General features: G+C 39.3%; 1 protein-coding gene and 1 pseudogene across 1 annotated transcript; both read left to right on the plus strand.

Moving 5' to 3' along the window:
* Positions 1 to 1,453: 1,453 nt before the first annotated feature.
* Positions 1,454 to 55,147, plus strand: LOC106843112 (uncharacterized). Its single transcript, XM_014860013.3, has 5 exons — positions 1,454 to 2,256; positions 6,530 to 6,589; positions 48,365 to 48,676; positions 49,847 to 50,000; positions 52,567 to 55,147. The coding sequence occupies exons 1-3, from the start codon at positions 1,469 to 1,471 to the stop codon at positions 48,489 to 48,491; spliced, it is 975 nt and encodes a 324-aa protein (XP_014715499.2). The 5' UTR covers positions 1,454 to 1,468; the 3' UTR covers positions 48,492 to 48,676; positions 49,847 to 50,000; positions 52,567 to 55,147.
* On the plus strand, positions 21,392 to 22,450 carry LOC123278722 (large ribosomal subunit protein eL36-like; annotated as a pseudogene).
* Positions 55,148 to 72,089: the final 16,942 nt, after the last annotated feature.

Consider the following 72,089-nt stretch of genomic DNA (forward strand, 5'->3'; position numbering starts at 1 on the left):
AAGGCCCTGGAATGTTTGCAGAACTTTGAGTAGCCTGGTGAAGTTAGAGAGAGGGATTCAGACACAGGCTGGGAAGGCAGGAGAGAGCTAGACTGCGAAGGCCTTCCACGGTGTTCTTTTAACTTTTCATGTCACCAAAGCAGAATGTTGATGCAGTGATGGGGTCAGAGCCTGAGACAAAACGGGGGCTAGATCTTCTCCCAGGGAGTCCAAACCTCCCATAAGAGTTCCTGAGAGGGCAGAAAAGACACAGTTCCTTGCCCCTTTCCCCACTCCTCAGAGTAGAGAAAACATGGTCAAACCACAGTTCTGTGCTGTTGCTATCAAAGCAAAGCTGGGCACGTCCACTCACCTCTGAGGTATGGACAACGGAAGAATCAGCAGAGAAGATCTGAGCAGTCTCCATCAAGGTCAGTCCCAGGAGAAACTGTCAAGCAGACATCTTGTCTTCCATACTTTCTCATTTGACTTCTCATATTCCACCCCAGATTTCCAGGTAGACATATACTGAGATACAAAGGAAGCGTTAGATATGGGTTAGTGAAGAGAATGGAGGAGGGCATTTCAGAAAGAGAGAACACTGTACACAAATGCCAGGAACCAGAAAGCACTCTCATTCACGGGCAGCCAAACCAAGGCTAGAAAGACAGGTTGGGCCTGGATTGTGAAATGTTTGGACAATAGGGAAGGCAGTCACCAGAACAATTTGTTCCTAACCCAGATTCCCCAATTAAAGAGTAACCAAAAGCTAAATACGTAGTGCTTGCTTTTCGCACATGGTGGATGCCAGAGAGTGTTCTCTGGTTTGGTTCAATCGATAGGTGGAAGTCTATAAATTTAGGACAGATTGCCCCAGGTGACTTTTGTGATCGGTCATGTCCATATTAATATAGACTTACCTGAGAACAGAAAGTATTGTCTCTCACAACATTTTGGGTGGAATTTAACTGTGACATTGTGGCCTTTACATCATGAAGTCTGTGACAGATGCCAAAGATCTGCAACATTCAGAGCACAGCAGGTGGAGGATTCACTGTGACTTTAAGTGCCCTGGATGCTCTGTCTGCCATCGCAGCTCAATTTTTGTGGCTCTTCTGCATCAGCCACGGTTGCTACAGGTCACTTCAGAGTTCTTAGCAGAAACAAGATGCAGGCTTTAGAAGCACATCAAGTCAGGATAGGTGTGTAGAACTGGCTCCAAAGGCTTAAGAGAGACTTACACAAAAACTATGCAAAACAGGTTATTCCATCTGAACTGGGACAGCAGCTACCAAGGACAGATGAGGCTAGGTTAGACTTGTGTGCTCCCAACCTTGGTGGCCATACTTGCGTGTGAAAACCTACCAACTCTTCTGTTCTCCCTCTACCCCTACCCACTCCATTACTTTTTGCGCACAGAATGTATCTTTATCTAGAGATGCAGGTAACCGGTGGAAGAGGATGAGGTACAATTTGGGGTATAGAGATCATGGGTGTTTCCCGTACGAACTTAAGCAATGAATTTGTCGAGGTTGCCCTCCCTCCACACTTAGGCTGGGTCACTGGAAAGGAAAGAGCTGACGGCCAGGACCCCTCAGAGGAAATCCTATCCACTCGAGTTTCTCTCCCCGACCTCTCTGTTTTGCTGCCCCGCCTGCAACTTTCCCCTCTCACTCTGAGCCGCATGCAACCCCGGGCCCCACTTGAAAACTACTCTTCAAAGACTTCCTTCCGGGCCCAGCGAAGCCCGACATGTTCGGTATCCGGAAAGGCAGCGGTACTCGCTTTGATGCAAGAGAACAAAACTGCCATTTCGGAAGAGAAAGGAAACTGCTCGAGGGTCCTGGGGCTCAGGGGCGCGCGTCAGAGAGGGAGGCAGAGGAGAATCACACCGCCCGGCCCCGCAAACCCTGCCCGCGCGCCGGCCCCGCCCCAAGCCCCGCCCCCGCGCGCCGGCCCCGCCCCGTCCCGCAGCTCGGGCTTGGCGAGCGACGCCCGGTCCAGGCTCGGCTCCCGCTCCGTATTTGGTCATTGGGGGGGCAGGCGGCGCGAGGGGAGGCGTGCGCGGCGGAAGGGGACGCGGAGCGGGCCCCGGTGTGCAGAGGGGCCGCTCTTCCTAGCGCCGCCGCCACCTTGGTTGGGGACCCACGAGGCCGCTGCGTCCTGCCCTCAGAACAATGGGACTCGGCGCGCGAGGTGGCTGGGCCGTGGTGATGCTGGGGGCGCTGCTGCTGCTAGCCCTGCTGAAGGTCGCCGTGGACAGCTCAGACCAGGAGAGTAAGTGGCCGCGGGGGTCGCCAGTCCCCATCCAGGGAGGAGGCGCGCCGCCAGGCGGGAGTTCCAAGTTGGGATCTGGTTGTGCCGAAAGTTCTGCATGTCTTAAGCCAATTGCACTGGGCAGACCTGGAGGTGACTGGATGGGGCTGGGGGAAACTGAGGCTCCAGCCGGTTGACCACCTGCTTTAGAAATTGTCCGGTCCTTTCCCCTCAGTTTTTCCGCAAGCGGTGGTCGCAGGCCTGGAGGAGTGCGTGCAACCTGTTGAGTTACTCGAAGGATGAGCCTTCCGCGGAGGTTTGAAATGAGTTGTTACAGCCTTTGCCTGAAGTTAATGTTTTTTGGGAGGTTCGAGTTTATCTAAGGCTTCCTTTTGTAAACAACATTAGGTGGATTGAAAAATATGTCTACCGATTCCTGCGGAAACATGTCTACCAGTTAGTTGGGGGAACCGTTCAGTCGTCTCCCCGGCGTTTTATCGTCTGTATAATAGCTCACAAGTGATTTCTAGTCTTAAGGTTCCCCAGACTCTTAAAATTAAGACTTTGGGGCTAACGTGGCTGGTTGGGAGCTTTTGGGGAGCGTACCCTGCCCTCCTGGGCGCAGGTGAGGCTTATGCCCCTGTGGATGCTCGCCTTCCGCCCCTCGTGTGCCATAAACACAGGCATCAGCTGTGCAGCCTTAAGGTCACAGCTTCACGGTCGTCAGGAGCCCACGACCTTATCGTCAATAAGGCCATACAAAATGATTTTGACATTTCTGGGGGGGCGGGGGGGACACGGCGGGGGATGGGTGGTGGTTCCTTTAGACCTTTTCTTTAAAAAGTCTTTTTTGGATAAGGCCAGAAAACTGGGATTTGCTGTGTAAATTCCGTTTTCTCTTTGTCAGCTATTATAGAAGTCAGGTCACTGGGTAGTGGTCAGTAAATAGGATAAGTTACTTTAAGTGACCCAAGTTTTTCATGTTTTTAAATTCTATCCATCCGCTGTGTATTTAGCCTTAGATTAGTTTTATCTAGCAAGAGATAAAGACAGCAGTTTGTAAAACCAGACGGTTCAGGCACAACACCTGCTTTTGTTAGAATAATCTAGGTGAATTACACAATAACTATTTTTGTTTTGCTGAATTTTTTTTTATTTGCTTTGCTGAATTGTGCATGTGACAAACTGGCTTTATGGACACAATTTTGAGATCATTTAAGAAAAGAATGATCAGTAAATCATGTCCATGATTTTTTCAGTATTATGAGATGTTTTATTGTAAAACTGAACAATCTGGAATGGAACAGTATATCTTGGTGCTAATTTTATACCAATTTTTATGGAGGAGGTCTCCATTTTTAAAAATTTGTTAATTTGTGAAAGTAAACATTTTTATTTCTCTAGTGAATTACTGATTAGAGAAATTGAGTGTCCTTGCTTTTCTTTCTTTTGCCCTCATAACACAGTTATTTTTTTTTTTTTGCCCTATTTTAATACCCACTGTTGGACTGTTCTGTTTATCACTTAATGTCTCGCTAGAGGTAGTGCTATTTGAAAAACTTGGAATGAATGTTCTACTATAGGAGAGCCTTCATTTCATGAACTAGTATAACCAACAGGAGCTGGAATCCATTTCTACAGACTATAATATCACCTTGAAACTAGAGTAAAAGAAGAGGATTTCTCAAAAAAGCAAATAAATGTTGTCCTAGTCTTCATATGCAGCGTGTAATCTGTATAAGGTGTCACTATGAGGTACAGTGATTTTTAACAACCGTGCTAAGAGCTTATATAGCTAATTTTTACCAGGCACTTTTCTCATGTACCTCATGCTATGCTAATTGAGGTCATACATGGTCCCATTGGAGCCTCATAGTATTATCCCCATTTTATAGATGAGGAAATTATGGCTTAGATGTTACCTAACTTATTCAAAGTAAAACAACTAATACATGTTGGATTTCAGAGACCAGAATCCAAACTCTCAATTAACCGTTTTGCCACTAAGCCACATTAGGTGATGTTGGCTCTTCAAGTAGACAATGCTTAAACCCACAATACTGCCATTGCCCAGGATATTGTGGGGGGAGGTAAAAATGTTACTGAAATTCTTTTAAAATATCCTTCACAGTCTGCTGCTTAGTTTCATAAATATCCTCAGCTGGAGGAGTGGGGAGACTGTGAACAAGTTAGCAAACCAGCAAACAAGATAGACTGTGGTAGTACAATGAAAGACATAAGGGTGGGGAAGGAGAGGCTATTAATCAGGACTCTTGGTGGCAAGTGACAGAAACTTGTTCACTTTGAACAACCTTGGGGGAAAGAAGGGACTGTATTGACTCTTTAACTGAAAAGCCCAGGAGTTAAGGTGGCTTCAGAAATGCTGTATTCAAGAATTCAGATAGGTTGCCAGGAGATGGCCACTTCCAGCTCTCTTGATTACATCTATCAAATCTCAGGCAAGCCGTGGTTAAAGTGTTCTCAGGCTGTGGGGAGCGGGGGTGGTGGGTGGGGTGGACATGACTCCAAATAACAGGGACTTTCTAAAGCGAGTCCCAGGCTTCAAAAGCCACCATAATGGGTAGTCAATTAGGAGATGAAATTAATCCTTAGTAAGTCTATGCCACTTCATGAATTTAACTTTCTTTTCTTCCATTCAGTGCATTCTATTCTAATGCTTGGTCTTTCTGTCAAGTAAAGCATCGGCCTCCTTATACTTATGTTGTCCATGACATTGTCTCTTAGGATGCAAAAACAGGGCCTGCCCACCGTAGGTGTTTCATAAGTATTTATTGCAAAAAAGAGAAAAGGTGCTAGCACTAGAAAGAGCTAGAAAGGTCATCCGCTTCTGTCTTCTTCCTCAAGCAAAAAAGAAAAAGATAGGTTGCCAGGAAATCAACCCTCATAAAAGTAATAACAGCAGGGAGAGAGAACCAGGAGGCTCTTGTAGTAGTCCAGGTGAAAGATCTGATAGTGCTGATAGTGCATGAATGTAGAGAGAAGTGCATGGATTCTAGATCTATTCACAGAGAGGGAACTGAAATCACTTGCTAATGCATTGGGTGGTGGAGTGAGAAAGAGGGAAGAATCAAAGGATGATCTCTTGGTTTGAGGGTTGAACAACTGGTTATAGCAACAACTGGGAAGACTGGGGGAACAGCAGGTTTACAGTAGAAAATCAGTAGTTTTGTTTTGGCTCTCACATGTACACGCTTTGGAATCAAACAGCCTGGTCCGCATCCAGACTGCCACTTATTAGCCTGGGTGGGCTTCTCTGGGCCTCAGTTCCTGTCACTGCAGAACTATATTCTTGTCTCAGAATTGTTGGGAGGGTTAGGTAAGCTAATACAAGTTACATGTTCCCCAGGAGGCCTGGCATGTAGTAAGCTCTTCACAATATTATCAGTTATTTGATACTACTGCTAGATACATCTGAATAGTCTACTGATCTTGATCTTTTTCCAGTTTAATCTTCACACCATATCCTTCTGTGATAAATGGATTGTAGTTCCATCAAGAGGAGGAAATTTGCACACACAGTAGAGATGGATCCTTCCAAGTTGCTATTGCTTACTTTTCTTTGTTCTTTGAGGGGTTTTTTTTGGTGGGAGAGGGCTGTCTTTGTGAAAAGTACACAATGATACACTTGCTCTCTTCCTATGTGGTGTATGTATTTAATCTTCCATTACACAAAGACCCAAGGTGAATAAACCACTCTGAGAAGTTGCTTAACTGAGGCATAGAATTCTTCTAAACCTTCCCAAATTTTAAGGTATTAGTTAAAAATTAAAAGAATCATACTGAGAAGGCTTGCAATTAAAAATGAAAATCCTGCCCACTTCGTCTTCTCTCCATTGTGTCAAGTTAGGGGTTTTGGTGCTACAAGACCTAGGGGCACCCATGAATAAAAAGGGCCCCTCCCAGGATGGTCCACTCCACTCAGAAGAGCAGTGTTGTCAGTAGCAGAAATCGACTTCTCTCTTACCAGTCACCGTGTCCTCATGTGGGTGAATGAACCTTGGCAAAAGCTAATGTAGTCAGTCAGTGGCTGGTACATAGTACTATGTAAGTGTTTTTTACATAAGCTATATGTTTTCTGTCTTGGAAAATCTGTCAATACAGTCCTAGATTTACTGATAGTTTCAAGGTACGTTTCATAGCAACAGTGGCAAAAGTGGAACTTCCTGTGGAATAATTTACCCTCCCCCACACCACCACCTCCGAACATATTGCTAGTGTTCTTGGTTAAATATTAAATGTCCTTTCATCACAGGATATTTCTTTATTTTTATAGGATTTTCAAGCAGCACAGTGAGATCTATGGTCCCACAGAACACCAGTACTACATCACCAGGTGAGTTTAAAAAGGTTCAAGAAATGGATTTTCATCTGTCTAGGATACGTGAAATGATATTAGCCAGGAAAGTGCATGAAAGCTGGTACACTGATCTGTTTTAACCATGAGTTACTCACTCATGAGTCCCTAAAGCCTACCTCACGGGCTGCCCTTACTAGGCATCATAAATAATGGTCCCCTGGATGAACAGTCTTTCTCAGTCTAGCAAAGATGTGAATACATTCTAAAACTAAAAGCATGTTGAAATTTCAGGCTGAGTTTTGAAGCACAGTTTTGGGTGTGAAGGTTTTGCACTCTGCCTGCAGATGTGAAATATGAATATGTAAGTCTGCTGGTTTTTCTGGTGAAACAAGTCACTCTAAGCTAGTCAGCCACAGAAGCCTTCATTTGCCTTGGCCAACTCTAGGGAGACCCTCCTTACATTTCAACCATCAGTCAGACTTCATCCCACCATCTTCCCTGTTGAAACAATTGGTGAGATGCTTTCCTTGTGCTTTTAGTGTGGGACAAATGGCTTTCTTCTTTGGAATTCTGAGTTCACTAGCATGGAAAGATAAAGGAACCAGGCTGATGTCATAAATATCAGTAGTAAACCGTCAAGACATGTTTCTTGTAAGCATTATTTAGGTTGTCTTCTTACTATCCTTATTTTTCAGAGTTAACTGAAGTAGAAACTAGCCAAAGGTACAAGATCCTATCACTAGACCCATTTTCTCTACTTTTATTCAACCCACATTTATTGAGTGTCTCTAATGTGCTGACACATTCCACGTGCTGAGGATACAAAACGGACCAAGCCCTGACTTTTTAGAGTTATTTTTTGTTTTTTTTTATTTCATTATGAAAAAATATCCACAACATAAAATTTAGGATGTTAACCGTTTTTAAGTGTGCAGTTCAGTGGCATTGAGTACATTTACATTGTTGTGCAATTTTGTGCCATTTTTACTCTTGTGGGAGTCCCAGTGCTCCACGTAGTTCATATTGTCAGTTTACCTCTGTGCTTTTCATCCTTTCTGCCTTCCCTACTGGTTTCTGGCTGGAGGTAGTCAGGATATACTTTTATTTTAGTTTTAATAATTCCACAGAAAAATTTTCATTGGGGGGAGAAAAAGAATAGATAGACTACCCTGAAATGTAATAGTGATTATTGTTGGACAGTTGTGGGTGGGTTTTTTTTTTCAATATTAGATTATTAGGTGTTTTTTCCTTTTGACGTTTATTGAATCTCATTCTGTACTGCTGAACTTTAATTTCGTATAAACCAAGGAGGTAGAAGAAAGGTAAAGGTAACAACAATAGTATTAAGAGCCAGTGTTTCTTGAATCCCTACAATGTATAAGACTCTTCTCGTGCATTTCATAATCGAACAGTGGTGAGGCCGGTGTGGTTCTGTTTTACACAGGGGGAAACTGAAACTTAGCCCCAACACAGAGTTGAGAAACTTGCCCAAGATCACATGGCGTATTCAGAGTTTGAAACTCAGTTTCTTGGATTCTAAAACCTGTGACCCTTCACCACACTTCCTAAAACTGCCGTGTGGCCTTACCTTTAAAAACCGCTTCTCAGTGAAGAAATACCACCGACATCAACCATGAACGTTTGTTAAAGATCAGTGCTGTGCTTTAAGGACAGCTCCAGAGTAAGTGGGATGATTTCAGATGCCCCTTCTAGCCCAGGAAAATTTATTGAGAAAAAAAGAAATCATTGCCCCAAAATTTTTTTCTAAGGAGACTGGATAATACACTATTATAAAAATTTTTTGTTGTTCCATGTGTAACACTTCCCCTAACTGTTATATTCCTCTTATATCCTCTTTGAATCTTGAAAACCCTTATGTAACTTGTTGAATTTGTGTATGTTTGTAGGACATGATGCTTAATATTTTCTCTTTTATAGTAACAGACCCTTCTAATTGTTGAAACATTGTGTTTTGAACATATTGTTTAACAATTTATTTGGTGCTATTTATTTAATGCAGTTTATTTGGCACCAATCCCAAAAGGAATGTAACATCTTTCTTTGGCAAACGCTCATATGATGTGTATTCCAGGAACGTATTGTTGGAAAAAGTGGAGACTGCCAGCAATACTGCTTACAACATCAGCGGCCTGTCACTTTTATAGGACTCACCACAGTAGATTCAACAAATCCTTTTTCTCCGTTTTCTTTGTTTTTTTAGCCTTCATCTAAGTTCCTTGAGAGTGATATCTATGATTTCTTCATCCTAGCACCTGGCACTATGCCTGGTATGTAATAGGTGTGCACACATGTTGGTTGAACTGAATTGTGGAACCAAATACATATTTTGTAGTTACTAACTAACCTTATCAAAGAATCACTAGATACATTTTGCAGACATGACTGCTTTATGCTTCAATCTTATCCATTATTATAGCTGATTTTTTTTTCGTCTATAGAGTAAGATAGATACTTGAGGTCAACAAAACAGGAATTGAGGTTACTTTCCAATTGTTCCACTGAATTGTATATAACAGTTCTGTTTTTTTATAGGCTCTAATCATTATTTGAGGATAGGCATACTTTTGACATTCTTTTCTGCAGGGACTTGTTTGATGCATTTTCAGCTTATATAGGAAATAATTTCCCCCATTTCTTATATAGTGAGAGAGTTTATAGTGTAGGGTCCGTGGATGGATAAATTTATTCTTTATAGTGCAAGGAGGACACATGCCCAGATTATTTTTCATAATGGGTTTGAGCAAGGATACAAGGGAATGTGACGTGGTCCAGAATGGACAGCAGGTCTCATCAGTAACCACAACAACAGCTCAGTATCATTCAGGATACGACTTTCTCCTGATCACTTAGCACTTAGGCTTCCCCAAGAAGAATCTCGGCGGTTCACGGTACCACCCTCCAGTTTGAAGTTCTTTTCTTGGGCATAATTTGTACCAAGCCACTTTGAGAGTAGTTACTCTCCCTTAATATTCCATCCATACATGATTGCCTTTGGCCTGGTGACCCATCCTTGGTCCAGTCACTTGAACTACTCTGGTAGTGTTGGTTTTATCCACAGACATGGCAGGACTGCAGCAGTTTTGAGCAGATGGATCTGGCTTGGGCTTAGATTTCTGCAGAAGAAGGCAGTGGAAATTTGGGAATAGCCTACTCAAATAATTCTGTATTCCAGTTTTTACCCCCAGGGGAAATGCTAAAAGTCTTACTGAAGTGGAAAGAATTCATCAGGTACATAATCTTGTATTCCATACTGCCTTTTTCTATGTATTTTGAGTGAAATGTTTTATGTGTGAAAGAAATATTAAATGGAAACTTCCTCTCAGGTTGTAGCTACTGTAAGACAGGAACCAGTTGGCCTGACAGGTTGCTTTAAATGCAAATAGTGTTAGATAGATAGACAGACCTAAGATTTGATGTCGGAGAGAATTTCCATAACTACTATGAAGAAGTTGTTTGTGCTAAAGAACAGCTTCAACTCCTCAAAGACAGTTTATTGTGTTCAACTCATGTTTTTGAGATTGCATTTGAAAATTGCTAGTAATTTTTAACATCATCAGATGTTGTCTCAAGGAGTGTAGAGTGGGAAAATCAGGCAGAATTATATTCACTTATTCAGAGAACAGATGTTTGTTTTGACTGCCCACTCTGCTAGTCGCTGGTTTAGGCACAGGCATATAGTGGCAAATTAGACCGATAAGTTCCTGCTCTCGTGAAGTTTATATCCAGGTGGGGAGATACAGACTATAGGAGATGGAGGGTGACAGTGAAAAAATTAGGTGCTTTTAACTTCCTGCATGACCCAGTTATTAAAGAGGTTTCTTGCAGAGGAATCTTAGAAACTTCATCTAGTAAGTTATACTGTTCCACTTAAATTTTAAAAATTATAAAACCTTAGAACTGGAAGAAATCTTAGAGCAATGTTTCTCAAAATTAGTAGCACCTGGAATTACCTGGAACGTTAAAAATACTGGTCTGGGTCCCGCTTAAGACCAGTTAAATCGGAGTGGGGTGAGTAGCATAAAAACATGCCCACTGATTCTAGTGTGTAACTAAGGTTGAGAATCACTGACCTGGAGAGTGGCTGAAGGGGGCCACTATTTCTAAGTAATCTTTGGTGAGTGGGTGGGAAACATAACTGCTTTTGTGGTGAGGGTTAGTTTTTTTTAAAAAGAAAATTTTTTTGGTAAAGAATTATAAAATCTTAACTGGTGGGGATATGCAGAAAATATGATTCTCATCTTGGGATATCCTCCTCCCATCCCATGAAAGCCCCTAAAACAAGACATTGCAATCATCCAGAGAACAAATTATTTGCAGGAAAAGGGGTGAGGAGGAGGGCGAGGGATGGAAACAGAGTAGTAGTCGTGAAATTAGTGGTACAACATTGTTACTGTGTTTAATGTTTAAATTTGATAGAAGCCTATTAGAGGCACTAACTCTCTAGAGATGTACAGTTTCCTTGAGAGAAGTTTCAGAACCAGAAGACTTATTTACATGAATAGCTGTAGACAATAGTTGAGAAGTCCATTCATAAGACTTTTTATTCTACTCGTATCAGTTTGGTACATGTATTCTTAACAGTTGTTCTTGGATTATTTGTGAAAATTTCCTGAGACATGAACGCTAACTCTCATCCCAAGCTAAAACATCCCCATTAACTCTTTTTACATCACAGTGTGACAAAAAAGAAAGAAACAAACAAACAGAAAAAGTAAACAGTTACTTTACAAGTAATGGAATGTTACTCTGGAGAAAGGTGTAAATGATTAAATTGGCCTAAAAGTTTGTCTTAAAGAGTACTTCGGTAGGTTTTGTCATAAAGGTGTGCGTATTGTGATTGTATATTTCACCTAGGAACATGAATACTTTTTTAAAAACATAATCATAATACCATTATTACACTTAAATATTAACAGTTCCTTTTTTTTTTTTTTTACAGTTTTATTGTGGTATAATTGACATACAGCATAGTTTAAGCTTAAGGTGTATAGCATAATGATTTGACTTATATCATGAAGTGATTATAAGTTTAGTTAACATCCATCATCTCATGTAGATACCAAAAAACCTGCACACAAAAAAAATAGAAATAGGAAAAGAAAAAATTTTTTCCTTGTGATGAGAACTCAGAATTTACTCTCTTAACAACTTTTATATATAACATATATGAAACAACACACTATTAACTATAGTCATCACATTGTACATTACATCCCTAGTACTTATTTATCTTATAAGTGGAAGTTTGTACCTTTTGACCACCTTCATCCAATTGCCCCCACCCCTACCCCTCACCTCAGGTAACCACAAATCTGGTCTGTTTTTTTTATGAGTTTGGTTTTTTGTTAGAGTCCCCATGTAAGAAAGATCATATATTATTTATTTGTCTTCTCTGCCTGCTTATGTAACATAGCATAATGCCTTCAGTGTCCATCCATGTTGTCAGAAATGGCAAGATTTCCTCCTTTTTTGTGGCTGAATAATATTCCATTTTGTATGCGTGTGTGTGTGTGTGTGTGTGTGTATCTATCTCATGACTTCCTTATCCATTCATCTGTTCATGAACACTTAGGTTGTTTCCATGTCTTGACTATTGTAAATAATGCTGCTGTGAACATGGGATACAGGTATCTCTTGGACACAGTGTTTTCATTTCTTTTGGATATAGTCCCAGAAGTGGAATTGCTGGATATGGTAATTCTGTTTTTAATTTTTTGAGGGGTGTCCATACTGTTTTCCAAAGTGGCTGTACCACTTTACCATCGCACCAAGAGTGCACAGGGCTTCTTGTTTCTCCACATCCTTGCCAGCATGTATATCTTTCCATTGTGGTCCTGCCATTCTAACAGGTGTGAAGTGTTGTCTCATCATGGTTTTGATTTGCATTTCCCTAATGATTCGTAATGTTGAGCATCTTTTCACGTACCTGTTAGCTATTTGTATATCTGCTTTGGAAAAATGTCTATGTAGGTCCTTTGCCCATTTTTTTAATTGGATTACTTTTTTGCTATAAACTTGTGTGAGTTCTTTATATGTCTTGGATATTAACTTTTATCAGATAGATGGTTGGCAAATATTTTTTCCTGTTTCTGTAGGTTGTCTTTTTATTTTGCTGATCATTACTTGTGCTGTGCAGAAGCTTTTTAGTTTGAGGTAGTCCCATTTGCTTATTTTTTATTTTGCCGCTTGTGCTGTAGGTGTCATAGCGAAAAGAAATCATTGCCAAGACCCACGTCAAGAAGCTTTTTCATGTGTTTTTTCCTAGGAGTTTTATGGTTTTCAGTCTTACGTTTAAGTTTTTAACCTATTTCAAGTTAATTTTTCAGCGTGGTGTTAAGATAGGGATCTAGTTTCATTCTTTTACATATGAATATCCAGCACCATTTATTGAAGAGACTGTCTTTTCTCCATTGAGTATTCCTGGCTCCCTTGTCAAATATTAGTTGACTACATATGCATGGGTTTATTTCTGGGCTGTCTTTTTTATTCCATCGGTCTTTGTGTTTTCATGCCAATACCATACTGTTTTGATTAGTATAGCTTTGTAATATAATTTGAACCTGGAAAGTGTGATGCCCCTAATTTTTTGTTCTTTCGCAAGATCTTGCTTTGGTATTCAGGGTTTTTTGTGGTTTCATATAAATTTTAGGGTTTTTTTCTACTTTTGTAAAAAATACTATTGGATTCTTAATAGGGATTGCATTGAATCTATAGATGGCTTTGGGTAATATGGACTAAATATTCGTCCAATCCATGATCATGAGATACTTTTCCAGTATTTGTGTCTTCTTCAATTTCTTTCATCAATGTCTTCTAGTTTTCAGACTAGAAATCTTTCACCTCCTTGGTTAAATTTATTCCAAAGTATTTATTGCTTTTGATGCTGTTGAAAATGGGACTGTCTTTGTTAATTTCTTTGTCAGATAATTCATTGTTAGTGTATACAAATGCTGTTGCTTTTTGTATGTTAATTTTGTTTCGCACAACTTTGCTGAATTCATTGATTAGATCCAACAGTTTTTTGGTAGAGTCTTTAGGATTTTCTATATATAAAATCATGTCATCTGAAAATAGAGATAATTTTACTTCTTCCTTTCCAATTCTGCTGCCTTTTATTTCTTTTTCTTGCTTAATTACTCTGGCTAGGACTTCCACTGCTATGTTGAATAGAAGTGGTGAGAGTGGGCACCCTTGTGTTCTTCCTGGTCTTAGAGGAAAAGCTTTCAGCCTCTCACCATTGAGTATGACATTAGCTGTGGGCTTGTGATATATGGCTCTTATTATATTGAGGTGCATTCCCTCTATACCTACTTTGTTGAGTGTGTTTTGTTGGGTTTTTTTTTGTGAAGAAGATCAGCCCTGGGCTAACATCTGTTGCCAGTCCTCTTCTTTTTTTTTTGGCTTGAGGAAGATTAGCCTTCATTAACATCTGTGCCAGTCTTTCTCTACTTTGTGTATGGGATGCCTCCACAGCATGACTGACAAGTGGAGTAGGTCTACACCTGGGATCTGAACCTGTGAACCCTGGGCTGCCAAAGCAGAGCAGAGCACGTGGAACTTTAACCACTCAGTCACGGGGCCGGCCCCTGTTGAGTGTTTTTATTATAAATGGATGTTGAATTTTGTCAAACGCTTTTTCTACATATATTAAGATGATAATATGATTTTTATGCTTCATTTTTCCACATGGTGTATCACATTAATTGGTTTGTGGATGTTGAACCATCCTTGCATCTCAAGGATAAATCCCTCTTGATTGTGGTGAGTGATCCTCTTAATGTGCTGCTGAATTCAGTTTGCTGGTATTCTGTTGAGAATTTTTGCATCTATGTTCACCAAGGATATTGTCCTGTAGTTTTTTTTGTCTGGTAGTATCCTTTTCTGGCTTTGGTACCAGGGTGATGCTGGCCTCGTAAAATGATTGGGAGTGTAGCCTCCTCTTCAGTTGTTTGGAGTTCTAGATGGATTGGTGTTAATTCTTTTTTGAACATTTCGTAAAATTCACCAGTGAAGCCATCTGGTCCTGGGCTCTTCTTCATTGGGAGATTTTTGATTACTGATTCAATCTCCTTACTAGTAATTGGTATATTCAGATTTTCTCTTTCTTCCTGATTTGCCCTTGGTAGGTTGTCCCATTTATTGGCATATTGTTCATAGTAGCCTTTTATGATTCTTTTCACTTCTCTGGTGTCAATTGTAATGTCTCCTTTTTCATTTATAATTTTGTTGTTTGGGGTCCTCTTTTTTTTTTGGTTAGTCTAGCTAAAGGTTCGTCAAATTTGTTTATCTTTTCAAAGAACCAGCTCTTTGTTTTGTTAATCTGTTTTCTTGTTTTCCTGTTCTATACTTCATTTATTTCTACTCTAATCTTTATTATTTCCTTCCTTCTGCTCACTTGGGGCTCAGTTTGTCCTTTTTGTAGTTACTTAAGATGTGGAATTAGGTTGTTTATTTGGGATCATTTTGCTTCTTAATGTAGGCATTGGTTGCTATGAACATCTCTCCTAGAACTGCTTTTGCCGCATCCCGTAAGTCTCAATATGTTGTTTCCATTTTCATTTGTCTTAAGATGCTTTTTTATTTCCCCTTTAATTTTGTCTTTAATCTGTTGGTTGTTCAGGAGAGTGCTGTTTAATTTCCATGTATTTATGAATTTTGAAGTTTTACTCCTGTTACTGATTCCTGGTTTCATAGCAGTGTGGTCAGAGAAGACACTTGGAATGATTTCAGTCTTCAGGGATTTACTAAGACTTGTGTTGTGGCCCAGCATATGGTCTATCCTAGAAAATGTTCCATGTGCAATTGTGAAGAGTGTGTATTCTGCTGTTGTCTCATAGAATGTTCTATATATGTCTGTTAGGTCCATTTGGTCTATACGGTTGTTCAAATGGGCTATTTCCTTATTGATTCCCTATCTGGATGATCTATCCACTGTTGAGAGTGTGGAGTATTAAAGTTCCAAACTATTACTGTATTGCTGTTTATTTCTCCTTTTAGCTCTGTTAGTTTTTCCTTTATATATTTGAATGCTCTGATGTTGGGTGCATATTTAGAGTTGTTATATCTTCTTGGTGGATTGACCCCTTTATCGTGATGTAATGTCCTCTTTTGTCTCATTTTACCATTTTTAGTATAAAGTCTATTTTGTCTGATATAAGTATAGTTACCCCAGCTTTTTTTGGGATACGATTAACTTGAAATATCTTTTCCCATCCCTTCACTCTCAGTCTATGTGTGTCTTTACCAAGGATAACATCTGTGTTGCTGGGTATAGAATTCTGGGTTGGCAGTTCTTTTCTTTGAATATTTTGAATAAATTATCCCATTCTCTCGTGGCTTGAAACGTTTCTGTTGAGAAGTCCACCAATTGTCTTATGGGAGTGTTCCCTTATATGTAATTTCTCTCTTTTCTCTTGCTGCTTTCAATATTCTTATTTTGTCTTTGATTTTTTGACAATTTAATTATAATATGTCTCAGTGTAGCCCTATTTGGGTTCAACCTGTTTGGGGTCCTTTGGGCCTCATAGATCTGAACATCCATTTCTCTCCTCAGGTGTGGGACATTTTCAGCCATTATTGGTTTAAATATACCTTCTGTGTTTTCTCTTTCTCTTCTTCTGGGATTCCCATGATGCAGGTAGTGTTGCTTTTGATTGTGTCCCATAAGTCCCATAGGCTTTCTTCACTCTTTTTTATTCTTTTTTCTTTTTGCTCTGCTGACTGGATAATTTCAAATGTCTTGTCTTCTAGGTCTGATTCTTTCTTCTTCAAGGTCAGGTCTGCTTTTGAAGCTGTCTGTTCAATTCTTCAGTGCAGTTACTATATGTTTCAGCTCTAGGATTTATGTTTGGTCGTTTTCTTTTTTTTAAAGATTGGCACCTGAGCTAACATCTGTTGCCAATTTTTTTTTCCTTCTTCTTCTCCCCAAAGCGCCCCAGTACATAGTTGTATATTCTAGTTATAGGTCCTTCTGGTTCTGCCATGTGGGACACTGCCTCAGCATGGCTTGATGAACAGTGCCATGTCCACACCCAGGATCTGAACCGGTGTAACCCTTGGCTGCTAAAGCAGAGTGCACAAACTTAACCACTCAGCCATGGGGCCGGCCCTTGTCTTTTTTTTTTTTTTTTTTTTTAATGGTTTCTATTTCTTTGTTGAACTTCTCGTTTTGTTCATGCATTGTTTTCCTAATTCTGTTTAGTTGTCTGTGTGTGTGTTCTTGTAGTCCACTAAACTTCTTTAAGAGGATTCTTCTGAGTTCTTTATCTGGGAGTTCATAGATCTCTATTTCTGTAGGGTCAGTTATTGGAGCTTTATTAATTTCTTTTGGTGGTGTCATGGTTACAAGTTTTTCTTGTGTTCTTTGATTCCTTACATTCGTGTCTGTGTGTTTGAATAATGGACCTCCTCTTCCAGACTTTACAGGTTTGCTTTGACAGAAACAGTTCTTCACTAGTCAGATCAGTTTGGGTTTCTAGATGTGTCTGCTAATAATGCCTTTGGGCAGGTGGGGTTTATTCTCAGGGTCTGTTTTGGGCAATGCCACTGCCTGGGCTTTGAGGTTGGCGGGAGGGGGTAGGCTGACTGAGAACAGCAGGGTAGGACTGCTAGCTTAGTTCTCTGCCTAACCAGGGCTGTAGGATAGGCTCCACGGTTGCCTGGTTTCTCTGGTCAGGCTTACTAGACGATCAGGAGTAGGTACTATACTCAACAGTAGGTGGGGCTATGACTTAGCTTCTCTGCCCTGGTGGAGCAGTAGGACGAGCTCCAGGACCTGCATAGCTTATTATTTGGGGACCCGAATCAGGCAAGACTATGCACTGAATTCCCTGGCCAGACAGTGCCACCGGTTTTGCTCTGCAGACAGTAAAAGCCACCAGCTGTGCTCTCTGTTCAAATGTCACTGTAAGCATGGCTGTCCAATGAGCTACACAGCTTCCCATGTGCTCTTTCTCAGTTCCCTGGTTGTGTGGGCTGAAGGCTGTATTCAGCAATGGGTGGGGTATGAATTAGTTTCCCTGCCCAGGCACAGTGGGAGAACGAGCTCCCAGGTCAGAAAAGCTCTTTGTTTGTGATTTTGACTCAAGCCAACCCATGCCCCAAGCTCCCTGGCCAAACGGATCCACAAGCTTTGCCCTGCAGACTGTCAGCTCTGCCCACTGGACTCTCTGCCCAAGCATTACTGGCCTCTGCAGCTTCTAGGTGTTCTCTCCAGCCTTTCTGGTCAGGCAAGGCTGGAAGCTTCACTTAGTAGTGGGTGGGTCTATGACTCAGCTCCCCTCCCTGGGCAGGACTAGAAGGCCAGCTCCAAGGAGCCTGCGTGTTTTCCCTATCAGGCTTTCTGGTCAGGAGGGGTCAGGAACTACACTCAGCAATGGACCAGACTGATTCAGCTCCCCTGCCTGGGCGGGGGCAGATCAGGCTTGAGGGCTGGCGGATCCCTTCATTGGAAGACCCAAATCAGGCAGACCTGCACCCCGCCAAGTTCCCTGTTCACACTGTACCACCAACTTGGTTCGGCAGATGAGCAAAGCCACTGGTTGGGATTACTACTTGGGTGCTGCAGGTAGGAACTCTGTGCCAAGATCCCAGTGCTGGTTGTTGCAAGCCTCTCGCCCCTCCTCCATCACAATCAGATTCTCAATGGTTGAGCCCCACAGATTCCTCTAGAGTCCACATGAGGCAGGACCAGAGTAGGGGCTCCCAAGAAGTGACCCACAATGCTCAGGGAGCTGGATGTCCACCCTGGGCTTTCTTTTTCCCCTGGACAAACCATAGGTGCAGAGGAGACCTCTCCACATGGTGCTGCACTGGCCTGGGAGAGGGGCAATGCGGTCAGCATATAGCCCCTACTCTTACCCTTCTGATGAAGTCTGTCTTGGTCTCTGTGGTGCAGGGGATGCTTCAGCCTCACTCCCGTGTTCTAGGATTCTCTCAGTGACGTCCTGTCCATGAATAGTTATTAATTCTTCTTGTGAGGGAAAGCAAAATCAGGAACGTCCTATGTCGCCATCTTGGTGACATCACTACCAATAATTTCTTAATACACACAGATAACGCAGTCACTGCTATTTGAATTACTTTTCATCTACATGTACGACTTTAGAAATTTTAAGAAAAGGAAGGGATGAATTTTTAAAGTTTTTGAAATGTAGATCTTATTGACCTACTTCCTTTTATATATGAGAAGCTGACTTTTTACATTTAGAAAACAATTAATGTGTGGCTTCTAAGTCCCAGGAACACTGCTTGGTTCAGGATACAACAGTGAAACAGGTGGAATCTCTACCCTCTTCGAGATCATCATGAGAGACATATAAACCATAGTGGTGTGTGTTCTCAAGACCCAGTGGGAAAACAAAAACAAGTCACTAACTTTGCCAGACCCGTAGGAGTTCACTGGGAGAAGAACAGAACACTCCAAATAGAGGCAACAGAAGATACCAGGGCAAAGATAAAAAATAACAGTCATTGTGGAATCTCTCCACCAAGGACAATCAACTGTGAACCCCTACTGTGTCTGAAAAGGTTGTATAAATTTAATCATAGAAAGTCATGCCCATCAAATGTTGTAATGGTGGAATCCAAGGGACTCCTCAGGGTTTTGTTATGGAGAGACCCAGGATTTAGAAAAAGATGTCAGCAGGAGACTTCACTTGTCTTCCTCTTAGTTATATGATTTTTTTGTTTGTTTATTTGTGCTGGGACTATAATAATGCTTAACTGGATTTGAAAGTTACTTCAGTGAACCTGCAAACATAGAAGAGAGAGAGTTGAGTTTCTGATTTTTTTGCAGTTGAATTTGACTGTTCTAGGTATTAAATTTTCTTGCAAGAGTTGTGTAATCCAAATTTTGCCATGATTTCATCCTTTTTATTCATAGACCTTCCATTTCAGGAAGTAGTCTTGAGATTCAGCAATCTGTAGTAAGTAACTGATACATCAAGGTTAATAGGTGCTTACTACAGCATAATTGTGTTAATGAGACTTGGCATCATCTATACAGCTTATGTATTGTTGTTTCTGTAAAGGAAAAGTTAATCTCCGTACATACTAGATTTGATAGAGAATAATTCTGTTTATGATTCTAGGCTCCAGATCACTCTGAACCAAAATAAACTTTTTAGACTGTTTTAGATACTAAGTCCCTGTAAATTCAGTGAATTTGGCTGCATCTGAAATCTTTACTGGTTTACCAGTAAGAGGTGCTATGTATAAGATGTAAAACTTTTGCTTAGTAGAATGCTATGATTTTAACAGTTTACTTTTGAACTAAAAATAGTCTAGCTGGCTTGGGTTAGTATAGTAACATTGCGGCAACAGACACAGCCTTTCATATTTTCATGTTCGTTAATTTTAGAAAATATTTTCTCAAGGCAAGAGTCAAAAGTTCATAGTGGGGTGTCAAAGACCTTTTCAGAGAAAAGTCTAATTTTAGAAGCTTCCAGTTTGTCCACCAAAACTTGCCCTTTGATAATAACTTCCTGTTGAAAAGTGCATTCCGTTGGAAAGAAAAAAAAAAACAGCTGAAGAGAAACCATAAGCATGATTATGAAGAGAAAAGAACAGGAAGAAGAAAGTAGATGTCACCCCAGATTTAAGTTTCATAGTGTTAAAATGATTGGCTGGCAAGCAACAGAAACCAGCTCTAGCTAATTCAGGCAAACAAGGAAAGATTGGACACATACTGGGTCACTCACAAAATCAAAAAAAAAAATGAACCTCCAGACCGAATGCCGTTAGGGAACCCAGGGGCAGGGATGAACAGAGAATCTCTTTAGGAGGTGGCCATCAAATGACTGTTTGCCATCCTTGTGTACTCTCAAGTTTCACATTCCTGGGAGAGTCTGATTGGTCTGGTTTGAATCACTTACCTGCCCGTTGACCATCCCTCCAAGTCACATGGAATGAGGGAGGGATGGCCCCTAACGGAAGAGTAGGAGTTCTTACAAAAAAGGAGGAACAGGAGCTAGGCAGGAAAAAAAATAGCAGATGTTCACTGTAGCGGCCACGTAGCCACAATCAGTAGTAGTGATTTTGCCTGACCCAGAGTAAGTGGCCGTTAGGTATTAGACTCCTTTCTTTTCAGAAACATCTCTTGTCAGCTTTGTATTCATATGTGAACTGTATCAAAAATGTTGTGCCACTTTGAACTGGAGAGGGACCCTTTCCCAAGGATCTCAGAATATCTTTTCCAGTTAGCTTTGTAAAGTCATTATCCAGATGATCAAGAATTTCTGATAAAGGGTAACATTAGTCTAGAATCACTTTTTGGGGGAGGGGGGGGGAGGTAAGGAAGATTGGCCCTGAGCTAACATCTGTTGCTAATCTTCCTCTTTTTGCTTGAGGAAGATTGTCCCTGAGCTAACACCTATGTCAGTCTTCCTCTATTTTGTATGTGAGAAGCCACCACAGCATGGCTTGATGAGCAGTGTGTAGGCCCACGCCCGGGATCCAAACCTGCAAACCCCAGACCACCAAAGTGGAGCATGCAAACTTAACCACTACACCCCCGGCTGGCCCCAGAATCACTTTTCTTATGTGCATCTCATTTTTTTCCCCAGCAGATTCTTATCCTGGAAGAGTATCTTGCCAGAAAATTATCATGATAATTCTCATAAGGTGTATACGTGTTCTTTTCTACATCTCAACGTAGAGATAATATTCTTTGTCTTTGTGAATGAACTGGCAGAATGTTTATATTTAAAGTCTATTTCCTTAGGATTTATACCCTCTCTGTCCCTTCTCTACCGCTTCTACCCTCTCCCCTTGTTCCTCGTAGTTCTTGGGCATGTACTACGTCAGGAGGGACCTTGAGCTTCTTTTGTAAAACTGAACATAGTCAACAGAAAGCACAAGGAACAAGAATTAATTTAAGTGTATTGGGATAGTGTGGTGCCATTTAACATTTAAAGGCATATATTGGCCTTCTACTGCAGCAGCCATGGCTCTGCACTACCCCATGGTGGTGGGTCTCAGCAAGGGCCAGGAGGTGACCAGGAACATGTGCAAGCTGAGGCACAGCCGCCTCCGTGGGCGCCTCACCAAGCACACCAAGTTCATGTGGGACTAATCCCAGAGGTGTATGGCTTCGCCCTATGTGAGCAGTGTGCCATGGAGCTGTCAAGGTCCCCAAGGACAAGTGGTCCCTCAAGTTCATCACGAACAGGGTGGGGACACACATCTGTGCCAAGAGGAAGAGGGAGGAGCTGAACATTATCCTGGTTGCCAAGAGGAAAGGACTGAACCCCCTTCCTCCTCTGTGCATATAAAACTTTTACAGAAAGAAAAGGCATATATTGTTTAGGAAATGAAAAGTGTTTGTCAGCAAGCTAACTAGATATGGAGGATGAATAAGATACATGTAGTGTGTTCCAACAACAGGCTAAAAGTTGTGAAAGAGAACCCGCAAAGAAAAATGCCAAAAAACTCTGCCACTTAACTCCAGAGCACAGTAGATAGTGATGCATTCACAATTAGAAAGCTTCTATTTGGTGACATCCCTAGTACAATAGAACATCAAATAATTGATGTATATGCCCAAACAAAACTTTATCCACAACTGGCTGTTCAGTTAAGAAAGAGTTTTGTGCCTGGACATATACATTAGTTAGTTATTTGTTATTCTACTATAGTCAAGATGTCACCAAATCAAATGGAAGTTTTCTAATTGTGAATGTGTTAGCCAGTTGTGGATTTTGATAAATAAGTGGGGAATAAAACCATTTTTAAACAGTAAGCCACATGCTCATTCCACTGTTATCTTCATATTCTAGTAAATCAATGTGCTTTTACTGTTAAACAACAACTAAAGGCATGCCAAAATCCTTGCATACCTTATTTGCTTGTAAACTTTCAGGGTTTTTCCATTTTTATGAAGTCAAAGATATTTTTTATTACTTCCTTGAGATAGCTAAATCTTACATAGCAACCTCTTTAAATAGGGACAAATTATGGTAAATAAGCTGATCTTAGATAATTTTCCACTCACAAGGGATTTAGTTAGAGCACTGTTTTGTTTTGTTTTTAAAATATCTTATTGTACATGCTTTGTCAGTCTATTAGTTAGCTGTAAAGTTGTTGACTTAGGGTAAAGTGAGTTCCTCGGGAAGTCCAGTGCCTATAGATGGGGAGACAGTTTTGCTTATGTTTACACTATTTAGTTAGAGGTGAAAACACTAGAGTTTCAGTTACAGTTACTGAAAACACTTTTAGTGGATCACTGGGAATTGATTATAGATGATAGGTAGTAGAAACTTCTCTTACCTTGGAGAAAAAGGCATAAACACTAATTCCGTTAAAATATGAATAGGAAAATGGAAAAGAAAACATACAACTGATTCCAAACCCACGAGAGTTTCGTGAAGATTGAGGTAAACTGTAAAGAGTGTTGCGGTGCCTAATAAATTCTCTTTGGTCATTACAGCTTTTTAAAATTGTTGTCTCCTATTTTGACTGATATGAGTTTTTTTTAGCATTCCTTTTTCTTATATGGTTAGAGGAAAAGGAATTATGATATGTCCTTAAAATCTCTATGCCTCACTTTCCTTCTAGTTCTACTCTGTAGGTTTGCTGTGAAGATTAAATGAGTCAATACAAGTAAAGCACTTAGGTCGGTACCCGGCACGTAGTAGGAGCTAAGTGTGTGTTAACTCGTGACTGTTAGCAGTGATCCAGATACAGTGGTCAAGAGTGGAGAAGTCAGAGTTCTCATCGGTTATTATAGTTACTTAGACTTCAGCTACAGAAATCCAGCTGACTTCCTGTTGAGGTTTAGTGATAATTCCACATAAGCCTTTGATGTTCCTTTGTTATATGCACTCAGCAAATGTTCACTTTGAACCTAATACGTGTTGGGCAATGTTCCAGGTACTGTGGGAGCTACGGAGACTTAACTGGATAACTGGACATAGATACTACCCTTAGGATGCTTACAGTTTCATCGAAAAGGCAATAACAAGAATAGCTATAATAAAAGGTGAATACACTAGGTATAGTAATGAAAGTGCAGAAAACATAAGTGAGCACTCCAAAGAGGGAGAGGTTACTTTCAGTTAGGAAAATCTCTTTTGTGGGGGAGGGGGGCAGGGATGTATGTAGTTTTCACATTTTAGTGTACTGACATTAAGTTTCACCATTAGATAGCATAAGTATATGTTTTGGCCATATGACCAGAGTTTTGAAATGTAAAGATAAATGCATGGCTTTAAGAATGTGCTATATTAGAGACTGTAGAATATATTAAACAATTAGGGAATCTAGAGGTGGTAGAAGTCTGTCTATACACATTTGCATTTAGTGGCACAAGTAAATGCTATAGGGACAGTAAGACATGTAAAACTTTGGGTTGTAATTGGAGGAAAAACCTGTTCAGGACTGAACTGAGGTCTTTGGTTGCTGACAGAATCTCCTCTGGACTTGAGACTTCGAATTAGGGAGTCTTTTTGTCAGTATGCAAAACTGCTGAATTGTACAAAATCCCTATTAGCCCGAAGAAACAGTAGCAATGGGCTATTTAAGGAGTAGGCTCACGTCAATTTGGAATGTGGAGGCTGGCCAGTCTGAGTGAGCTGGGCTAGCTGGAGGCTGGAAATCCAGTTGGATGTTGCAGCTCAAGTCTGGGATCTGTAGATCAAAAAGTTTGGAAACACAGTCTAGAGGAAGAATGTTAGTGCATGTCTCAAAAATCCTCGTTTTCCAAACAAATTCTTAGGATGCTTTCCTCCAACAGGGTCAGTTAGGTGAATGTTGAAGGAAACAGCACTTGAATTAGGTCTGAGTGGATGCGACATTCAGAGATGGAGTGAGGAAAAACAGACATGTCATTGGAGGACAGGATGTGAAGAAAGGAATAGGGGAAGGAAGTGGATCTGTGCTGGGCGGAAGGTCCAGGCCGCCTTTATTTGGACGGTACCCTATTGTAAAATGATGCTGGTGGTGGTGATGGTAGTAACAATGGATACACTTGTTGAACATAATGCTCTTGCCAAGCGTTGTACAGGTATTTCACCCCTGTTATTGAATTCCACAAAATAACTATATGAGTTAAGTATTAGTTTCCCTATTTTAGAGATGAGGAAAAGTTGTACAATTAGAAAGTGACTGTGCAACCATTTGAAGCACAGGAGTGGTTGATGCAAAAGCCTGTGTTTCTTCCCAGTATACCTGGCTGGTCTTCAGAATCTCAGCTGATTGATTGACAGATAACTAGACACATGCTGTTATCTTGAGAATAGAAATTGATACAAATTAGAATTTTCTTTTTTCCCACTTGTGCATTTTCAACAAACAGGTTTTCTGCCTCTTCCAGCATTTCCCAGAAACCCCTGATAAGAACATATTTTTGTCTTTGACCAAGACTGTTTCTGAAAAGGTTGCTGTGTGCGTGTGGTCAGTGCAGAGTGGGATGGTCTGGCAGGTATGCTCATTCTGGCTATAGTGACTTGAGGACCCACATCTACAAATTGACTCTCTCCTTTTTCAGGATCAGATAAATAATACCATCTATATAATCAAGTTTGAACTCTGAGAATGGATTCAGGGTCTTTGTGCCCTGGCTCCATTCACTCCCTGGGTTTGTTTCCAAATTTGTAAAATGGCAATAAAAGTACTACTGTATGCCTCGAGGTTTATTGTGGGATAAAATAAAATTCTGTATAGGGAATACTTTGTCAGCTATTCACTGCTTTATAAATATTGTTTTTGTAATCATAGTCTTGTGAGACAGTTACATCCTCAGAGGCTTCTCGATACATAGGGTTCTTTGTTCCTACACTTGAGTGGCTTCAGATGGCTTATTTTAGCTTCTGTGTCCTTTTTTCTAACAGTCTCAACTGTCATGTCTTTGTTGGTCTTATCCCTCCCTCTAATAGCCCACTCCTCCCTCAATTTGCTGATTGTAATCAGCAGTCAACCAGGAAACTGCATAATAGAACTTGTTAGCAATGTGTCTAAAATTAAAGCAATTTTGTTCTTTTACAAGGGGTGAGAGATTTGATTTATCTCAAATGGTTTAAGATTTTTTCATATTTATTTTTTTAGATCTTTATAGGCTTTAAAAAATTGTAGAAGTTAATAATGCATGCACTTAATCTTTCAAGAAATGCAAAAGCATATGAAATAAAAAAAGAAAGACTCTGGTCCCGCCCTCCCTCTCCCTTCCCTGTAACTCCCTAGAAATAATCGATGTTTACTGGTGTGAATATACAAAAAAGACATATACATTAATGTTCTGCAACTTGATTTTTTGACTAAACTGTGAAATATTGATCTTTGTTAGTAGATTATTGGTTATTGCTCCATAACAGAAGCCCCAAAGTTAGGGGTTTAGGACTATATTTATTATCTCATGATTCCTGTGGTTCAGGAGTTTGGTAGTGGCTTAGCTAGGGTCAGGTTTAAGGTTGCATTCATGAAGGTTTGAGTGAAGCTAAAGGATTCACTTCTAAGGTGAATTAACTCACAGGCTGGCTGTTGGCAGGAGGCCTGAGTTCCTCTCCTTGTAGGGCTAGTTGAGTATTCACAACATGGTGGCAGGCTTCCCTGAGAGTGAGCAATCCTAGAGATCACTAGATCCTACAAAGAGCCAGGTAGAAGCTATCCTTTTATGACCTAGCCGCTGAAGACACATAGCATCACTTCTTCCATACTCTTTATTAGAAGCAAGTCTCTAAGTTACGTCTATATACAAGGGAAGTGAGAGTAGGCTTCGTCTTTTGAAGGGAGATAGCGAAGAATTTGTGGACATACTTTAAAACTACCACAGAATATACAGCTCGCTCTCATTCATTTCCATGTTTGTGTTATGGTCCATGGTATGAATGTACTGTAATTTCCTTAGCCATGCCTGTATTTGTGGATATTTTTACTCTTCTAGACAGTACTGCAGTGAACACACATGCACTCCTTTACCAGCTTGAGCTAGGATTTAGCTAGATTCCTAGAAGTGGGATTGTTGGGTCAGTAATTGATGGGTTCTGAGTGAGAGATCTTTTAACTAAAGAGCCTGAATGTGTGCAAACGTGTTTTGCCTTTCAGCTGTGTTCTGGTAGATTATTCAGAAAGATATTGGAGTTAGTCATTGCATATAATAGGACTCACAGAAACAGAAAACATTTTAAAACATAATCTCTCAGAATAAAAAAAATTTAGATATTATGAAGTGAACGAACTAGAGGTATAGAGGTCAACATGAATGAAATTCATTAACATAATGTTGAGTACAAAAAGCAAGACCAGAAAAATACCTATAACATGATGCTAGTTATATAAAATTTAAGCCTATGAAAAAAGTCTTTTTTTGCTTAGAAATAATGTGAAGTAGAAATATAAAGAAATCTTTGATAAATTCAGGATAGTGGCTACTCTGACGGGACTGCAATTGAGGAGACACCTTTTGGGGATTTCTCAATTGGCAAAGTTTTATTTCTTAATCAGAATGGTAAGAACATAGATGTTTGTATTACTCTTTTACCTTTTTATATGTCTTCAGTATTGCCTAACAAAAATGAGAGGCTCTTGATTTTTAAATTTAAATTTTGAAAAATCTGAGAAGCTCTTATTTTAGCTTCGACTTTTGGTGTGAAAAATATACATTTGTTTATTGATGGTGTTGGTGCGGTGAAGATAGTGGTAAAATTAATAGCTAAAGTAAATATAGTAGGCTCTGGGATACAGGTGGATTTTCATCAGCAAACAATGAGCCAGAGCAGTGAAAAGATCACCAGGCTCAGAGGAGGCCAGTGACCTGTCTTAGGTCTGCTCACTACCATATATGACAGCAATTTGAGGTATTTACTTAACTTTCTGAATCACAGTTTTCTCATCTGTAAATTGCTGGGAGCCAACCCACTTCTCAGTGCTATACAGATCACATGAGATTTTTAAAAAATTAAAAATATGAAAATCACCCAGTATAGTGACTGGCACACAGCAGAGTTTCAATATTTTCTTGCTACTCCCACAGATTACTAGGATCTTGATTCTAGAATCATTTCTAGTATTTAAGCAAGTACGTATTTTTTAGTAATTGCAAAGTTCACGTTTTTCTTTTGTCTTGCAAGGAAAAGTGTTCAGTATTAAATATTCAATTTTCTAATGCCTTTACACAGGGAATTAAAATATTTACCGGTGGATACTGAACTGTACAGTTGTCATCTCTAGGGATTTGTTTTTGCTGACATTTGAGCAGACGGTTTTTTTGCTGACTGAATCTCTCTTTGTTGTGGTGCTTTGAGCTCGTTAATGACCAAATTCTTATGTGGCAGCTGCACATTACACATGCTTATTCTCCATGTTTAGACCATAAATCTTCTGCAACTGAGTGACAGCACCACCTGCACAGCCTTTTGAGCTTGTAAATATAGCTCTAATAATGTTATTTCAAAATGTCTCAGACATGTTTTCTCACACACTTAGCCCTCCTGGCAGAATGAAATGATATTTCAGGGTATGATAAGTGTTATTGTTTTATGTGGATTTCACTATGGAGACAGACTGGTAGTATTTCTTGTATGTAGATTTCTAGAACGTGGAACATCAAAAGTTTTTGGTACGTACCCAGCTGAGGTTTATTAGATACTTAGAGTAATTCTGAGAATGTTTCTGTTGTGTTTTTTTCTGCCTAAAATCTATTTACTAGCTTATTCTTAGCAGCAACATGTTGAAGGTTGATAGTGGGGCAATGACAGAATCACTCACCCATCCCAGCCAAAAGCTTTTTGATTTGTTGGTACTGCTTTTCATGACTGGTAGCCTAACGTAGTGATGAAGAAGAGAGACTCTTGAGCCAAACTGCCTAAGTTCAAATCCTGGCTCCTTCTCTTAACTAGTTTGTGCTCAAGTTACTCAACCTTTCTGTGTCTCAGTTTCATCTGTAAAATGGCGATGACCATAGCATCTGCCTCTTAGGGTAGTTATGAAAATTGTCAATATTTATAAAATATTTAGAACAGTGTCTGGCTCAGAATGAGTAGTGTTTAAGCATTTGTTAAGTAAATATGCGTGAGGCAGGCAGATAGCTATAGAGCACACAGGACTGGGCTCAGCTTTGTGAGCTCATTCCAGGTCAGATCTGTCCCCAAACAGCAAAAGACACTGTCCTTTCCATCAAATTAGTTAGGCTAGTAAGAATAGGAAGGAATATAAAGCCTTAACAAATGATGCTTTCCCTTTGGCCAAACCAAACCAGAAGCCTAGTGGGGCAAGGGAGCCCATCAGTACAACTCATAAAGGTTCCCTCTCAGGGCAGAGAGCAGAGAATATGAGGGTAGAGAGGGAATCTGGAGGGACTAACAGAGAATGTACATCATGGTTTCCAAGACAGTGTCTTAGTGCATATTTATATGTAGTGCACATATAATATGTATGTGCATGTTTCTATATAAAAGCCATTCTTTACTATGAGAAACTATATGCCAACAAATTGGATAACCTAGAAGAAACGGATAAATTCTTAGACTCATACAACCTCCCAAAACTGAATCAAGAATAGAGAATCTGTATAGACCAATCACAGGCAAAGAGATTGAAACAGTAATCAAAAACCTTCCAAAAAACAAAAGCCAGGACCAGATGGCTTCTCTGGAGAATTCTACCAAACATTCAAAAAAGAGTTAATACCTATCTTTCTCAAACTATTTCAAAAAGTTGAAGAAGATGGAACACTTCCTAACTCATTCTATGAGCTGACATCACCCTGATCCCAAAACCAGGCAAGGACAACAAAAAGGAGAATTACAGGCCCATATCGCTGATGAACATAGCTGTCAAAATCCTCAACGAAATATTGGCAGTTTGAATACAGCAATACATTAAAAGGATCATACACCATGATCAAGTGGGATTTATACCAGGGATGCAGGGATGGTTCAACTTCCACAAATCAATCGATGTGATACACTACCTAACAAAATGAGGAATAAAAACCACATGATCATCTCAGTAGACACACAGAAAGCATTTGACAAGACCTAACATCCGTTTATGATAAAAACTCTCCATAAAATGAGTGTAGAAGGAAAGTACTTCAACATAGTAAAGGCCATATATGACAAACCCACAGCCAACATCATACTTAACAGTGAAAAGTGGAAAGCCATCCCTCTGAGAACAGGAACAAGACAAGGGTGCCCACTCTTGCCACTCCTATTCAGCATAGTACTTGAGGTTTTGGCCAGAGCAATTAGGCAAGAAAAAGAAGTAAAAGGTATCTAAATTGGAAAGGAAGAATTAAAATTCTCACTGTTTGCAGATGACATGATTCATAGACTCATGGGAGAAACAGTTCATTTTCTGCCTAATCCAGAAAAGCCATTCCAAGCATGGTAGAAAATGGTGAAAAGCTGATGGATAGAATTGATAATGCTCCCTCCAAGGTAGAAATGCCAGCAAAACTACCCCCTACTCTTTATACCTAATGCTTCTAATCTATACCAATAATTTCTTTTTGTAAATACATAAATTGAATTCTCTTTTTAGATTAATAAATCTTTTTCTAAATCAGTTATCTCATTGTTCTTCTAGTAGAGCACCATGGGGCCCACTCTAATGTTTACATCTTCAAGGGAGGGTGATGCTGGTATGGAATATACTGCATGAGAAAAGTAGTTAAAAGAATGCTTAGGGGCTGGCTCCGTGGCTGAGTGGTTAAGTTCGTGTGCTTCGCTGCGGCGGCCCAGGGTTCGGATCCTGGGCACGGACATGGTGCTGCTCATCAGGCCACGTTGAGGCAGCGTCCCATATCCCACAACTAGAAGGACCTGCAACTAAGATATACAACTATGTAGGGGGGAGTGGCGGGGGAATGGGGCGGGTTTGGGAAGATAAAGCAGGAAAAAAAAAAACAATGCTTAAAAAGAGACTATTGTCTCACAGAGTGGGCACACCATTGCCCTGGGGAGTTGAAGTTGAAAGATGGTGGATGAGGGGACTCTCTAATTCTCTTGGTGATTTGTTGCTAGAAGACCATGTAAAACTTCCCCCCTGGGGCCTTGAGAAGGATACTCTTGCCTCGAACCATTGGATTAATTCTGCGTCCAGGTACACAAGGGACATGATTAACCCTGGTTTCAGAATTAGCTCTAGCTAGCTAATAAGTAAGTATTCAGGACGTGAGGAAACATGCCTCTTATTAAGTTGGAAACCTACTGGAAAATTTTCATAACCTCCAAAAAAAAGAAAGAGTATGTTCAATAAATCCGAATAGGAGAACTTTAGTTTGCCTATGGGTGGTGGCCAATTCTGTTTTCTTGACTTCAGCCTTTGAATTTAGTGAGAGGTTGCTCATGCTCTCTTCCATTTGATGGCTGGGAATTTATTCTTCTCAGATTTACAAAGCAAGATCAACTTCACCCAAAACTCTGTGGTAGGCAGAATTCTAAGATGACCCCGACCCGACCCCACCTCAGTGACCCTCACCCTTTGTAGAATTCCCTCCCTTGTGAATATGAGGAGACATCATTCCTGTGGTTATGTTATCTTACCTGGCAAAAGGGATTTTGCAGATGTAAAACTGATTGTAAAAACCAACTAAGGTCATTAATCAGTTGAGCTTAAGATAATCAGGTGGGCCTAACATAATCATATGAGCCTTTCAAAAGCAAAGAGGTTTCTCTGGGTGGTTGCAGAAGAGGGGATCAGAGAGATTTGAAACGTAAGAAGGCCATGCTCTTGCTGGCTTTGGAGATGGAGGGAGCCAGGTGAATGCAGGCAATCTTGGGAGCACAGAGCAGAGAGAGTCCATATTTCTGACCTCCACAACTGGGAGCTAAGAAGCAGTGGTGTTTTAAGCTTCTAAGTTAGTGGTAATTTGTTACACAGCAATAGAAAACTAATATGCTCTGGATCCCACGTTGTTCTTAGACAAGGCTCTGGATCTAAAAACTCTCCGTCATATTGAACTCCTGTTTGTTAACCTTGAGCTAACTAGATCTCCCAGGGAAGATGTCGCAACTCCACGGCCACTCCAAACGGAGGCGCTGATCCTTTCTAACTTATTTACCTTTATCATTTCTACGGAAGTGGTTGGTTTTGGATCACTGTGTATCCCATTTTTTAAAAGGGCAACCCCTTTACCCTCCCTAAATTATATTTAGTTTTACTATATAGATTCCATCTAAAATATATGCGCATTTCTTACAAGCCCTTTCAAATGAATGTTTTACTCCAAGAGTACATGGACATTAAGCACCATTACTCCTCTCTTGACTACTCTTGTCGCCTGTACCACTTTATGGGAAAACTCTACCAGGGACAATACAGAAGGTTTACAGATTGTATGACCTTTTTTATTTAGCCTTTGCCTCTGGTTAGGAATGACATTATGGGCTAAATTGCTGGAGGTGCTCAAAAAAAACCCCTGTGTCTTACTTAGTACTAATGCAAGGGCCAGGGTTGGATGAGATCTCTTGATGCTTCAGACAGTAATTTGCAATTGAGTGTAGTAGGCGTATGTCTCTTGCTCCATCCTCACTCTTCTCCCTTTCTGTTGAAATTGTTTCTTCAAAATTTTGTACCCTTTGGGAGGAATTGGATGCATGCTTCCTGTTAGAATAAATACCTGAGCACTCTCTTTTAGGTAGATGGCATCATTTTGTCATCATTATCCTAGAATGGTCATAGTATATAACTGATTCTGCCAGAATGAACAGCAGCAAATAAATGTTTTTAAAACCAAAGTAATCACTTCTGGTAGATGCTTCCTGATTTATAAATTGGCTTACTATAACTAATAATCCTATACAGCAATGTTCTCAACGCTAGCTGCATGTTAGAATCACCTCGGCTCCACCCCGGAGCAATTAGATAAGAATGTCCGGGTGGCACCTGGCCCGGGTGACTCTAAAGTGCAGCTGGGGCTGAGAACCACTGCCATACAGTAAGTCTCCCCACCTAGAGGCCTGCAAGTACATTTTGCAACTAGTTTATCTTGGAGGGACTATCAGGGAGTTGTATAGCTCTGAGCTCCATGTGCTGTGAGTACTTTCCCAAGAAGAAAGTTTATGGCCAAGGTGAGTGTTTTCTAGGCTACAATTATTGTAATAATACTTCATGATGTGAAACCACAAATTCTTCTGTTGGAGAAGAATCTGGTAGTGTGTAATTTTTATGTGTTTGATTCTCACAGGAACCTTTACAAATAATTAACACATTTTAACAAACCAACAACTTTTATCAAGAGCCAGCAAACTTTTTCTGTGAAGGGCCAGATAGTAAGTATTTTTGGCTTTGGGGGCCATATGGTCTCTATAGCAGCTCTGCTCAATGCTGTCATTTCACGACAGCAGCCATAGACAATGTGTAAACCAATGAGTGGCTGTGTTCCAGTAAAACTTTATTTACAAGTGTAATCTGGCTTGTATTATTGTTGTCTTATCTTTTTGTTTTGTTTTGTTTATTCATGGCAGGTACTTATTAATTATTCCTTTAAATTATTACAACTGTTTTCTGCCCTCATTTGTAGCTTTTCTGGACTTGAACATATAAGAAGCCTCAGAAAAAAACTACTGGATTATAATCTTAAGCATGTTTTTAAGTGGCAAGATTGGTTGGGAGAGGAGTATGTTTTAATTTATTACATAAACATGCTGCATAAAACTTAACTTTAAAATATACAAAGGTATTTCCTTTTTTTATTGAGGTGTAATTGATGTATTAGTTTCAGGTACACCACATAGTGATTCAATATTTGTATATATTGTGAAATGATCACCACAAGTCTAGTTAACATCTGTCACCACACAGTTACAAATTTTTTTTCTTGTGATGAGAACTTTGAAGATTACTCTTAGCAACATTCAAATATACAATACAGTATTATTAACTATAGTCACCATGCTATCCATTACATCCTCATGACTTATTATTTTGTAACTGGAAGTTGGTACATTTTGATCCCCTTCATCGATTTCATTCCTCCCCTTCCATCCCCATTTCACCCACCCCCTGCCTCTAGCAACCACTAGTCTAGTCTCTGTGTCTGTGAGCTCAGTTTGTGTGTTTGTCTTTTTAAATTCCACATATAAGTGAGATCATACAGTATTTGTCTTTCTCTGTCTATTTCACTTAACATAATGCCCTCAGGGTCCATCCATGTTGTTGCAAATGGCAGGATTTCTTTCATTTTTATGGCTGAATAATATTCTATTGTGTATGTATACCACAACTTCTTTATCCATTCAATCATCAATGGACACTAGGTTGTTTCTTTATCTTGACTATTGTAAATAATGCTGCAGTGAACATGAGGGTGCATACATCTTTTCGAGTTAGTGTTTTCATTCTCTTTGAATAAATACCCAGAAGGAGAATTGCTGGATCATATGGTAGTTCTATTTATAATTTTTTGAGGAGCCTCCATACTGTTTCCATAGTAGCTGCACCAATTTGCAACCCCACCACTAGTAGGAATTCCGTTTACATCCTTGCCAACACTAGTCATGTCTCGTCTTTCTGATAATAGCCATTCTGACAGGTGTGGGGTGATACTCATTGTGGTTTTGATTTGCATTTTCCTGATGATTAGTCATGTTGAGCATCTTTTCATGTACTTGTTGGCCATCTGTGTGTCTTCTTTGGAAAAATGTCTATTTAGATCCTCTGCCCATTTTTTAATTCGACTGTTGGGTTTTTTTGCTATTGAGTTGCATGACTTCTTTATATAATTTGGATATTAACCCCTCAATAGATATATGATTTGCAAATATTTTCTCCCATTCAGTATGTTGCTTTTTCATTTTGCTAATGATTTTCTTTGTTGTGCAGAAGCTTTTTAGTTTGATATAGTTCCACTTGTTTTTTTGTTTGTTTTTATTGCCCTTCCTTTTGATGTTAGATCCAAAAAAGCATAGCCAAGGTGGATGTCAAGGAGCTTACTACCTATGTTTCCTTCTAGGAGTTTTATAGTTTCAGGTTTTATGTTAACCACACTCAAGTTTTTAATCCATTTCAAGTTAATTTTTGTGTATGCTGTAAGACAGTAGCCCAGTTTCATCTTTTTGCATGTGGCTGTCCACTTTTCCCAACACCATTTATTGAAGAGACTGTCCTTTCCCCATTGTATATTCTTGGCTCCTTTGTCATAAATTAATTGACCATATATATGTGGTTTATTCTGGGCACTCTCTTCTATTCCATGGATCTGTGTGTCTGTTTTTATGCCAGTACCATACTGTTTGGATTACTGTAACTTTGTAGTATAGTTTAAATTCAGGAAACATGATGCCTTCAATTTTGTTTTTCTTTCTCAAAATTCCTTTGGCTATTTGGGGTCTTTTGTGGTTCCTTACAAATTTTAGGATTGTTCTAATTTTTGTGAAAAATTCTGTTGCAATTTTTATAGGGATTGCATTAAATCTGTACATTGCTTTGGGTAGTATGGACATTTTAACGATATTAATTCTCCCAGTCCATGAACATCAATATCTTCACATTTACTTGTGTCTTTGATTTCTTTCATCAGCATCTTATAGTTTTCAGTATTTCACTTCCTTGGTTAAATTTATTCCTAGGTATTTTATTCTTTTTGGTTCACTTGTAAAGGGGATTGTTTTCTTAATTTCTTTTTCTGATAGTTCATTATTAATGTGTAGAAACACAACAGATTTTTGTACAGGCATACTTACTTGTTTTATTGCGCTTCACTTTATTGCACTTTGCAGATATTGTGTTTTTTAACAAGACTTTCCATCAGCAAAAAATTTATGATTTGCTGAAGGCTCAGATGATGGTTAGCATTTTTTAGTAATGAAGTATTTTTTAATTATGGTATGTACATTGTTTAGACATAATGCTATTACACACTCAGTAGACTACAATATAGTGTAAACATAACTCTGTATGCACTGGGAAACCAAAAAATTCATGTGACTTGCTTAATATGATACTCACTTTCTTGTGGTGGTCTGGAACCTAACCCACAATAGCACCAAGGTATGCCTGTATGTTGATTTTGTATCCTGCAACTTTACTGAATTTATTAGTTCTAACAGGTTTCTGGTGGAATCTTTAGAGTTTTCTATATATAATATGTCATCTGCAAGTAGACTTACTACTTCCTCCCCAATTTGTATGCATTTTATTTCTTTTTCTTGCCTAATTGCTCTGGCTGTGACTTCCAATACTGTGCTGAATAAAAGTGGTGAGAGTATGCATCCTTGTCTTGTCCCGAACTGGTGAACCCCCAGCTCCCAAAACAGAACATGTGAACTTAACCACTATGCCATGGGGCTGGTCCCTCCTCTTTCATTTCTGATTTTATTTATTTAAGGCCTTTTTTCTTGGTGAGTCTAGCTAAAGGTTTGTCAATTTTGTGTATCTTTTCAAAGAACCAGCTCTTCGTTTCATTGATCTTTTCTGTTTTTTAGTCTCTAATTCGTTTATTTCTGCTCTGATCTTTGTTATTTTCTTCCTTCTGCTAACTTTGGGCTTCATTTGTTCTTCTTTTTCTAGTTTCTTGAGGTGTAAACTTAGATTGTTTATTTGAGATTTTTCCATTTCTTGACATAGGCAATTATCACTATGAATTTCCCTCTTGGGACTGCTTTTGGCTGCAATCCATAAGTTTTGATATATTGTATTTCCATTTTGATTTGTCTCAAGGTATTTTTTTATTTCTTCATTGACCCATTGGTTGTTCAGTATCGTGTTGTTTAATCTCCACATATTTGTGAATTTTCCAGTTTTCTTCTTATAATTGATTACTGGTTTCATACCATTGTGTTTGGAAAAGATGCTTGATATGATTTCAAGCTTCATAAATTTGTAACACTTGTTTCGAGGCCTAACATATGTCTATTCTGGAGAATGTTCCATGTGCACCTCAGAAGAATGTGTATTCTGTTGCTTTTGGAATAAATGTTCTGTATATATCTGTTAAGTTCATCTGATCTAACATATCATTTAAGACCTATGTTTCCTTATTGATTTTCTGTCCTGATGATCTATCTATTCATGAAAGTGGGGTATTAAAGTCTCTTACTATTACTGTATTGCTGTCTATTTCTCCCTTTAGGTCTGTTAATATTTGCTTTGTATATTTAGCTGCTCTTATGTTGGGTGCATAAATTTTACAAATGTTATATCCTCTTGTTGGATTGGACCCCTTTATCATTATGTAATGCCCTTCTTTGTCTCTTATCACAGTCTTTATTTTAACATCTATTTTGTCTGATATAAATATAGCTACCCTAGCTTTCTTTTGGTTTCCATTTGTATGGAATATCTTTTTCCATCCCTTTACTTTCAGTGTGTTGTGTGTCCTTATATCTGAAGTGAATCTCTTGTAGGCATCATATAGATTGGTCTTGTTTTTCTTATCCATTCAGCCACTCTGTGTCTTTTGATTGGAGAATTTAATCCATTTACATTTAATTATTGATACCAAATAATATGCCAATTATTGATAGATATGGATTTTTTGCCATTTTGTTGTTTTCTGGCTGTTTTGTAGTTCCTCTGTTCCTTTCTCCTCTTGCTCTCTTTGTGGTTTGATGACCTTCTTTAGTGGTGTGCTTAGATTCCTTTATCTTTTGTGTATCTACTACAGGTTTTGCTTTGTGTTTACCATGAGGCTTACATATAAAACCTTAAATTTATAAGTCTATTTTAAGTTGATAATAATTTAAGTTTGAATGTATTCTAAAGCTCTGTGTTTTTACTCTCCCCCACTCTCACATTTTATGTTTTTGATGTCACATTTACATCTTTTCATCCTGTGTGTTCCTCAACTAATTATTGTAGTTTCAGTTATTTTACTACTTTTATCTTTAAGCTCTAGGAGTGATTAATCCACCACTTTTACAAGATTAGATTATTCTGAATTTTACCTTTACTAGTGAGATTATTAGTTCATATGTTTTCCTGTTACTAATCAGCACCTTTTCATTTCAGCTTAAAGAAGTCTCTTTAGCATTTCTTGTAAGGCCAGTCTAGTGGTGATAAACTCCTTTAGCTTTTACTTTTCTGGAAAGTATTTTATCTTTCCTTCAATTCTGAGTGACAACTTGTCCAGAAGGGGTATTCTTGGTTGGAAGTTTTTTCCTTTCAGCTCTTTGAATATATCAACCCACTCTCTTCTGGCCTGCAAAGTTTCTGCTGAAAAATCTGCTGATAGTTTTATGGGGGTTCCCTTTGTTGACAAAAATAATCCATAACCAATCTATGAATGAAAATTTGGGAGAGTTTATTCTGAGCTAAAATCTGAGGACCATGGCCTGGGGCCTTTCTTCCTGAAGGAAGAAAGGGCACCAAAGAAGTGAGGTGTACAGAGTGATTATATACCCCCAAACAGGATGTTTTACATATGATTGAAATGTCCCTCCCACAATAGTCATAAGATTGCCCTGTTGGCACAGAGCTTGATGGACACAGCAGGTAGTGGGTCTGCTATCTCGGTGGGCGTAGCAGGAGGCAAGTCTATTGTCTCAAGCTGGGTGGTCACAGGTGAGCCCAGCAATCAATTCTTAGCCTAAGGAAAGATGCTTAATCCTTAAGGAAATGCCAATGTTGGGAGGGGGAGGGAAGTTGCACCTTTATCTCAAGGGCCTTTGTTCTTGTCATAGGGAATATCTAAAGCAGATATACAATGCATGCTCAACGGCCACGCTCAGGTCCTTTTAGAAAGACAAGGTCAGGCCGAATTAGGTTTACACCAAATGCCTTCCTCATATACTCTAATATATCCTATTACTTGCCATTTTTATTTGTCACCTTGTACATAGTAAGTTGTTTTTCTCTTGCTTTTAAGATTTTTTCCTGTCTTTAACTTTTGATATTTTAATTATAATGTGTCTTGGTGTGGGTCTCTCTGCATTCATCTTATTTGGAACTCATTAGGGTTTTTGGATCTGGACATATGTCCTTCTCCAGGTTGGGGAAGTTTCAGCCGTTATTTCTTCTAGTAAATTTTCTGCCCCTTTTTCTCTTGTCCGTCTGGGACCCCTGTAATGCAAGTGTTGATCTGCCTAATGTTGTCCCATAAGACCCTTAAGGTATCTTCACTTTTTTTTTTCTTTTTGCTTCTCTCATTGGGCGAGTTCCACTGTGCTGTTTTTGAGTTCTCTGATCCTTTCTTCTGCTTTGTCTAGTCCACTGTTGAACCCCTCTTGTGTATTTTTCAGTTCAGTTCTTCTTCAGCTCTGTGATTTCTGTTTGCAAATGTTAACACAAATAATCCATAACCAACCTACAAATCAAAATTGGAGTGAGTTTATTATGAGCCAGAGTGAGGATTATAACCGAGGAAGGCCTGAGAAGGTGTTCCAGGGAAGCAGAGGTTTCAGTACAGTCTTATATCTTTTTAGAACAGAGAACATACATTAAACACACCAAGGATATATTTCCATCAAAATTTCAAAGTGGTATTCAGTTGCAAATTAGCAGGTCAACATGACCCTGATGTCAGGAAAGGGACTAATCTGGGTGTTACCAATAGGGCGTAGGAGGGCAAGTCTGCGTTCTTATCTTAAGAGAATGCATTCTTCAGTTTAATGTTCAGCAGATGTACAGTGTATGTGTGGTGGGCCATAAGTCAGTCTTGTTAGTTCAAAACAAACCAGTTTTGAACTCAAATAGTTACCCCACATATGTCAATATGTGACAATCTCTTCAGTACTTTCTTAAATTTTCTATCTCTTTTTTGAAGTTCTCACTATGTTTATCCATTCTTTTCCTGTGTCAGGTAAGCATCTTTATGACCATTATTTTGTTCTCTTTATCAGATAAATTACTTGTTTCTGTTTCATTAGGGAGGTTTTCTGAGAGTTTATCTTGTTCTTTTGTTTGGACTATATTCCTTTGTTGACTCTCTCTGTTGGTTTCTATGCGTTAGATAAAACAGCCACCTCTCCCAGTCTCGAAGGAGTTGCCAAGTGTAGGAGATGGACCTTATCATTCACCCCTGCTCTAGCGCTTGGTTGTCTCTCAAACTTTTGTGACTGTTAAGCAGTCTGTTTTATTTTTAATGGTTCCCAGTAGTGGCGGGTGTGCCAAGACTTGTCAGTGTGGGGGAGGATCTCATTCAGCACCTAGATTCAGGCTGAGTGGAAGTCCGCCCCTCAGGCAACAGCTTTTAAAGTATGCAAATATATACAGTCCTGTGGGACCACAAGCCTAAGTCCTGCTGGCCTCCAGAGGCAGGCAGTCTAGAGATGACCCCTGCGTGGCAGTCACAAATCAGGGTGCCAGACAATTGTACTGGCTCCTTTCTAGGAGATACCGGTGACCTGGAGTGAGGCAGAGGGAGAATGCAAAGATGGCCCACCCCGCTCCAGCCTGCATTCCCTGAAAGCATCTCCGTAGCCTCTAGATGTGTGTCAAACCAGAAGCCTGCCCCTCAGGCTGATGCTCCTGAACAAGCGAAAACAGGCCTCTTTTACAGAAAGTCTAGGGGTGTGCTCCAGTCTGCTGTCTGCGCAGTTCCTGCGGAATGGCAGCTGACCAAAACTGTCTCTCCATTTGTTACAGTCCCATGGAACTCAGGAATGCAAGATCCCCTGGCCATCAGAGCCAGGCAATCAAGGGGCAGGCACCCCCTGGGTAGCAGCACGAAAATTAGGGCACCAGATGAATGTAAAAGGTCCGCTCTGGGATATGCTGGCACTCTGAAGCACAGCAGAGAGAGAGTACAAAGTAGCACCTCCCCTCGGAAGTCTCGGGAAAAGAGGCCCTTAGATGTGTTTAATACACACAGCCTGCCCCTCAGGCCGCAGCTATGAAGATAAACTAATAGGCCTCTTTCACAGAAAAACTGGGCTCCTCAGACTGTTGCCTCTTGCTCTGCCCTGGGGGTGGTAGCTGGATAAGAGCTCTTTGCTCCATTGGTTACAGTCCTGTGGGACCCGTGAGCATATGCCCTGCTGGCCAACAGAGCCAGGCGATCTAGAGGTGTCCTCTGGTGGCAGCCATAAAAACCAGGGTCCTTTCCAGAGGAGGGTACAAGCTCCTTTCCAGGAGATAACAGTGAGCTGGAGGGAGGCAGAAGGAGAGCACAAAGATGGTGCCCTCCAGCTTCCGTCCCCAGAGAGGACCCCGGTAGAACCCCAGATGTGTGTTAAATTAGATGCCTGCCACTCAGGCCAGTGCTTTAAGATTAGTAAATGAGCCTCTTTCACATAAAGACTGGGTGCCTCTCGGTTGACTGCCTCTGTGCTGGTCCTTGGGGTGAGTTTGTCCAATCATGCGAGCCCTTTAAGAGCCATTTCTCAGTCACTATAGCCTTGTGGCTCTCGTGGATGCAAGCTCATTGGCTTTCAAAGCTAGATGTCTGGGGGGCTTGTCTCTTAGATGAGGTCTTAACAGTCGGGGTGCCCAATGTGGAGTTCGCTCCTCAGCGAGAAGCTCCAGGGTTTGAGTTGCTTCCCAATTGTGGGTTGCTGCACCGGAGGTGGAATTTATGGCGAGATTGTGTCTCAGCCTCTCCTACCCTCTTCACTGTAGGTTTTTCCTCATTTGTTTGATGTGTAGGAGTCGTTCAACTAGTTTTGGGGAATTTTTTTTTTCAGAGGAAATTGTGCCAAATGTAGCTGTAGATTCTGTGTGTCTGAGGGTAGAGGTGAGTTTAGGATCTTCCTATATCGCCATCTTGAACCAAAAGCATTCATCCCTTTTTTCTGATTAGTAATTGTATAACTTTTTCTGTACTTTCACTTTTAATACTTTCACCTTTTCTGTATCTTAACGTTTAATAGAATCTCACCAGGCTGAGAATGGGTGGGAAGCATTCCAGACAGAGGAAGCAATATAACAAAGCAACAGAAGCAGAAATGCACTGCAGGCAGGGGGGAAGGGGAGGAGACAGGTCTGCTGGGCAGAAGGGAGTGGCGAAGACTGGGCAGCAGTGGGGACGGGGGCCTTGTCTGTCTTGGTGAAGAGTCAGACAGCTTTCGGGTCTTCCATCTCATTCCCTGCACAGTTTGGAGCACATGCTAGAAATGATCAAGTTCTCCCAAAACTGTGCCTGGCAATTTCATAGAGTAAAATGAAAATACATCATGTAGTTCTTGCAATTAATAATCCAGCTAATTCCACTGAAAAGATAAAACAAGATATCTTAATTTTTAATAGTAATATTAATAATACAATTAAGAACTTAGAAAAATGAAAAATAGGTGTTCGATAAAAGGGGAGATGCCCGAGGAGGTGGTGAAACGGAATTGGCCTCTGACACACCGTATTGTAACGGTGTTGTCTCCTCGTCTTCCTTACTACACCACGAACTCCTTGCAAGTAAGGATTGCATCTTTTCTGTGTCTGCAGAGTCTGTTAGCGTAGTTCTTGGTGCAGAGTAGGTACTAAACAGGTGCTGGGAGGAGTGAGCATGGCTGGTTCCTGGGCAGCATGAAGCCAGGCTGACTAGAGTGTGTTGGGGAACAAGAGCGGGTAGAGTGAATTCCGTTGCTTGGAGAGTGCCCGGTGAGAGGCTTGGAAGGTTTTGAGCAGGACAGGGAAACTATCAGTCTTGCCCGATGCCCTCATGACTGTGATTCATGCCTTTCTTGTAATTAGCCCGGGTTACTAGTTGTGGATTGAGTCTGTGGTAATGGAATAGAATGCGCGAGGCCTAGGGCAAAAGCATAACCAAGCCTAGACTTGGTCTAACAGCCCCAGCCAGCGCACGCCTGGTCTCGGCATCGACTGCTTTGGAACTCCATGCTGCTTTTCGGACGCTGGGCTCCGGCTCAGTGGCTCTCCGTGCTGCTCTGGGGAGGAACAGGAGCACCTTTCAGACCGAATCTCCTTAAACAAACCTGGACTGCGTCACACAGTTGTAACTTCTCTCTGTCCTTATGGCAGATAATTACTTCGACTGAAAGTGCCTCTTTCACTTCTTGCCTGTTTATATTAATAAAAGATCTAGATTGAGCGAAAGATGGTATAACTAAAACATGGACATAAAATTTATTACACTTATGCTGTAACTTATTTAAAACACTCCAGTTGTTATTTTCCTGTGTATACATATATACAGCTATTTTTCCTTTTTGAAATTTTAATTTTTGAATTTAGAAATTTAGGAACTTTTAAAATATATTTGATTTTCAGAAAATGGACAGTTTTTGTTGATGACGGTACTTTTTTAAAAAGCCCAGTTTTATATTCTTTTTTAATCTAGATTTTTAAAAGGTAACTTTTAAGATAGACTTTCTGTAATCTAGATTTTTCAATTTTGTAGACTTTTGGTCCTTAGGCAATTTGAATTCAGAAGAAATTTTGGCATGACTCTGTTGACTTTGTGCAATGAGGAAAGGCCTCTTTGCTTTCTAAAGAATGAATATTTCTGGGATTACGCTGATGTTTAGTTTCTTTATAGGAAAGAGGTTCTCAGTGTTTAAAAATATTCCCAGAGTTAAACACAAGATTAGCTATTCTTTAATTTGCTCAAGCTACAGACTGTTCTTAGAATCACAGGCCCCTCAAAATAACTCGGTGGCACCAGAAATATATGGTCCATGCCTTAAAATGCTCAGACAACTATAACAGGAAATGAAAAGCTACTGGCATCCTATTTAAAAATAACTGAGATTTTAAAAAATTGATGTGTATTTTCAATTCTGGTTTAAGTGTGTATTTGCCCTTGTGAAAACAAATTGTCACCCTTTGAAATATTTAGGTTAAAGGAAAAAATGGCACTTGGATATTTTTGGATTCAAGGTTATAGGAGTAAGGAAAGGTATTTCAACAGAGCAGTTATACAAAGATAGTTGGAACGAACCCAGACTTTGAAGAGGGTGAGTACTTTCCTTGGTACTAGAGAAAGCAGGCTGCTTCATAATGTCCTTGGTCCTGCTGTGATAGGAAGGTGGCCAGCTGAGGTTAATAGCAAAAGTCCTGGGGCATCGCTTTTTTTCTTTTGGGATATTTACATCGATGAACTGAAAATACCTGCAAGAGCATCCTCTTCAGGCCCAGCCCCGTGGCCTAATGGTTAAGTTCGCCCACTCCGTTTTGGTGGCCCAGGGATTCGCCGGTTTGGATCCTGGGCGCGGACATGGCACCGCTCATCAGGCCTCACTGAGGCAGCGTCCTACATGCCACAACTAGAAGGACCCACAAGTAAAAATATACAACTATGTACCGGTGGGCTTTAGGGAGAAAAACAAAAAATAAAATCTTAAAAAAAAAAAGAGCATCCTCTTCAATGTGATGTTATTCAGGTGGCAGTGATGATAATCTGGAAAATAGGAGCTCTGACAGTGCCTGCTCCTCAGCCTCTTCAGGGGAGATATATTTAATAAAACAAATGCTAAAACAAAGAGTAGGCGTTCTATAGTGGCACTGTGCTAAGTGCTCAGCACAAGTTTTCTCAGGTAATTCTCCCAAAGCCTGTGATATCCCTTTTCATAGATGAGGAAGGAGAGTGAGTCTCAGAGAGGTTAAGTAACTTGTCTAAGGTAACCCAGCAAGTTAAATGGCTGAGGTGATCTGGACCTTGAGCTTGTATCCACCGTGCCTACCTCGCCAGCACTTGGTAAAGACAGGAGCTCAGTAAATGGAGCTCTCGTTCTAGCATAGGAAAATTGTGTTCGAGGAGTAGTTCTCTTACCACAGGACAGCAATGGAGAGCTGGCTGGACCGTCTTGAGCATTTTTACAGCAGTGACAAAACATCCTGCATATTGGTATGTACATTCTTTGTCTCGTTCTTCTTTTCCTCCTGAACACTGCAGCTGCTGGGAAGGATGGTGCATGGAGGCCGTTAGTACAGCCCCTCACTTCATTTTCCTGTAACTATGTTAGTTGAAACCAGGAGTTATGGTCAAGAAACTCTTAGTTCTCGCTGAAATCTATAGATGATCTCCAGTTTTATCTAAACAAGTTTTGAGAGTGGTTCGACAAGTATTGACTGACTGAATTCGTCTCAGTGATTAGTTTCAAAGATCTGTGAAAGGAACCAGCTCAGCACAACCACTCGCAAGTGCCAGTTGTACAGCTGCCCAGACGCACATTTTGTTAGAAACGAAAAAACCATAAACCTGAGTGTATTACTCTGCTAGGGCTGCGCTAACAACAGACAACAAACTGAGTGGCTTAAACAACAGGAATTTACTGTCTCAGTTCTGGAGGCTGGAGTCAAAGAGCAGACTGTCAGCAGGGTCGCTTCCTCCTGAGGGCCGTGAGGGAGAATCTGTCCCATGCGTCATACCTGGTTTCTTGTGGTTTGCTGGCAGTCTCGGGCGTTCCTTGGCCCATGGAAGCACATCCTGATCTCTGCCTTCGTCTTCACATGGTGTTCTTCCTGTATGTACGTCTGTCTCCAAATTTCCCCATTTTATAAGGACACCAGTTACTTAACCCCCATTTCCTCATTTATAAGGCCTGTCCATCCTAATGACTTCATTTTAACTTGATTACTCTGTACAGATCCTGTCTTTAAATAAAGTCATAGCCTTAGGTACTGGGGGTTAGGACTTCAGCATGTGACTTTTGGGGGGGGACAAAGTTCAACCCGTGACACTAAGCATCGACAGCTGGGTGTTGCCTGCCCCCATTCCCCTGGCAGCTCCACCCTCCCACCTACACTAGCTGAGGTGTTAGTGGTGGAGTGTCCAGTTTATTGAATGAGTTGTATTTAGTAGGGTGTGTCTCCCTTCCAGAATAATACCAAATTAATAAAACTCCGCAGTGATTCGAAGTTGGAATTTCTCCCCTCTGCCTGCCTGGGCCTGCTTCAAGGGCTTGGATGCCTGCAGTGGGAAATTTGACATTGTTGGCTTCCTTCCTTGCTCTGCCTTTCTCTCCCTCCCTTCTGCTAGTTTTGACCCTTATAGGGTCAGGCCTAAAGGGGACTAAGGGAAAAATACAGTTGGGTGACAGCTGGGATGTTTCCATCTGGCATCGGTGCCCTCCAGATGGCAGATGTGGTTCTCTTTGGTGGATTCCTGGGAGATCCTCCTGCTGGGACTCCCCCTTTGGCTCCCTTGATGCACTGGGGCCTCTCCTCCAGCTGACCCTCTCACTGTACACCCTTGGCCTCTAGCTTTGGTGTTCCACCTCTCTGCTACTCATCTTCATCCCTCTCTGCAGAACTCTTGGGAGGCTGTCTTTTAAGGCAACCCCGTGCCAGCTTTCCTCCTGGGGGCCTGATTTGGTTCATGGAAGACAAGCACCTTTGCTGTCAGGGGAAGCAGCGTCTACTCCCAGTGCAGCCTTTTAAACTCTGCTGACAGGTAGACAGCTCAGTCACAGGATCTCACCTTTAGACTTACCTTTCAGCTTGAGTCAAGTCCTAGTCTCTCTGTTCCTTCAAGTCCAGGAGATACTGGTTCTGCTCTTCACGTGGTTCCCTCGATGCCGTTCCAGCTTGGTTTAAGGTGAGGAGTCGCATTCTCCTCTTTTCCTCCATGGGCATTGGTGCGAGTGGACACAGCACACTGACACTCTCCAATAACATACCCTCTTCGGGCTCTTACAACTTCTTTCTCTTGTTTTGATTTCTTTTTTAGTACTTTTTTAAAATTGAGATATAATTGACATATAACATTATATTAGTTTCAGATGTACAACATAATGATTCGGTATTTGTATATATCGCAAAATGATCACAATAAGTCTAATTAACATCCATCACCACACAGTTACAAATTTTTTTTCTGGTGATAACTTTTTAAGACCTACTCTCTTAGCACCTTTCAAATATACACTACAATATTATCAACTATAGTCACCATGCTGTACATTACATCCCTATGACGTATTTATTTTATAACTGGAAGCTTGTACATTTTGACCACTTTGACCCATTTTGCCCACGTCCCACACCTTTACAATTTGTGCTTCTCAGAGGCTGGAGGAGACTGGCTGAGACGGGCAAAGTCAGATAGGGCTTAACGCTTTGCAAACCCTGCGTGGATGGTCTGTTCTTCTGACGTCTCCGCAGGTGCTCACTGCGCCACCCCTGGAGGCACCAGTCAGTGTCTGAACAGTTAAGGAGGGGAAGACATCAGACTTCCGTGGTGGGCTGGTATCATTTGCAGAAGTGCACAAATGACCATTCATTTATATTACAGACAGAGGCATTGGATCACCAGATGTGAGTTCTGACCTTGAAGAGAGCATCCTTGCATTGCAGTTTACACATTTAAACATCATGAAAGACAGTTGAATACAAAACTTATTTGCCTGTTTTGTCAATTTGTAGAAATTTTTGGCTGCTCAGTGGTTTCTTTAACACATTTGGACTTTCTTAGTGGAGAACTAACTTGTTACAGCTCCCTATTTTTGCCCATGTGAGTTTGTACAATATCTCTGAAGAATTTCTTATTATGACAGGGAGAGGGGAGTAGGCTGTGTGTGTGTTGAATCCAAAGCAGCATTGTGTTCATTGTTTTACTCTGTAAAGATCATTCTGTTCTAAAGATATGATATAAACGATGGTTCTTTGCTGTGTTTAATTTCATTACAATAGAATTCATTCACTGGTTTAAAATAAAAGGTGATTATTTCAGTGCTAAAGTGTATTACTTATATCTCTATATAAAGCATTCAGAATTTAATAATAAAAGATCAGTTGAAATTCATGGCATTTGTATCATCTACTTGAATAATTATAATTTATTGGTCTATATAGTACAAAAGTATTAATTCCTTTGGTCTTCTTTTTTTAATTAGATAATATTCAGTGGAAGAGACCACACAAAGGAGACTCAAAGTTGAGAAAATGTGATTGGAATTTGAGTAGTAAAAGTTGATATGTAGATAAGCAGTGCTGTTAAAACCCACATTTACAGCTAAATTGAAAATAAGTATTGGAAGTCTTCCAAGAAAAAGTCCAAAATAATTGTGGAAGATAGGGTGATAATATATGAAGTAATCACTCTTGGTGTATGACAACAGCGGTGGGGCAGGGTCCCTGAAGGCATCGTTCTGCTCTCCCTGGGGGAAAGGAGAAGGCAAGCCAGGTGGTTAAATCTTTCCACTTTAGTACTTGGACATAAGGAGTAAAATGGGATTATATAGGCAATATAAGAAACTAGTAAATGTGCAGATAAACTTTGAGAACAGGAAGCAAATACAGAAAGAAATTACATCATATTAAAAGGGCAAAGAGATATAAAATTTTTCATTCCCTAGACAGAGTATACTAAATTATAATAATTTAGTGTACAGTCAATTATACTAAAGTACCCTTAGTTGTAAATGTCAGTTGAGTTCTGGAGTTACAACAAAGATAGAGTATGAAATAATATTATTAAGACGGAAAGGTTTGCTTTTGGTCATAGGGCATATTTTATATATATATATATATATATATATTTTTTTTTAGAAACCTTTCTAAATGGGAATCAAAAGAAATTTATTTTTATTTTTAGGAGTGTTTTAAGGAAACATCCGCTGGGGGCTTAGAAACATGTAGCTCCTGTTTGTCCTCAAAACTCTTTAAAAGGATGTGGCAGAGAAGCTTTAAACTTTTCACTTTAAAAACCCTTTTTATATCCATTAGTTTATTCATCCATCCAACTAATATTTGTGACATGAAGTATGATAAGATGTTCAGACACAGAAATGGTTAAGACATTGTTCTTGAATTAAAGGAACTCAATCTTCTGGGTTTTATTTTTTTTATTTCTTCACAAAAATTTCTAATTTTATGTAAATCTAGGCTTGGTTCCTGTATTTTACTAGTTTGAGATATTTTATTGCCGTATAGTGCAAAGTATTAATGGACTGATAAATATCTTTCATGCTGCTTATTTGTTTAGACCTCTTTATGCGTGACCATGAAGGTCACAGTGAAGTGGGATCTTGATTCCCTAACTCATAGCTCCAGTTTTAATGCTTCTTGATATTCTTGCAGGGACTACCACACATGTGTCTTCCAGCCATATAAATGCATCTTCCAGCAGCACTGTGAAACCATCAACAACTCCATTTTCTTCAAAGAATATGACAACCACCACTTTGAAACCCGTAGCGACATCTAAAATGACAACACCGGGGGTCTCAACAAAAATGACTTCCACCACCTTAAAGTCTACACCCAAAATAACAAGTGTTTCACAAAACACATCCCAGATGTCAACATCCACGATGACCACAACCCACAATAGTTCCATGATGACTACCACCCACAATGGTTCAGTGACATCTGTCTCTTCATCAGTAACTAGTATGTATGAAAATGGACCTGTTTTTCTTATGCTGAGAATAGTCGTTAAATGCCACATTTCCATCAGTATTCCATTCTGCAAAAATAAACACAGAAATTTAGACAATGACTTCCTATTAAGTAAATTAGTTGTAGAGATTAGGAAAAGAGTCAATTGACCCAGTATTCTTGTCCCTTTAAAAAAGAGTTTCCAAATTAATCATGCCAAATAATGACTGTATAAGAACCATCTGTGAATAAGTAATTTATACTAATAGAGAATTTTATTTTACATGGTTTGAAAATTTGTCATACCTTTAACTCTTTGTACCTTATTCTAGAAAGGAATTAGGCAGGCTCAGTCTACATGGTTTCTAAACCAAAATCGTGGTGAACTTTGGTTTTAATTCATTGGTGCCATTAAGGTATTTTTAAACAGTGTTAGATATAATCACATATGTAGTATGAGAGTCTCAGCACTCCTTACTTTTTGCATTTGTTTAAAATAGAATGCCTGTGAAACCATGAACTCAGAAACCTTAAGATGATTTTCTTTTAGGTTATCCAAAATTGAAGTTCTATTTAAAAACTAATGATTACATTTATCAGAACAAATAGCAGACTTTATGGTTTCTTTTGTGTGTTTTTATATTATTTCTACTCCATATAGTGTATTTTCTCTATTACAATAATTTGTGTATTAAAATTAACTTTAATGTCTCAGGGGCTCTTGATAAAATCAAAATACTTAAAATTCCCAATTTATTCAAAATTCACGAGAAATTTCAGTTAGAAACATTTATTCAAATTGGGTCCAGTTTCAAGATTACAGCTGTGTTACCCTGACCTTTTTTTAAAGCATGAACTCCTAAGAGGATTTATAAGGAAAAAAATTCCCCAAATCGTGCTGCCTCTGAGGTTTTGGTAGTCCACCCAAGTCCAGTACCATGAACCACTTTAAGATCTTGGGGTTGCAGGCCCTGGGGATTTCCTTAAGGGATGTATTGGAGAAACTGAAGAAACTAGAGCCAGGCCGTCACTAGACACAATGGAGGCTAGAGAGCAACTTTCTATGCTTAGAATCCCCTTCATCCCCCATTGAGCATTGTTGTATAGAAAATCAGAAAGTTTTAACGTATTTAAAATGGTTTTTAAAAGTGCTAAAGCTTATTTTGTTCTGTTTTCTTCTAGTCACAGCAACTATTAATTCCAAAGAAAATAAAGGATCAAAATTTGATACTGGCAGTTTTGTTGGTGGTATCGTATTAACACTGGGAATTTTATCTATTCTTTACATGGGATGCAAAATATATTATTCAAGAAGAGGCATTCGGTATACAACCATGTGAGTTTTAATTATCCAGAACTTTTTAATTATTATTATTTCTGTATTTCTTTATTTAAATATCATGACATAATATTGTGGTAGGGCCAGTGTTCATCTCAGGGATGAATAACTCATAGATTTATAGTTACATTCCTATTAATCTTGTGTATCCAAAGTAAATTGCTTATGTAGAAGCTTGTGATGATAATTATTTGCAAACGAAAATGGGTGTATATACCTATAAAACTGTTTGTATTTTATTAATGTCATTTTTTACCAGAGACCCAAGTTTAGCCAACCCTTTTCACTTGCTTTTACCCCTAATCGTAAGAAATAACCATATCAGGTCTCATGAGGCTGTTGACTTAGTGCTGCCAACAAACATGACACACAAAATAACATCTTTGGTGAAAAACATGATTTTTGCTTTCTATGACAAAGACCAACTATGGAAATTCTTCTGACAGCCTCATTTTCCTGATAATTTACTATACCAATGAGTGGTTGTTTGAAGTAATATAGATTATCATTTTATCTGTTGTAAACCTGTGTTTTTCAAATGAGCTTTATCAACAAGTCCTGATAATAAAGCGTGTTCACCTTTCATGCACTTCTGTAGGCCTTAGGCTTTTTGGAGGTATCATCTCCTGACTTTTGTTACTCCAACAAAGTTCTTTTTTTTTTTTATTTTTTGAGTCTTAGATATGCAAGAGCCAATTCATTCTTTTTATTGTTAATATATATAAATACCATAGAATAGATGACCATTTTCCAAAATTCATTTTGTTTAAGTCGTCAATACATATGTATCTTACACAGAGTTTCCACATCAGTAACATTTGGGAAATACTGATTGAGCAAAGCAAAATGGAACAGGTTTCTTTACTACAAGAATTCTCTAAGCCTTTGATATGTTGATGTGCATTATGAATTTCCAGGAGGGGAATATAGTATGAAAATATTTCTCAAATTTTTCATCAAACTGAAAAAACCAGACTTTAAAAAATTGTTTTTAAATTGAAAGTTAGCTTCCATATATTCATCATATCAAACTCACTTTTAAAAGAATATCAAGGTGGTGTTTGGCCAGATTAAAATTGTCTTCAAAAACATGCATTCTTTTCTCTTTTAGATCAACCTATAAAAGAAAAAGATACATGAAGGGAACTGTGACTAAATACAGTTAACTTGGGAAATGCATTAAAACTTGAAATATATTTTAAAACCACTGTGTGTTTCTAGAAATATTTATCATCTATTTCCTTGGTAAATTTCACCAGTTAAACAGAAGACTCATTTCGATTATAGGAAATGCCGCTCATTTTTTTTATAATATTAATATTTATTGATGTAGTTGAAGTTATAAAATAGTGAAGGAATTAAATTAAAATGTGCTGTTTTCGTTTTAAACTGCCTTAACTACGAAGTATGTAATTTTAGCTTTACGGGCTCATTTTTTTTTTCACGGATACATGACCACATAAGGTTGCATGCCCTGTGGAGGAAGTCAGAGTCCAGAATCCTCATGCCTATAAGGGAACTATGCTGGCACAGGCAGAGTTTGACAGTAATAGGAGTCTTATTCATATAGCAACCAGTATATGGTGAAAATACCATATTTAGTTGAATCTAAGTACACATGTTTGGTTTTGTTTTTTTCCACATTTTAAGACCTCTGAAATTGAGATGTAGCTTACAGTCTGTGGGATGAGAAAGCATTGTGCTGTAATTTAATTGGCTGTGTTTTTCTTAGAGCTACATAAAAAAAATAGTGCATTTTAACGCCAGTAGTTCCTTTGAAGTTATAAAAAATGGGATTCCATAAATAAGGACTTAATGTTTGTCCTATTAAGGAAATTGAGACCTTCTATTATCTAGTAATAATGATCATTTCTAGTTTTCATTTAGTGGATAATAACACTGATTGAAATATTAGCTCCTATATTTCTTAGAGTTGCATGAAGAGACAGTGGCGTGAAATGGTTAAGAGATGGGGTTTGGGTCAGACAGACTTCATTTTGAGTCTGGCTCTACTGTGGACCAGCAGGGTGCTTTCCCATGCTTAAATGAAGGATGTTGCACAGCGCACAGTGGTCAAGACGAGAGTTCACATGCTTGCTTAGCTTCTGATCCTCTGTAAAACAGGATAATGAGTAAATAAAGTAAGTAAATCGTTAACAATGCCCTGTGCATAGGGTTACTGTGATGATTAAATGAGATCTGGATGTAAAGTCTGTAGTGTAACACCTGGCACATAGTAAATGCTCAAGAAATGATGGTTGTTTTGGTTGTTTTCTTCTTTAAAGAGGGTTCTAACAGCTAACTGGTGAAAAGTCACAGTCACTAAGAGGCGGTGCGGAGATTTGAGTGTAGGTCTGTTTGACAACCTGAACCAGCATTTGAATCTTTAGCCACAACAGTTACTGGGTGTTTTTACTTAAGAAACTTTATGCAAAGCAATGAGAATTAATTTTGATTCCAAAGATTGAAATTATTTGTTACTTTACTTAAAAAATATGAACATATAAGTAGTTTTGATACAAATACAAAACATCGAGTAATTTTGACTTTTGATCTGTTACAGTGATGAACATGATGCCATCATTTAAGGAAATCCAAGGACCAATGGAAAGAAGAAATATTGATGCAGCCCTATCAATTAGTTTTGGTTTATTATTGGTTAAAATGATACTCTCCTCGAAAATAGAACAAACAGGCCATGCCTATAATTTACAAGGTATTATATAAATGTGTAAAAATTCCTCATGATCACTAAAGATAAAAAGATTTGGTTTAGGTTTTTTAATGAACATTTGGAGCATACAGTTAGTGAAATGGTTATATTCACTTTTCGAAAATACATAGTAAGACAAACAAGTCCTGTTTCCATTTTTTTTTCGTGGCATTGGCCACATGGGGCCAGTAATCGGAAGACATCATCACTGAGGGCACAATGCCATCTGGGCATACAAATAAGGAGCTTGTCACACACTTAGGATTTTGACTGTCTTTGTTGCTCACACGAAGAACTTCAGTGCTATTCAGAGCTGGATATATCCTAATTACTAATGCCACACAGCAGAAATTATACAAGTAAACCAGACCTTCAGCATAATTTTAGTTTAAGTGTCTCTTCAGAAAACATCAATAATTTATATGTTTTAAAGCTTAGTACTTGGTTTAGGAGCAAAACGCATGCCCCCCCACCCCAAAAATCGAAACCAGAAACAGTCCCTGGGCTTAGCTCTGTTAGAGCCACTGGAGAGCCTGTATGTTTATTAATAACTTCTTTTGAGCTTTCAGTGGCAGTTGATATGGTTATCTTTTTTTCACTATGTGATTTCAGTAATTGCAATGTTTAACATGATGGTTTAAAAACTTAGTATTAAATAAGTTAGATTATTTGCTACTGTGAGAATATTGTCACCACTGGAAATTATTTCGTACTCAGCTGTTAATTTTATCTTTAGTGAATATTTTTAAGAGATAGAGAGCTGCTTTCAATATCTAGAAATGTTTAATGTAGTGTAAACATGCCTAACTTTAAAAAAAAGAGCCCCTTATATGATTTCCAAAACAACATTTAGAACTGTATACACAGAACTATAGATTAATGCTCTGTTTATCAAGCCAGGGATTGTGGGGGCCCCCCTCAGGCTACTAAACCCACAGGATGAAAATGTTGCATATTCATGCACCATCGATTTTACTCAAAGATTTGGGGAAACAGCATTTTTATACTAAAGCACCAGTGTATTTTGGAATAGATTCCTATGGAGTTTTAAAACAGGAATTTTTAAGAATTTTTAACTTCCTGCTTCTTTATTTGGGTATTTTTCAGCCCTCTCCTCTTCCTCCCTTGCTGAAGAGGAGGCACTTTCATATGTATTATGTTAATGGAGAGAAAAAGCACAGTATTTTAGGGATACCAATATTAGCCAAGGTATTTTGAAGTGTTTTCGGTTTTAGTTTATATTACAACACACAAAACTCAGGGTCAAGTTTTGACAAAAGATGTATTTAGTCATACTGAATACTGAGATAGTATTTCTATCTTAGGTGGTCAAAGTAAATCACACCAATTTCTGATAGTCCAAAAATCAGCTAAGGAGTCCTAATGAACATGTACCTACAATTAATATGAATTAAATGTATCTTTTGTGGTCAGCTTTTGGTTTGCACAGAATGCCGTATGTCAGGAATTTTGATATAAAAGGATCATTTTACTTACTGTGCATTATTGCCAATTGATATGATGAATAAGGATGATAAAAATCCAAAATATGGATATGATGGGATGTATGTGACACATGCAGTGTGGAGGAAATATTATGAAACCTGTTTATATTAGTTCAAAAGAGAAATGTGGGATGATAGGTAAGTTCTCTGTTACTAACTTAGCCCTAGCTGGTCTTTCAACCACTGCTTTCATTTCTTTGCAAAACGTACTAAGATATATTTTATAGTAATGGGGCCTTTTCAGTTTAACTTGTTTTGTCTCCTGCATTCTTGATATTTCAGTACTTCAAGTCAGTCAGAACTTTGTAGACAGGCCTGAAACTTTCTTCTATACTTGCTTCTTTAGCACTTTGAAGATATAAAACCACTTTTTAAGTACTAAATGTCGAAATTTGCCTTTCAAGTTTCCTGTGCTTTGGGTTTGAAATAATTTAGTTATGTCTTTTCTCTGTATGTAAATTGTATAATTTGTTATTTTCAAATACCAGTGCTTCAATGCAGTCAGTTTCTTTGGTTCTCTGCAAAAATTGAGGGAACTGGTGATGCAAACCAATATTCTGCTTTGGAGCACATTTCCTAAGCATAAATGTATCTTCCTGATTATGTTTACTTAAGCAAATGTTCAATTTTGTTTGCAGTCCTTGAGAATGTATTTACTTGAAGATAAAAGCAATCCAGATGTATGTCTAAATATTAGGCAGAATCCAATCTATGATTTTAAAATTTCTTTGGATAATCCATAAAATGAATAATTCAAATACAGATAAGAGTGGTAGCATATTACAGTGATCATTTTGTATTTTTCAGAAAAAAACATTTAAAGCAAATTCCTATTAGTTTTTTTTCTTTTTATTATAAGGATCAGCTTTTGGTATTTCATTGTTACTGAGATCTATTTTTAGAATAAAATTTTGTTCTCCACCTAAGAGTTTTATGTGTGTGGTTTTACTTCATTTCATCAAACTCAAAAGAAACTAACAGAATAGAAAAAGCCCAAAATAAAAAGGCAGATTATTGAGGCTAACTGGGCCTGTAAGTGTGGCTTCCTGGACCAGCAGCAGCATCACCTGGAAACTTGTTAGACGTGCGAATTCTTGAGCCAGAGTAGGTCTGGGGTGGTGCCTGGCAATAAACATTTTAACAGTCCTCTCAGGTGATTCTGATGAACCCCAAAGTTTGAGAAGCACTGCTCAACAGCTTTTCATTTGAAGCGACTTCTTTATTCTGCTGGGTAGAACTTGAAAAATATATTTGTGGTAGAAATAAAAAACTACCATTCCCTCTATAAATCAGCTGCAATTGCCTTAATGTATGGTATTTTCAACAGTCTTTTTTTCTTTACAACTGGATATAATTAATCTGAGAATGACTGAAAGATTTGTTATTATGAGGCAACCAAGGGGAAAGGGTGCAGTCTACAGGAAATCCTTTATATAATAAAAAGTACCCTCTCATAGTATTATTTGCACAGAATTCTTCCTCCCCACCCTTGCTTTGGCTTCACTCTGAGCAGAGTTTACTCCCCCACCAACTTCAGGCTTGGGTGTGTGTCTTGTTCTTGGCCCAATGGTAGGGTAGTAGATGTAATAAACATTACATCTGTCCAGAAAAACAAAATGTACCCTTTGAAGTTTCAGCTAATTATTTTCTAAAAATTAAAGTATGTTATGCATACAAAGAGAGTGACGTCACCTAGATGGCAGCAAAGATCGTTCCTGACTTTGCTCCTCCCCCAAGAACAACTAACCACTCATGGACAAGACACTATTGAGAGCATCCTGGAATGTGGGGGTAAGGCTGAAGCACCACTCTGCACCTCAGAGACCAAGACAGACTGCCTTAGAAGGGTAAGAGAAGCAGCTACATGTTGACCACGTTGCCCCTCCCCCAGGCCAGTGCAGTACCACACCAAGAGGTCTCTCCTGAACCTGCAGTTACCCCACTGGGAAAAGAAAGCTCAGGGTGAACATCTAGCTGCCCCAGCATTGTGTATTGCTTCTTGGGAGCCCCCACTCCAGTCTCAGACCATGGGGATTGCAGAGCTATCCAGGTGGGGTCGGGGTAGAGCTTGAGCACTGGGAATCTGCTTGTGATGGAGAAATGGGAGGAGCTTGCAATAATCAGTACTCGGAACTTGGCAGACTGAGTTCCTATCTGCAGCAATGAAGTGTAGCAATCACAACCAGCAGGTTTACTCATCTGCAGAATCAATCATACAGACCAGGGAACTTGGTGGGCTGCAGGTCTGCCTGATTCAGGACCTCAAACAAAGCGCCTTACCAGCCCTACAGCCTGGTCTACCCCCTCCCAAGCAGGGGAGCTGAGTCATAGCCTGGTCCACTGCTGAGTATAGCTCTAGAAGAAATAGAAAAATTGTTATAAACATACAACCTATGAAACTGAATCTAAAAGAAATAGAAAATGGGGACAGACTGATTATTAGTAAGGAGGTTGAACCAGTAATCAAAAATCTCCAGACGAAGAAAAGCCCAGGACCAGATGGCTTCACTGCTGAATTTTACCGAGCATTTAAAGAGTTAACGCCAATCCTTTTCAAACTCTTTTAAAAAAATCAAAGAGGGAACACTCCCAAACTCATTTTATAAGACCAGCATTACCCTAATACTAAAGCCAGAAAAGGACACTGCTAGAAAAGAAAACTACAGGCCCCTGATGAGTATAGATGCAAAAATTCTCAATAGAATATTAGCAAACCGAATTGAGCACCAAAAAAAGAGTCATTCACCATGATCCAGTGAGATTTTAATCCCTGGGATGTGAGGATGGTTCAACGTGCACAAATAAATCAATGTGATACATTAATAGAATGAAAGAAAAGTCATTTGATCATCTTACTAGACACAGAAAAAGCATTTGACAAAATTCAACATCCATTCATGATAAAAACTCTCAACAAACTAGGTGGAATAGGAACATACCTCAACATAATAAACGCCATATATAACAAGCCCATAGCTAACACCATACTCAATGGTGAAAAGTTGAAAGCTTTTCCTCTAAGATCAGGAAAAAGACAGGGGTGCCCACTCTCACCACTTCTATTCAACATAGCAGTGGAAGTCCTAGCCAGAGTAATTAAGCAAGAAAAAGAAATAAAAGGCAGCAGAATTGGAAAGAAAGAAGTAAAATTGTCTTTATTTGCAAATGACATGATTTTATATATAGAAAATCCTGAAAACTCCACCAAAAAACAGATCTAATCAAATTCGGTAAAATTGCAGGATACAAAATTAACATACGAAAAGCAGTGGAGTTCCTACACACTTAACAAGAAATTACCTGAAAAAGAAAAAACAGTCCCATTTACAATAGAATCAAAAACAATAAAATACTTAGAGGAAGTGGAATATCTATACTCTGAAAACTATAAAACACTGATGAAAGAAATCAAAACACAAATAAATGGAAAGGTATCCCATATTCTTGGGTTAGAATTATTAATATTGTTGAAATAGCCATATCACTAGAAGCCATCTATAGATTCTATGCAATCCCTATCAAGATTCCAATGGGTTTTTTTAACAGAAGTAGAAAAAATCCTAAAATGTATACATTACCACAAAAGACCCTGAATAGCCAAAGCAATCCTGAGAAAGAAGAATAAAGTGGGAGGCATCACACTTACTGATTTCAAGCCATATTATAAAGCAATAGTCATCAAAACAATATGGCACTCTCATAAAAACAGACACATAGACTAATGGAACAGAATTGAGAGCCCAGAAATAAACCCATGCATATATGGTCAACTAATATTTGACACGGGAGCCAAGACTATTCAATGGAAAAAAGACAGTCTCTTCAATATAATGGCCTAGGAAAATTGGATACTCACTTGTAAAAGAAAGTAGACCCCTATCTTAAATCACTCACAAAAATTAACTTGAAACAAACTGAAGACTTAAATTTTAGACCTGAAACCATAAAACTCCTAGAAGGAAACATAGGAAGAAAGCTCCTTGATATGGGTCTTTGCAATGGTCTTTTGGATATGACACCTAAAGCACAAGCAACAAAAGCAAAAATCAAGTGGGACTACATCAAACTAAAAGACTTCTGCACAGCAAAAGAAACAATCAACAAAAAGAAAAGACAGCCTACTAAATGGGAAGAAAAATTTGTAAATCATATATCTGATAAGGGGTTAGCATCCCAAATAAAGAACTCATAAAACTCAATAGCAAAAAATCAAATATCCAATTAAAAAATGGGCAAAGGATCTGAACAGACATTTATCCAAAGAAGATATACAAATGGCCAACAGGTACATGAAAAGATGCTCAACATCACTATTATTAGGGCAATGCAATTCAAAACCATAATGAGATATCACCTCACACCTATTAGAATGGCTAGCATCAAAAAGATGAGATAAAAATTCCAGCAAAGATTTGGAGAAAAGGGAACCCTGGCGCACTGTTGGTGGGATTGTAAACTGGTACAGCCACTGTGGAGAACAGTATGGAGGTTCCTCAAAACATTAAAAATATAACTACCATATGAGTTAGCAATTTCACTTCTAAGAATACATCCAAAGGAAACAAAAACACTATGTCAAAGAGCTATTGCACCCCAATGTTCATAGCAGCATTATTTACAACAGCCAAGACATGGGAACAACTGAAGTGACCATCAACAGATGAATGGATAAAGGAATTGTGAGATAGACAGACAGATAGATAGATAATGGAATATTATTCAGCCATAAAAATGAGGAAATCCTCTCATTTGTGACACCAGAGATGGACCTTGAGGGCATTATGCTAAGTGAAATAAGCAGAGAAATAAAATTATTGTATTTCTCATTTATATGTGTTATCTAAAAAAACAAACAAGAAACTCATAGAAAAAGAGATCAGATTTGTAGTTACCAGGGGTGGGGCTGGGAGGAAGGGGCAATTGGATGAAGGTGGTCAAAAGGTACAAACTTCCACTAATAAGATAAATAAATACTAGAGATGTAATGTACAATGTGATGACTGTAGTTAACACTCCTGTATGGTATGTAGGAAAGTCGTTACAAGTAAATCTTAAGAGTTCTTATCACAAGGAAAAAAATATTTTTTTCTTTTGTATCTATATATGAGATGATGGATGTTAACTAAACTTACTGTGGCAATCATTTCATGATAGATCTAAGTCAAACATTATGCTGTACACATTAAACTAGAGTGCTGTATGTCAATTATATCTCAATAAAACTGGAAAAAAGGCATAAATCATAAATGTACAGCACAATGAATTATCACAAAGTGAACAAATCTAACCCCAACCCAAGTCAAAGACTAGAACATTGCCAGTACGCTAGAAGTCCCCATCATGCCCCTTCCCAACCACACTCCTTCTCCTCACAGGTAACTACCACCTGACTTCTAACACCATAGATAGTGTTGCCTGCTTTAGAATGTTATACAATGGAATCATGCTTCTCTTGTGTCTAGCTTCTTTCACCCAATGTTTGTGAGATTCATTCACATTTTTTAAGTAGTCATTGACTTATTTTCACTGCTGTATAGTATTCCATTGTGAATGTATCAATTTGTTCATCTGCCACATATTTGGTCTCCAGTATTTCTTCACTACAAGTAATGCCAATGTGAACTATTTGTACATGGCTGCAGCTGCAAATTTGCAAGCATTTCTTTTGGGTGTATACCTAGAACTGTAATTGCTGAGTCATAGGGTTTATGTTTGTGTGAAGTTTTAGTAGATAATGCTAAACAGTTTTTCAAAGTGATTCAGTCAGTTTGCACCCCCATGGTAGCCTGAGAGTTCCTGTTGTCTCGTGTTCTAATTGGTGCTTGATTTGTCATTCCTGAATTTTAGTCATTCTGGCAGGTGTGTAGTGGTATCCCCCTGTGGGTTTACTTTACACTTCTCTGATAACTAACAAGGTTTAACACCTTTTCATATATTTGTTGGCCATTTAAACACCTTTTGATTATTTGTTGGCCATTTGGCTGTATTCATGTGAAGTCCCTGTTCAAGTCTCTTGCTCATTTTTCTAATAGATTTTCTATCTTTTTATTGATTTTTAACTTCCTATATATCCTTGATGTCTTTGTCAGTCATATGTGTGCAAATATATCTCTTCAAATCCATAGCTTAATCACTTTTGATAAATATAGGAAAATTAAGTTTTTGTTCTATGCAAGGAACTGTCTGTAATTGAAATAGGAGGTGGCATATACAAACTATTTTCATTAAATAGGTTCCTAGCAAAAAAGTCTTTCAATATATCCTTTGAAAAATACTTCAAAAGAAATGTTTGTTATTCTTATGCTTGCAAGTATTGTATATAGGAATGCAGAGTGACTGACAACTTCCTAAAAATAATACATAATAAAAAGAAACATTTGATAAATACTAACATCTATGCCTATTCTGCTGTTGCATGATCTTATAGATTCATTTGTAGGTTTGTAGTAAAGGGGAGAACACAATTTAACAGACATCTTTGGAATATAAACAGCTGACAACTAAGAAGAAAATTAGTCGGAGACCTGAAATTGCCCTGAAAGATTTCTACCATGAATAGGAATAGGGCTTCCTGCCCTTTTCCCACAGCACCACCACCACACCTACCTTCCCCTACACACCCACCTTCCCCTCACACCCCCATCCAGCATAAGCCTTTTCCTTTCCATCTCAGGAGGAGGCGGACTTCTGCCCAAAAGTGTCTAGATTTATCACCTCCCAACTACTCAAAGGCCTTGCCTATTTTTATTAATAAAGCATTTATCACAAGCACTCTTTCACAATTTCTTTAGAACCAGTTAAAGTGCCACCTCTTTTATGTAGAACTTTTCCCATGCTGTCAAGCTGGTCTCTCCTATTCTATGTTCTCTGCTCCTGGTGCTGCTGCTTCCAAGAGCTGAGAGGAAGGCACGTAGCAGAAGTCTTCTCAGGACATGTCGTCCTGTCCTGCTGCTTTTGCTGTGGAATCAGGAAGGAAATTTATATGGGAACTTCAAGTGCTGTGCACCCACGGATATAAAAAACAATCAACTGAGGGGCCCACCCGGTGGCTTAGCAGTTAAGTGCCTGCCCTCCACTTCAGCTACCCCGTGTTCGCTGGTTCAGATCCCAGGCACAGACTTACACACCGCTTATCAAGTCATGCTGTGGCAGGCATCCCACATATAAAATAGAGGAAGATGGGCACGGATGTTAGCTCAGAGCTAATCTTCCTCAAAAAAAAAAAAAAAAGACTCAACTGAGATGGAACAATTCTAACTCATTCTATAAGGCTAGCATTACCCTGATACCAAAGCCAGACAAACACACCACAAGAAAACTACAAACCAATATCCCTTTTGAATACAAATGCAAAAATCCTCAACAAAATTGTAGCAAAGTGAATCCAAGAACTTATTAAAATGATTATACACCATGACCAAATGAGATTTATCCAGGGAATGCTAAGGTGGGTCAACATAACAAAATCAATCCATAGAATATAGCACATTAATAGAACAAAGGGGGGAAAACATGTGATCATCTCAATGCAGAAAAAGTATTTGACAATATCCAACATCCTTTCATGACACTCAGTGAACTGGAACTAGAAGTGATCTCCTCAACCCGGCAAATGGCTTTTATATAAAAACCCACAATTAATGTACTCAAAGGCATAAGTCTGAAAGCTTTCGTGCTAAGAACAGGCACAGGAGGATGAGCCCGCTTTCATCTCTGCTGCTCAACACTGTGCTGAAAGTTCCAGCCAAAGCAATTACGTGAGAGAAAAAGCTTCAAAACTGGAAAAGAAGTCAAAGGACCTCCATGTGTAATAGCATACTCCTACATGTAGAAATTCCCAACAAATTCATAAAAAATCTAGAGCTAATAAAGTCACAACATTGCAGGGTACAAGATGAGCACACAAATATCAGTTGTGTTTGTATACATTTGCAAAGAACAGTCCCAAAGGATATTAAGAAAACGATCTCATTTACAACATCCAAAAGAATAAAATATCTAGGAAGTAATTTAACCAAGGAGGTGGGAGACTTGTACACTGAAAACTGCAAAACATTGCTGATATTAAAGACCCAAATAAATGGGAAAGATCCCGTGTTCCTGCACTGGGGGACTTAACATTGTCAAGATGGTAATACTCCCCAAAGCGATCAGATTCAGTGCAATCCCTGCCAAAGTTCCAACAGCTTCATCCTCAAATCCACACGGGATTGAAGGGGGCACCAAATAGCCAAAACAATCGTGAAAAATAAGAACAAAGTTGGAGGATCACACTTCCCAATTTAAAAACTCACTACCAGGCTACAGTAATCAAAACAGTGTGGTACTGGTCAATTTTTTTTTTTTCTGTACACTGGAGGGTAAATGCCCATTTTTAAAAAAATTTTTATTTTAAATAAAAAACACAGTTACCATCATACTTTTGTGATGAGAGCACCTGATTCTAGTCTGAGCAAATTTCCACTATTCAATACAACATTATTAACTATAGTCATTTTGTACCTGAGCTGTCCAGACTTCTTCATCCTACGTAACTGCAATTTTGTGCTCTTTGACCAACATCTTCCTATTTTCCCCACTTCTTCTTTCCTGGTACCCACCATTCTACTCTCTACTTCTAGGTATTTGAGTTATTTAGATCCACATATAAGTGTGATCATGTTTTTATTTTCTTTGTTTGGCTTATTTTTTTTTCTTTCTCTTGGTGAGGAAGATTGGCCCTGAGCTAACATCCACGGCCAAGCTTCCTCTTTTTGCTTGAGGAAGATTGTCCTTAAACTAACACCTGCACAAATCTTCCTCTATTTTGTATATGGGATGCCACCAAAGCATGACTTGATGAGTGGTGTGTAGGTCTGCACCTGAGATCTGAACCCACGAACCCTGGGCTGCCAAAGCAGAGCACATGAACTTAACCACCAAACCACCAGGCTGGCCCCTGGCCTATTTCATTTACCCTCATGTTCTCAAGGTTTATCCATGTTGTCACAAATGGAAGGATCTCTTTCTTTTTCAAGGCTGAATAATATTCTCATATATCTGTAGGTGTATATCTACATGCATATGAGTATATATATATATGAGAATACACACACACACACACACACACACATATATCACACTTTTTTAATCCATTCACCATTGAATGGACACTTAGGCTGTTTCAACATCTTGCCTATTGTAAACAATGCTGCAATGAATATGGGAGTACAGATATCTCTTCAAGGTACTGATTTCATTTCCTTTGGGTATATACCCAGAAGAGCGATTGCTAAATCATAGGGTACTTCTATTTTTAGTTTTTTGAGGAAACTCCATACTGTTTTTCCATAGTGGCTATAGCAATTTACAGTCCCACTGAAAGTGTACAAGGGTTCCCTTTCCTCCACATTCTCCCCAGCACTTATCTCGGTTTTTTTAGTACAGCCACCCTAACAGGTGTGAGATTATATCTCATTGTGGTTTTCATTTGCATTTTCCTGATGGTTAGTGATGTTGAGCACCTTTTCAAGTACCTGTTGGCCATTTGTATGTCTTCTTTGAAAAAATGTCTTCAGTTCCTCTATCCTTTTTAAAATTGGGGTTTTTTTTTCTTTTGTTTTTGCTATTGAGTTGTATGAGCTTCTTATATATTTTGGACATTAACTCCTTGTCAGATATATGATTTGCAAATATTTTTTTCCTTTTCATTTTGTTGATTGTTTCTTTTGTGTGCAGAAGCTTATCAGGTTGATCCCACTTATTTGTACTTTTGTTGCCTGAACTTTTGGTGTCATATCTAAAAAAATCATAGCCCCATATCAGATACATGGTTTGAAAATATCTTCTCCCAATTGTTAGGTTGTCTTTTTGTCTTGTTGATGGTTTCCTTTGCTGTGCAGAAGGTTTTTAGTTTGATGTAGTCCCATTTGTTTACTTTTTCTATTGTTTCCCTTGCCCTGTCAGACATGGTACTTTAAACGATGCTGCTAATACTGGTGTCAAAGAGCATACTGCCTATGTTTTCTTCTAGAAGTTTCATGGTTTCAGGTCTTACATCCAAGTCTTTAATCCATTTTGAGTTGATTTTTGTGCATGGTGTAAGGGAATGGTCTACTTTCATTCTTTTGCATGTGGCTGTCCAGTTTTCCCAACACCATTTATTGAAGAGACTCCCTTTCTCCATCATATGCTCTTGACTCCCTTGTCGAATATTAGCTGTCCATAAACGTGTGGGTTTAATTCTGGGCTCTCAATTTTGTTCCATTGATCTGTGTGTCTGTTTTTGTGCCAGTACCATGCTGTTTTAGTTACTATGGCTTTGTAGTATATTTTGAAATCAGGGAGTGTGATACCTCCAGCTTTGTTCTTTTTTTCTCAGGATGCCTTTGGCTATTCGGGGTCTTTTGTTGTTCCACATAAATTTTAGGATTCTTTGTTCTATTTCTGTGAAATATGTTATTGGAACTTTGATAGGGATTGCATTGAATCTGTAGATTGCTTTAGGAAGTATAGACATTTTAACCATGTTAATTCTTCTAATCCAAGAGTATGGAATATCTTTCCATTTCTCTGTGTTTTCGTCAATCTCTTGCAACAATGTTTTACAGTTTTTCAGTGTACAGATCTTTCACCTCTTTGGTGAAGATTATTCCTAGGTAATTTATTCTTTTTGTTGCAATCATAAATGGGATTGTATTCATAATTTCCTTTTCTGCTACTTCATTGTTAGTGTATAGAAATGCAACTGATGTTTTTATGTTGATTTTGTGTCTTGCAACTTGACCATATTCATTTATTATTTCTAAAAGTTTTTTAGTGGCTTCTTCTTTAGGGTTTTCTATATACAAAATCATGTCGTATGCAAATGACAGTTTCACTTCTTCCTTTCCAATTTGGATCTCTTTTATTTCTGTTTCTTGCCTGACTGCTCTAGGACTTCCAATACTAAGTTAAATAAGAGTAGTGAAAGTGAGCATCCTCGTCTGGTTCCTGTTCTTAGAGGGACAGCTTTCAGTTTTTCTCCATTGAGAATGATATTAGCTGTGGGTTTGCCATATATGCCCTTTATTACGTTGAGGTACTTTCCTTCTTTTTTTATTTTTTATTTTTTTTTAAGGATTGGCACCTGGGCTAACAACTGTTGCCAATCTTTTTTTTTTTTTTTCCTTTTCTGATTTATCTCCCCAACCCCCCCTGTACACAGTTGTATATCTCAGTTGCAGGTCCTTCTAGTTGTGGGATGTGGGACGCCACCTCAACGCGGCCTGATGAGCAGTGCCATGTCCGCGCCCAGGGTCCGAACCCCGGGCCAGCGCAGCGGACTGCAAGAACTTAACCACTGAGCCACAGAGCCAGCCCGGTACTTTCCTTCTATACCCATTTTATTCACAGTTTTTACCAAAAATTGATGCTGTATCTTGTCAAACGCTTTCTCTGCATCTATTTAAATGATCATGTTTTTATTCTTCGTTTTCTTAACACAGTGTATCACACTGATTCATTTGCAGATGTTGAACAATCCCTGCATCCCTGGAATGAAACCCACTTGATCATGGTGTATGATCTTTTTTAATGTATTGTTCTATTCAATTTGCTAGTATTTTGTTGAGGATTTTTGCATTGATGCTCATCAGTATTACTGGCCTGCAGCCACTATGGAAAACAGTATGGATTAAAATCCTCAAAAAGTTAAGAATAGATCTACTAAATGATCCGGCTATTCCATTGCTGGGTATTTATCCAAAGAACATGAAAACATGAATGCGTAAAGATACATTCACCCCTACCTTCATTGTAGCATTATACACAATAGCCAAGACTTGGAAGCAACCTAGGTGCCCATCAAGGGACAAGTGGATAAAGAAGATGTGGTATATACACATGGAATACTACTCATCCATAAGAAGTGGTGAAATCTGGCCATTTGTGACAACATGGATGGATCTTGAGGGTATATATAAGTGAAATAAGCCAAAGGGAGAAAGTCAAATACCATATGATCTCATTCATAAGAAGATAAAAACGATGACAAACATATAGAAACAGAGATTGGATTGGTGGTCACCAGAGGGGAAGGGGGGGAGGGAGGAGGGCAAAAGGGGTGATTAGATACCCATGGTGGATTGTAATAGTCTTTGGGTGGTGAACATGATGTAATCCACAGAGAGTGAAATGTATAATGATGCACATGTAAATTTATGTTATAAACCAATGTCATTGTAATAAAAAACATAAATGGAAAAAATAAAATTTTAAATAAAAAATTTTAAAAAATCATAGCTAAGGCCAGCATCAAGGAGCTTTTTCCCTATTTTTTTTTCTCCTAGGAGTTTTACAGTTTTAAGTCTTACATTTAAGTCTTCAATCTGTTTCGAGTTATTTCTGTGTATGGCGTATAAGGGTTCTGTTTCATTCTTTTGCATGTGGATATCCAGTTTTCCCAACACCCTGTATTGAAGATACTATCCTTTTCCCAGATACTGTTTGGTACCCATGTCAAAAAATAGTTGACCATATATGCTTGGGTCTATTTCTAGGCTCTCTAGTCTGTTCTGCTAGTCTATGTGTCTTTTTTTATGCCGGTACGATATTTACTGTTTTGATTACTACAGCTTTGTAATCTAACTTGAAATCAGGAAGTGTGATACTTCCAACCCTATTCGTCTTTCTCAAGATTGGTTTGTCTATTCAGGATCCTTTGTAGTTCCATACAGGTTTTAGAATTTTTTTTCTATTTTTGTGAAAAATGCTATTGGAATTTTGATAGAGATTGCAGTGAGTCTGTAAATCACTTTGGGTATATGGACATTTTAACAATATTAATTCTTCCAATTCATAAACACAGGATATCTTTCCATTTATTTTTTCTTTAGTTTCTTTCATCAACAGCCAGTTGATTTTTCACAAGGGTGTCAAGGCCATTCAATGGGGAAAGAATAGTCTCTTCAACAAATACCAGTTGTCCCAGCACAAATCTGCCAAAAAAAAAAAAAATCTAGACTCTCACCTCACACTATTAAAAAAATTAATTCAAAATAGATCAACCTAAACATAAAAGCCAAACTATGAAATTCTTAAAAGAAAACATAGCGGTAAATCTTCATGACCTTGGATTTGGTAATGGATTGATTCTGTAATATGACACCAAAAGCATGAGTAGCCAAAGAAAAACTAGATAAACTGAGTTTCATCAAAATTAAAAGCCAAACTTTTGCACCAAAGGACATTATCAAGAAAGTGAAAAGATAACCTACAGAATGAAATATTTGCAATCATATATTTGAAAAGGGTCTAGTATCCAGAACATATAAAGAACTCCTACAACTCAACAACAAAAAGACAACCCAATTAAAAAGTGGACAAAGAGCTTGAATAGACATTTCTCCAAAAATATTCATTTGGCCAAAAAGCACATGAAAAGATGCTCAAGGTTATTAGCCATTCGGGAAATGCAAACAAAACCCACAATGAGAAACAACTTCATATTCTCTAGGATGTCCATAATTTTAAAAAGAGAAAGAAAATATCAAGTGTTGCAGAAAATGTGGAGAAATGAGAACCCCTGTCTATTGCTGGTGGGAATGTAAAATGAATGGTGCAGCCGCTGTCGAAAACAGTCTGGCAGTTCCTCAATAAGTTAAACAGAATTACCATATGACCCTTCAATTCCACTCCTAGGTTATGTAGGGGAGGAAGACATTTCCTCTACCTGCCCTGGGTCCTTCTGGCCAGAAAACGAATTAAATTCACATGAGATAAGAGTTACAGGAGAAAATTAAACAAAGCTTTATAACACATATACATGGGAGAGGCTCAGGCAAACTGAGCAACTCACCCAAATGGCTGAAGCCACCACCTTAAATATCATCTTCAGCTAAAGGCAAAGGAGGATGTTGGGGGTGGGGGGAGTCAGTTACGGGAGATTACCAGAAAAGCACAGTAAACAATTAAGGTTATTATGCAGATTTAAGTCCCATCTTCTGCATTGATAAAAGTCTCTAGAGATAAGGCCATCCCCCTTCTTCCTGGTACAGAGAGGGAGAGACCTTTACAGATGGAGATTTCCCTTACAAATGTAAATGTCTCTTAAGAAAGGGTAAGTAAATTCTACTTTTCAGAATTTCTTTCCTGTCTGCAGTTTTTAAAAGTAACCAGGCCAAAATAATCCTCATGCCAAACAGACACATCTTGGGGTGGCCAATTCCAGTCCCCCCCCCAGTTACATACCCAACATAACTGAAAAGAGGTACTCAAATACTTGGACAGGAACATTCAGAGCAGTACTATTCACAATAGCCAAAAGGTGGAAACTACCAAAGTCCATCAACAGATGAATGGATAAACGAAATGGTATATACATTCAATTGGATATTACTCATGCAAAGAAAGGAGTGAAGTACTGATACATGTTACAATGTATCAAAAACATTATGCTAAGTGAAAGAAGCCAGATACAAAAAGCCACATATTGTTTGATTTCATTTATATGAAATATCCAAAATAGGTATATCCACAGAGACAGAAAGCAAATGGTGTTGCTAGGAAAGATGGGGAAGAGGCAATGGGCACTGACTACTTAATGGGTGTGGGATTTTTGGGGGGGATGATGAAAATGTTTTGGAACTTGATAAAAGGGGATGGGGTTCCAGAACATTGCAGAACTAAATGCTGTAGAATTATACACTTTAAAATGGTTAATTTTGTGTTATTAAAATTTCATCTCAAGATCCAAGATGGCGCCATGAGTAGTCCTCTTTGTCTCTCGCCCTTCGAGTCTACAATTATTTGGACACTTATCGCTTGACAAAGGATATCCAGACAGCATCTCAGGACGTCTGAGACACCCACGCGACTATACATCGGAAGGCGGATGGACTTTCCTCCGGGAGGATGTGGAAATAGGTGAAAACTCTCCGACCCCGACGGGCAGCCTAGTACCCGCAAGCGTCTTTCTTCCAACGGACGCCCCCAGAGGATCCACACACATCTAGGGCAGGAGCGAGAACACAACAGAGGAGCGACGGTGGAAACAGGTGACCAGAACCCTACCTAAACCCCCCGCAATTACTCCTAAACGCAGAGGGAAACTTTGGAGTTGCACACCTGAGCCCGTGGGGAGAGTCTCTCCCCGCCATTGGCGGGGAGACCCAGCCTGGTGCTCGGGGCACCCGGAGGGTCCCAGAGAGAGACACGGAGGGCACGGAGGTCTCCCAGCTGCCGTTGCCCGCCCCGTGGGACTAGGGATTGCCGGAGATCTCGGAGAGGACCAGGGCGGGGGGAACTTTCAAAGGCCGGTTCTGCGACCCGGAGGGGAAGCGCCGGAGCTCCGCCCGGGAAGCAGACAAAACTCTCTGTCTGCCGTTAGCAGAGGGGCCACGCTGAGCATTCACGGCTCCGGGAGAGGCCCGGAGAGAATCCCAGAGGGCGGGGCGACCCCCAGCTGCCGTTGCCCGCCCCGTGAGGCTAGGGATTGCCGGAGATCTCGGAGAGGACTGGGGCTGGAGAGAGTTCCAGAGACCCAGCTTAGTAGCCTAGGGGGAAACCCTACAGGCTCACAGCAGCCTTAGGGAAAGCCTCTGCACAGCACCAGTAGAAGGCACCCAGCCGCCAGCCACAAGGCTGGAAGACCCCAGGGCAAAAGCAGCATAGCTAGGTGCACTAACCACAGACTGTAGAAGATGCCAATAGCTCTCCTGCGACCCATAGAGGACAAGTGAGATTTGGTGGGTGCCGACAGCAACGGAGCGACAAATATAAGTGATCCCAACCCTGGCCGCTGGAAAAGCCCATAACACCATTGCAGACCCCAAGGAGAGAGCACATCTAGGTGGGCTGCAACAGTAGGCACCTGCAGCCTGAAGCCCCCCTGTGACGGCCCCCACGGCAGAGGAGGGAATCCAAAGGGCCACTGTGGCTACGAAGAGGGGCCCAGGCCCAGTTAGCAACTATGGACAGGGTTCCTGGTTGGTGAAGTATAAACAGCTGCTCCCCCCACCGCAGCAGCTGAAACAAGTGAAAGGAGCAACTAAACTCTATCTCCATGCAGAGGCACAAATCAACAACATCAAGCAATATGAAAAAATACATTAAATCTCCAGAACAGAAAGAAAGTAACAAATACACAGAAAACAATCCCAAAGAAAATGAGATATATAACCTAAATGATGATGACTTCAAAACAGCCTTCATTAAGATTCTCAATGAGTTAAGAGAGAATTCTGACCGACAACTCAACGAGTTCAGGAGCTATGTCACAAAAGAGTTTGATACGATAAAGAAGAACCAAACAGAAATATTGGAAATGAAGAACACAATAGAGGAGATTAAGAAAAATCTAGATGCTCTGAACAGTAGGGCCGATAATATGGAGGAAAGAATTAGCAATTTGGAAGATGGCAATATAGAATTGTTGCAGGCAGAGGAGGAGAGAGAAGCAAGACTTAAAAGAAATGAAGAAACTCTCCGAGAATTATCAGACACAATTAGGAGATGCAACGTAAGGATTATAGGTATACCAGAGGGAGAAGAGAAGGAGAAAGGGGCAGAAAACCTATTCAAAGAAATAATGGCTGAGAACTTCCCAAATCTGGTGAGGGAGATGGATCTTCAGGTGACAGAAGCCAATAGATCTCCAAACTTTATCAATGCAAGAAGACCAACTCCACGGCATATAGTAGTGAAGCTAGCAAAAGTCAACGACAAGGAGAAAATATTAAGGACAGCCAGGCAAAAGAAACTAACCTACAAAGGAACCCCCATCAGGCTATCAGCAGATTTCTCAGCAGAAACTTTACAGGCTAGAAGAGAGTGGAATGATATATTCAAAAATCTGAAGGACAAAAATCTACAGCCGAGAATTCTCTACCCAGCGAAAATATCCTTCAAATACGATGGAGAAATAAAAACTTTCCCAGATAAACAAAAATTAAGGGAGTTCATTGCCACAAAACCTCCTCTTCAGGAAATCCTCAGGAAAACCCTCATTCCTGAAAAATCCAAAAAAGGAAAGGGGCTACAAAACCAAGAGCAGAGGAGATAAGTAGAAGGACAACAACAGAGAGTAGCAGCTCTACATCAGAACAGATTAAACCATGGGACGAGAAACAAAGGAAACTGAAGAAAACCGGAAAACAAGACACAAAATGGGAGTGGTAGGCCCCCACGTCTCAATAATCACTCTAAATGTAAATGGATTGAACTCCCCAATCAAAAGACACAGAGTGGCAGGATGGATCAAAGAACAAGATCCAACAATATGCTGCCTCCAGGAAACACACCTCAGCCCCAAAGACAAACACAGACTCAGAGTCAAGGGATGGAGAACAATACTCCAAGCTAATAATGAACAAAAGAAAGCAGGTGTCGCTATACTAATATCAGACAAGGTAGATTTCAAAGCAAAACAGATAAAGAAAGATAAAGAGGGACAGTATATAATGATAAAAGGGACTCTCCACCAAGAAGACATAACACTTATAAATATATACGCACCCAACACAGGAGCACCAAAATTTGTAAAGCAACTCTTAATAGAATTAAAGGAAGACATCAACAACAATACAATAATAGTAGGGGACCTCAACACACCATTAACACCAATGGACAGAACATCCAGACAGAAAATCAACAAGGAAATAATAGAATTAAATGAAAAATTAGACCAGATGGACTTAATAGATATATATAGAACACTTCATCCAAAAACAGCAGGTTACACATTCTTCTCAAGTGCACATGGAACGTTCTCAAGGATTGACCATATTTTGGGAACCAAAGCAAACATCAATAAATACAAGAGAGTTGAAATAATATCAAGCATCTTTTCTGATCATAACGCTATTAAACTAGAAATCAACTACAAGAAAAAAGCAGAGAAAGGTGCAAAAA

Source organism: Equus asinus, chromosome 20 (genome assembly GCF_041296235.1).
Source record: "Equus asinus isolate D_3611 breed Donkey chromosome 20, EquAss-T2T_v2, whole genome shotgun sequence".
NCBI lineage: Eukaryota > Metazoa > Chordata > Mammalia > Perissodactyla > Equidae > Equus > Equus asinus.

Excerpts from the sequence above, each read along its gene's own strand:
- LOC106843112 (XM_014860013.3), top strand. The coding sequence starts at position 1,469 with ATGGGTGTTTCCCGTACGAACTTAAGCAATGAATTTGTCGAGGTTGCC. Across the intron at positions 2,257-6,529 it reads GGACAGCTCAGACCAGGAGA|GATTTTCAAGCAGCACAGTG; the intron begins GTAAGTGGCCGC and ends TTATTTTTATAG. Across the intron at positions 6,590-48,364 it reads CACCAGTACTACATCACCAG|GGACTACCACACATGTGTCT; the intron begins GTGAGTTTAAAA and ends ATATTCTTGCAG.